This window comes from Mus musculus, chromosome 2 (assembly GCF_000001635.26).
Source record: "Mus musculus strain C57BL/6J chromosome 2, GRCm38.p6 C57BL/6J".
Taxonomy (NCBI): Eukaryota; Metazoa; Chordata; class Mammalia; order Rodentia; family Muridae; genus Mus; species Mus musculus.
In genome coordinates, this window is record NC_000068.7 from 24,000,582 (window position 1) to 24,068,394 (window position 67,813).

Genomic DNA, 67,813 nt, shown 5'->3' on the forward strand with positions numbered 1-67,813 from the left:
TAGATCTTTCAGTGGTCTTATTTGGGAATCTAATGCAGCTGTCCAAGATAATTAGTTTATGCTTATTATAAACAAGGCTTGATTATTTGTTAATATAAGAGGATTCTAAGCCATGGAGATTAACTTTGGGTTAAGAAGGGGAACAGACTCCTCAAAGTGACTATTCCACAACATAAATGATAATGCTGTCATGATAACACCACCTATTGTTGAGTTTCAGACCCAGGGACAAGGTGCATATTTTACATAACTGGCCTCCAGGTTTTCCCATCATCCTACAGTCCCTACCTGACATGCTCCATTCCCAACCCTGAACTTTCCAGTCCCGGGGCTGGGATGCCCTTCTACCAGAGGCTCTTTGCTATACAACTCAGATATTTTGGTTTCTCCTCTCTTTGTCTACTCACCCTCCTCCTTCTCCTCTTTTTCTCTTCCTTTCTCCTTTCTTCTTTTTCTTCCTCTTCCTCCTCTTCTTCTTCACTGCTTTTCCTTCTCTGTGCATGCACTCTTTCTCTCTCTTTCCCTTCCCTTTCTCCTTCCCTATAACAACTTCCTTGGCCTCCTGCCTCGGGGTCAGTGAACTCACCTGTCTGAAAGCAGTTTCCTAATAAGCATGCACTTATGTGTATTTGAATGTGGCTTGAATTGGCTTATTTCACTGGGGAACAAGTAATGCATCCCCTATGAGTTAAGGCTTCTGTACTACAGAAACCACAGCTCCCTATATCCGTCTCAGTTTTGATGGGAACTATCATTTTATTATTATAGAAATTCTTTATGAATTACTAAATTATTTATTTATTAACTTAAAATATACTATTATTATAAGAATAACTTTCCAAATTCTCTGAAATCTTATTGTCCAAAGGTAACTCTTTGGAGTGAGGTTATCATATAACTTTTATATTGTAATATGAATATATTATCATATACTGTAGGGTTTGTTGTGTCCCAGGTCCACTCCACCACAGGGCTCAGGTTGCTTGGGGAGGTGGGACACGGGAAGTTTTGACTGCATTTACCCCATGCTGGTGCCAGGTGGGTGTCTGGCTATGGGACGCCTCAGGCCATTACTCCAGGGGTGGGAATGCACAGTCCCTAGTTTGTCAGTAGGTGGCTTGGCTTGGTGGAGGCAATGGCTGGGAGCCCTGAGAGGCTTTCTGTGGGAGATTGGATGCCTGACTCTTTAGGAGAAGGCCTGCTCCATTGCTTGCCATGGCAGATCCCAATGAAAAGAGACAGTCCATGGTTTAAAGGCATTTATCGTCTTGGTGGAAAGTGAATGGGTTAAAAACTGTACCCCACTTCTCAGGGCAAGCCTGAGGTTAAATACCTTTTGCAGGGAAGAGTGTCTGGGAAGGGGAGTTTATTGGCTAAGCCTCCAGGCCTTTAGGTACCTCATTAAAATAGAGATCTATTTTGAGGCTATGTGATCTGTGGACATGTCCTCTACCTGTGGGTGTTGCCCTTATGTGACTGAAGGACACAAATCTATGGAGGGTTGCAGCCTCATGTCAGGAGCCTAGTGTCTGGGAGTGTGGCAAATGCCTGCCATTCCTCAGGGTCACCGGGGTTTCCAGCTTGTTCTCAGCCAGGAACCAGGCTGCATTTCACAGTCCTACAATATATATTTTATATATTGATATGTTTTATAAAACCAAAGATATGTTTTGTGGAGTGTGGTATGGTACAATGGGAGGACATACCTCAGCAGGCCCATGCTAAACATCCCTCCACCCTGAAGTACCTGCCATATGATGGGTCTAGTATAAAATAGAGTTTATTTAGGTTCATGGGAAGGGGAGTTCAGAAGAGAGTAGAAGCAGAGAAAGAGAAGAGACAGAGAAGGACAGAGAGAGAAAGAAAGGAGAAGAGGCTGGCCAGGAGCACATGGAGAGAGGGGCAGAGGGGAAGGGGAGAAAGGGGTCAGAAAGAGAAAAGGGGCAGAGAGTCAGAGAGAGTAGGAGAGTCCAAACAGTCCCTTTTATAGCAAGTCTACCTGGCTGTTGCTACTGTTGGGTACAACATAGAAGAAATACCAACATATATGATATATTTATATATATTTATATTTGTATATACCATATATATCACATATCATGCCACATAACATCATATAAATTATATAAATATACATATATATTTATAAATATATAAATACTATGAAAATATTAGTATTTTAAACCTTAGAAGACCTTTTAGATGTTTCAAAACTAAAACTTAAAAAAGTAAATGAAAATGATTTGCACAAAATTCAAGTTTCAGTATATGAAAAGGAGAAGAGATGACTAAATCTTAGATAACCTAGAAGAAAAACAAAGAGCCAATGTTTTAATAATCCTTTTAAATATTTATTTTAGTTTTAATTATATGTGTGGGGTAGTGCATATACATGTTAAGTGTTAATTCCCAGAGAGGCCAGTGTATGACATAGGATTCCCTAGAGCTGAAGTCACAAATGGTTCCGAGGTGTAACATATGCATATTCCACACTGAACATCGGCAGGTCCTTGGGAAGAGCCATCCCACCAGCCCCTGACTTTATGATGCTGTTAATAAAGCATATGATAGAAACTACTATTGAAGAAAATGGGAAGATAAACACTTCAGTACAGGTAGAGAAATACTTACATTTTGTCATTAGAGAATCAACAAATATCACCTTACTCAAAGAATGAATGACACATACTTTATTCCTATTCTAAGAATTCCCAGTACACTAAGAAAATGGAAAGAACTTTATTATCAGTAAGCCAATGAAACTCAAGTCACATGTTTTCAGTTAGGCAGTGTTTAGACAGAGTATTTTCTTTCAAGATCACAGCCAAAAGTGGCCCACATGGTTCTTAAGAAAGCCTAAGTTGTCTTGGAAATTTGTAGATTTCATTATAAGGGATAATATTGCATCCTATTATGAGATTAATTTTAACTTCAATATTTAAATAATAAGTATTTGATATTTAAATAAATCAGCATTTGATCAAAATATGAGCTCTGGATACTCTTATGACTTATACATTTGCCTCAACCACTATGAAACTCAGATTATTATTAAAAAGTACCTTCCCCTCTTTCTTAACACTAAATTCAGGCTCTTGAAGATCTTTCATAATTTCTGCTTTGAGATCCAGTGGTGCTGTTTTGCTAAAGTTACAGGTTTCTGTCAAAAAATCCCAAAGCAGGTCTCCATTTTCATTACCATCAATAAAACAGTCTGTTATGTCCATGGTGGACACAAGGTCGTAGCATTCATACTTAATACCCAGGTCATCCAGTATCTGCGCAAGATCAGAAGATGTGACATACTGGCAGAGGTCATCCCTCGGTAGGCGGGATCCATACTTTTTCCATAGCTTTTCCCAGCCACTAGTTCCTATAGGAAAAACAAAGTTGTTGTTTTCTTTATTTTTTTCTTTCATTTAGCTTCTCTCAGTCATTATAATAGAGCACAGAACAAAATAATATTCATACCCTTTGTGAAGCTTAATTCAAGTAGCATAACAAAACCAGGAAGAAGATTAAATAGATCATATGATATAAAGTGTAAGCAAAAAAAGAAAAAAATAAACAACAACAAAAAACAGTAAGGCTGAAGTGTGGTGAAAGACATTTGAATACTGCTGTTTTTACCTATGATGATCAAGAGTCTGTTTCATATGGTAACATTTGAGCACAAATCTCTCAGCAACCACATAAACATCACAATGAAGGTTACTCCAGACGGAAAGAACAACTATTAGGGATTTGAAGCAAATACAAGGCTGGAACATTTAAGAACTAACCAGCCAGCCAAGGAACTTGGAGTTGAGTGAGCAAGCAAAAGAAATGAAAGACATATTAGTGAAATACTTAGTGTAAAGACTCATCACTTAAAACAAAATTCCAATAGTTTATCCTTTCTGTTCATTTCATTTTTTCATGTTGGTAATCAAAAAGTTCTGCTAGTTAGCACTAAGTGAATATTTATTGAGTTAAAATTGCTCTCTAACAGAAGCAAAGGAACACAGTAGAAAATATAGGATCTCCTATAGTACACTGACCACTAAATGACCTGATTTTCTTGATTTCAACCTGTCTTTCTTGTCCTAATTAGTTTTACTTGTTTAGCCTACATTGTTTTGTCTGACTACCTCCATACACAGCATGTATGCACATGAAAATATATATTTTTTTCCACAAAACCTTTTATTTCAATGTAAACAAATCTGCAAACACACATAGTTTCTGTGCTTTACATGTGGTCACTATAAGATCAATCATATTCTCTTTTGGTTGTATTTCAGAACCTGGTAGTCACAGTATCACAAAATACAAATAAACAACTATCCAGTTTGAGTTCAAACACATATTGATCATTTTCTGTTAACCCACAGCTTATACAAAGCAATAGTAATAAACTGATAGGCAAAGGCATTGATCTTCACTTTCCTGAGTTCACAATAGCCTTTGAAATAGCAGGAGAGTTCCAGTGCAGAGAGTGGGGAGGGGGGTACTCAAGATAATTTGGATAAAATCTACTGCCATTTACTCTATGTTTTTAATGGTTACGCATGAGAGACTATGACTGGGGAAACTAGGAACAATCTAGTTAACTAAACTGGTTAAAAATGGACAACATATTTGGCAGTAATATTTCTTTAATCGGGTTGAATTTATTTTTTAAGCACAAATCAAGCTATTTTAAAACATGACTTTTTATTTTATAATTCATACTTATTTATTTAATTTCTGGCAAGTGTAAGCAAATTTCTGAAATATCTTTTCTTGTTTTGCTCAGTGGTTACATTAAGAAAAAGATAATGTGACATTTCTTCATTGTAGTAAAGACTTCTTTCCAGAACTAGTGACTTTGATAATAGGAAGACCTTATCTGAGTTCTAGTCTAATGAACTGAACACTCTTTGTGCTTAACTCTCATTTCTAGGAACAATATCAATTAAAAATGCTTACTTCTTACACATGACAATCTCCTATTCTTCAATCAGAAAAAAAAAAAACTTGTGAGCTACATATTTGAAAAAGCAAAACCTATTTCTGCTATAGGAAGTGCATTGACTGAATAATTTCTGGCTCAAAATTCTTGTTTTTTTTTTAAGTTTCTTGTTACTTTTACTGACTTTTTGGTTCCCTATAAAAACACACAGAGCTCATTTGGATCCCATGTATGGATAAATGCAAATAACATGGCCCTGGCTCTCGACAAATAGCCTAAAATTAATTAAGGCTTAGAAGTAAAGTTTATATGTGTAGGAAGTACACTAGTATTCATACCTCATGTGTCTTCATACCCTTCCCTGGGTCTGTTTTGTTTTCAGATTTCTTGATGCTAATAACCTACAGGTTTTATTAAGTTTTTTTGCCAGCAGACTACTGTATCTATAAAGGAGCTTGGCCAATTCTAAAATTCACATAGAACACCATATTCTAAAGCATAAAATGCCTTTTTATCTTATGAAACTGCTCACAATGTAAGATTCACTAGTAGAATTGGTTTGGTTTGGTTTGGTTTTTTTGTTTTGTTTTGTTTTTGTTCTGCTCTTTTGTATGAATATGCTTTTTATTAATTGCAGAATTTACTATTCTAACCATTTAGGAAAAAGATTTCAGAATGCACCCCATCCCTCTCATAAATGAATATGAACATCAAAAGATGTGGGTAGGAAACTTGCAAGCATTTTATGTGCCCTGATGAGAAACAGCCACCACCTCTGTTTAAGTCCCAGTGATCATGTGCACACAATGGAAAATCACTCAGCCATTTAAAAAAGAATGAAAATATGTTGTGTCTTAGTCAGGGTTTCTATTCCTGCACAAACATCATGACCAAGAAGCACTTGGGGAGGAAAGGGTTTACTCTTCCACATTGCTGTTCATCACCAGAGGAAGTCAGGACCGGAACTCAAGCAGGGCAAGGAGCAGGAGCTGATGCAGAGGCCATGGAGGGATGTTCCTTCCTTGCTTGCTTCCCCTGGCTTGCTCAGCCTGCTCTCTTATAGAACCAAGATTACCAGCGCAAAGATGGCACCACCCACAAGGGGCCTTTCCCCCTTGATCACTAGTTGAGAAAATGCCTTACAGTTGGATCTCATGGAGGCATTTCCTCAACTGAAGCTCCATTCTCTGTGAAACTCCAGCTGTGTCAAGTTGACACAAAACTAGCCAGTACAATTGACCCCTTGTCAACTTGACACACAACACATCACTAATAAGCCTCAACCCTTAATTTCTTATTCATCCCCAAGATCTAAACAACTTTAAAAGTCCCACAGTCTTTACATATTAAAAGTCAACCCCTTTAAAATGTCCAATATCTTTTAAAATTCAAAGTCATTTTACAATTAAAAGTCTCTTAACTGTGGGCTCCACTAAAATAGTTTCTTCCTTCAAGAGGGAAAATATCAGGGCACAGTCACAATCAAAAGCAAAAATCAATCTCTAACCATCCAATGTCTGGGATCCAACTCACAATCTTCTGGGCTCCTCCAAGGGCTTGGGTCACTTCTCCAGCCGTGCCCTTTGTAGCACAAGCATCGTCCTCTAGGCTCCAGATGCCTGTACTTCACTCTTGGTGGTCATCTCATGGTACTGGCAATCTCCAAAACACTGCATGACCCCTTCAGTCCTGGGCCTTCAATTGCAACTGAGGCTGCACCTTCACCAATGGTCTTCCATGGCCTCTCACAGTGCTGAGCCTCAGCTGCTCTGTGTGACCCCTTCATGCCTTCAAAACCAGTACCACCTGGGTGACCCTTACACATTACCAAGTCCCGCTGCAGCAGGAGTACAACCTTGGCTATTTCTGGAACACAGCCTCTTTGTGCTTTCAGAAAACACTTCCCAGAAGATGTCACCTCAATGATGCTGGTCTCTTCTTAATCACCACTAATTTCTTAGCTCCAGCTAACCAGCATCAATAGTCCCAGTAATCCAAAGGTTTTGCATTAGTAGTTCTGGTATCTTGTTAATCACAGCTGATTCTTCAGCCCCAGCTAACCAGAACCTCAGAATAATCAAACTCCAAAATAGCAATGGCCCTGAAAAGAGTCTTTAATTTTCCCTCTGAAATTTCACAAGCCAGGCCTCCATCTTCTGCACTGTTCTCAACATTATCTTCCAAGCTCCTACACAACATCTGACAGAGCTCTTAACACCAAATGGATCTTCTAGCCCAAAGTTCCAAAGTCCTTCCACAGTCCTCCCCAAAACATGGTCAGGTTGTCACAGGCATACCCCACTATGCTGGTACCAATTTGTCTTAGTCAGGGTTTCTATTCCTGCACAAACATCATGACCAAGAAGCAAGTTGGGGAGGAAAGGGTTTATTTGGCTTACATTTCCATACTGCTGTTGATCACCAAAGGATGCAGGACTGGAACTAAGCAGGTCAGAAAGCAGGAGCTGATGCACAAGCCATGGAGGGCTGTTCTTTACTGGCTTGCTTCCCCTGGTTGTCTAAGCCTGCTCTCTTATAGAACCCAAGACTATCAGCCCAGAGATGGTCCCACCCACAAGGGGCCTTTCCCCCTTGATCACTAATTGAGAAAATGCCTTACAGTTGGATCTCATGGAGGCATTTCCTCATCTGAAGCTCCATTCTCTGTGATAACTCCAGCTGTGTCAAGTTGACACAAAACTAGCCAGTACAGGCTTCTACACCTGATCTTCATGGGATAAGCAATACCGATAGTTACTGATCTGTCAGGCTGGTTCTGAGTGTGCAGCTCAGTAGGCTGTCTCATTTACAGACACTATGACATTACATCGCACACCATTATATAAATCCCAGCTTTTTCAAAAGGATCCCCCTATTTTTATTGGAATGTCTGACTCTAGTGCAGGTTATCCAGGCTCCATTCTCAGGTTCGTTTTATCCACCAAGACTGAGCAGATGAGCTGGGCACAGAGACATGATGATGAATAATTTAAATTGTTCCTTTTAAACAGTGTTTTATCACAGCAACAGATGCAAATGTATATATACAAGGCAAAGCGTTTTTCCTTTCTTTTTTTTTTGTAAGGTTTGTTATAGTTTCTGCTGTGCCTATTTGTGTATGTGTGCTGTGCACACATGTGCATGTGATGGATGTATACATATGTTAATTTACAGTTACAGGTAGTTGTAAGCTGCATGAAATAGGTGCTAGAAATCAAATTCCAGTCCTCTGCAAAAGCAGTATTGCATCATCTCTAATTCCTTTATGAGAGTTACAGAATATTTTCTGAATAGATGGAAGCTCAAAGATTTTGTTTCCATAAGGTTCTCTAGACTAAGCACTGTTGCAAATGACAGTTCTACTAATCTAGAATTTAATTTGAAATGAATTTCATAACAGAGACAAAATATACTAACTTTATCCAAACATATGAATCCATGCATGTCTGTTTACAGTTGATATTTTAAAATCCAGGTTGATTGAAATAGCTTACCTGACACAAGAATAATGAGAATTTTAGCACTGGCAGCTAAGAGACCATGGAAAAATTTCAGGGTGGCTGGAATATCCTTTACATAATACAGCATCTAATAGGAAAGAAAAAGAAATGAGACGGCTCTCTATGTTGATTTGGACTACATAGTTTGTATGCTTGTTGTTTGGACTATATACTCAAAGGAAATTTTGATTTTTCACATTGAGTGAATTTTGATCAGGCAAAAATCTTTAAACATAGAGTTACAACAAAAAGACATTAGGTGATGGACAAATATGCTATCTGCCTAACTGAGCTGGTCCCTGCAGGTATCCAAGTAAAGAAGCGAATCCTCAAAGAAATAAGAATGAACACTAGGTGCAAATTGTCTTTATCGATCTTGATTAGACTTGGGGAAGTCTAATAACAGCCAGTTTACTCCCAAAGTATTTAAGCCCAGGACAATTGAGAAAAAGTTTCATGGTATAATACAATCTACAGTGCACAAGAAAGTATAATTCCACTGAAACTCGATTCAGGTTACCTGTCATTTCCTCTAAGAAGCTAATACAGGTAACCTATCTCTAGGTAGCTTAAGGGCCTAAGGGTATGGCTTGGACTTGGTCATATGGACAGCATAGAGGTCATTTCAACTATTTGTCATCTCTGGTGTTGTGGTTTGAACAAAAATGGCTCCACAGGCGAATATTCATGAATGCTGGAGTGGCACTCTTTCTTGGAGTATGTATGGCCTTGTCGGAGGAAGTTTGCAACTTGGGATGGATTTTGACGTTTCAAAAGCCCATACAAGGCCAAGTGTCTCTCCCTCTTTCCTTGTGGCCTGCAGACACAGGTATAGAACTCTCAAGCTACTTCTCCAGTACTATACCCATCTGCATGCTTTCCATGCTTTCTGCCATGACAATGGACTAAATCTCTCTAAGTTGTACAAGGGAAAATACAAAATGTATGGTGTGAGGAGAAAAGGAGCACCAGGAATTGTAATGAAGGTAGATTCAGGACAAGACCCCACCCAGCAAAGCTTGCAACTTGTAAACGGGAATTAAAGAAAAGCTTAGGCAGTGAAGAAAATCATCAAAAACAGAATCTTGATAAAAAATATATTTTAACAAGGAGGGGCAAGCAGAAGAACTTGGCAGTTTTGATCATGTAGTTCTGGCTTTAGAGACAAGGATTCAAGAAAGGGGTTATGGAAGGCTGCTCTGAGTCAGGAGAAGGAGGATGGAAGTCCCCTACTTCTTAGGGCAGAGATGGATTGAACTGTGAATTTACAAAATTGGGAATATTTGCTTTTAGGAAAGATTTATATACAGATTTTGACTGAGTCACTTGGGGATTTTCACCCGAGGTTTGGAACTAGGATAGGGAAAATTAGTCACTGACTCCAAGTAGAGAGGACAGTGATAATTACCTGCTATAAACAATTATTAATTAATAATGTCTGTAGCTCCAGGTAGAGAGCTCAACAGATAAACATTATAACAGGTATTAATAAAATGAATGTCTGTGGCTCCTTGCAGAGAGACAAACAGATAGATGGTATAACAAGATGGCTGCTGTAGGCAAAGAGCCGAACAGAAAGAGTATAAAGATATATTGCTCTAATATATCTCCCAGGACTGTCAAATTCTGTCTAAGGTGGGCTCCATGGGAATCTTGGGTTATTATCCTGCTTGGCAAAATAGAAAAGTGCCTAAGAATAGGCACATACAGTATTTTAGTTTACTTCATTTGTTTGGGATTGCTTTAACTTTCAAAAGGGGTGTGATTTTTGAGTTTTGTGGTTATATTAAGCCTCTGGGAGAGAGGTTTTTCTTGTTACTGGCTCAAGAATATGCTGATTTGGGAGAAAAGTTTTGTCTTTGCCTTGTTAGAAAAGGTAATTAGTGTCTATATACCTTCCAGAGTAATATGGATCAGATTTGATAAAGGGAATTAGATTATCCAGATAATCTTATAGCCAACCCAGGCTATTTAACATTGAGATAAATTTGAGAGGCTGGTTTTTAGATGGCATACAATCTAAAGCCAGGACATAAATCAGGTGTAGAATTATAAGTCTTCTAAGTTAGGACAGATGACAGAGTGTTCTATTTTTATTGACAAAAAATGATGGACTGGGTGTTAGGTCTATCTTGTGCCTTATAAATTACAAAATGGTAATAGTTGTGCTCAATTTATACTTGAGAGAAAAGTTTTTTTTTAATTTGAACAGAAATGGTAATATGTAGCATGATTTTCCCTATCCAAATAATTTAATATTAATATAACAAGAAGCCTATAATTGGACAGAGGAAAGGGAGGCAGAGCTAAGAGTTGCAAAGACAGGGAGCTAGAGAGAAGAGGAGGAGCTAGAGAGAAGAGGAGGAGCTAGAGAGAAGAGGAGGAGCTAGAGAGAAGAGGAGGAGCTAGAGAGAAGAGGAGGAGGAAGATAGAGGATGAACAGGTTGATGCAGATTCTGCATGGCTTTAAATAGCCATAGGTAGCTGTAATGTCATATATTGATAGAATAATTGGGATAATTTCTCTCTTCTAGGTGGGCAGCTTGTATCATTATCAATTGGCTCTGAAATTATTGTGTAGGCATCTTGTGATTTGAGAGTTTATTGATATATAAATCTGACTATTTAATTATAAGCTTCCTATTCTGTGTCATTGTATGTTGTGATTTTACTGGGTTACTGGGAATTGTGACAGCTAACCGCAAGGTGGGTGGTCATTGCATGGGGCTGGCATGGCAGTGACCCACCAAGGGTACATAGCGAGTTGGGTAGGGATGTCTGGGAAGTGTAAGCCAGAGAGTCTGCCGAGACAAGAACACCCCTCTCTGGTGTCATATGGCCTACTGGTGTCCAGTGTAGCACAGGTACTTACTGCTCTTATTTAAAATTTTCTGAAACAATGGAATCTCCCTCAGTGAATAAGGAAAGCCACTAGGACCAGGCATGGGTTAGGGGGTACCCCTGCATAGAGGCCCAGAGCCATGAAAGTGAAGCCTGGACTTTGTTGGAAACCCCCAAAATATCGGGAATGCCATAGCCATGGGATATCTGTCAAGGAGAGTTTCTACAAGGCTGTGGACCTAGCCCAAGTAACAGAAGTATGTTGTAATCAACAAAGCTGAAGAGTTGGTGATCTGAAGAATATTTTGACATCAGATATAGAACTGCAGAGTTTGGAGTTTGCCATGACGAGGTTTAGTCACTCTGCTCCCTTTCCTCCCTTTTGGAATGGAAATCCCTATTCTGTGTCCTTGTATGTTGGAAATTTCTGATGGGGTTTTATCATTTTGACTTTATAGGGGATAACATGAGTCTCAGAAGAGATTTTGGAATTGGATTTTTCAACAGGGTTGAGACTGTTATAGACTGTAGGGATCACTGAAGTTGGACTAAAAGCATTTTGCATTATGAAATATGTACAGGCCTATAAGAGCACAGAAGTGGAGTGTATTGGTTTGACTAAGAAAGGTCCTCATAGAATTATATATTTGAGTACTTTTCCTGTGTAAGAGTTATCATGGCCATAGTATTTTAAAACAATAGAATACTAGAGCATATAGACAGAGTAAAAGATTAATTTTCAGTGGGAATTTTTATTGAAAAGTAGGAAGTAAGATGACCGATTAGGAATGAATGATCAGCATCATGTGACAGGAGGAGAAATGTGACAGGATTTTCCCTGTCCAAGCACACTAAAGTATTAGTGCAGCAGGAGGCCTGTGATTGGACAGGGAAAGGAGAGGTGAAGCTAAAAGTTGCAGAGACAGAGAGCATCTGAAGGGAGAAAAAAAAGCCTAGATGGAGGCAGACAGACAGGAAGAAAAACCTGAACCAGTGTGGCTTTAAATAGCCACAGGTAGTTATGATATCATAAAGGTTAGAATAATTGGGATAATTTGTCTAATCTAGGTGGGCAGCTTTTACCATTATCAGTTGGTTCTGAAATTATTGTATTGGATCTTGTGAATTGAGAATTTATTGATATATAAATAAGCTTCTAGAGTTTTGTTTCTACTGAGTTGCAGGGCAGAGAGCTATGGAAGCCGCCCATGGGGTGGACTGTCGTTGCATAGGACTGGCGTGGCAGTGAAAGGAGAATTGGCAGACTGATAGTAGCCCAGCAGGATCACGCCTGGGCAGAAACTAGCTGAATTGAGTGCAGGAGTTTAGCAGGTCTACTTGGTTCCTGGAATGTGGAGGCGTTGACTACAAGGGTGTATGGCTGAGTAGAAACTAGCAGCTCCAGGACAAGCAAACCGGAGCTGGGAACACAGTGATTGGTCACTGTGGTGACTAGCTAGAGACAGAGCCTTCAGACTGTGCCAGAGTAGAGAGTTGCTGGCGGTTGTGCAGGGACTTGCAGGATCTTTTTTATTATTTCTTGCAACAGAGAAAAGAGAGGAAGACTAGGAAACAGTTGCTTGAGGGCAGTAAATACATCTAATAGAGAAATAATATTTGATTGAAGAACATGTCAAATCTCTCCTGGCACATAAAAGATTTGTTTTCTAAGGAAATATAGGCTTAGGACTGCTTAAATATGCTGAGCTATAGACTAATTTTTTTTTCTGTTTTGGCTTTTATGATTGTACTCCTTTGAACTCTATGTGATTTGGGCTATAAGAAGAAATAGTACAACACTGATATATTCTTTATTATCAATAAATTTCAGTGATGCCTAGAGTTGAAGCCTAATGACATTTATGCAATAAAATTCCTGATTGGTCTAGTGCTGCTGAGTCATAGAAGTAAAGGTCTTCTAAATGATTGACTCATTTAAGTAACATATTGCCATCCTAATATTATAAAATATGTCCCTTCTGTTATATGCATAGTATCAAAGATATCTACTAATAGTAAAACCAAGAGGTTTTAGAAAATGTCTTTATCATTTATAGATACAGATATAAGTGGAAGGAGAGATAGAAATACATACATACATACATACATACATACATACATACATACTGGTCATCTATACTAGTAGAGCCATTAAAAACTCACTAGGATGTATAATCACTCTATAGTTTTAAACAAGTGTCCTTTTATATGTCAAAGAATATTTGTATTTACCAATACCTTTTTAAGGCAGAAAGTGTTTACTTATAAAACTAGAACCAAAAATTTTCATTTTATGTATTTTTCATACAAATTTGTGGAAAACATCATTTTTGGTAGTATACTGTAAGGCCATTTCCTACCTGAATCATATGAATAAAGTCCCACTTCGGTGGCTCTTCTTCTTCTTCCAGCATACGTTTTTGATATTCAGATGATGTCTCCTTGTGCCAAGAAAATTTTATGTTCTCCATGTTTGATGTCTTGGCTACAAGCTCTAAAATACCCAGAAAAGGTGGCCTATTATCAATTTTAATTTAATTACATACAGAAACCATTTTTTCATTTAAATTTTTAATGCAATGAATGTTACAGGATGGTGATAAGTAATTTTGGTTGTCAACTTGACTACTTCAAGAATTAACTAAAACCCAAAAAGCTAGGCATACCTGTGTGTGTGTGTGTGGGTGGGGGGCATTGATTGGATCATTTGGTATGGGAATACCCACCCTAAGTCCAAATCACTTGAGGTCAGAATGAGCCTAAGAATCTAAGGTCATATCTTCTGGTGGCAGCCCACATAAAGCTTGTATATTAACTTTCACTGATAGTTCATCTAGCCTGCTGCTAAGATATTCCTTTACTTTTATGACCTTCTAAGTATTATAACCTTCTCTGGGATTACAACCCAGACTGAAGACTGGCTGAGTCATCAAGTGTTACAGACTGAACAACTGCTGGATTCTTGGGCCTTTGTATCTAAAGAAAGTCATTGTTGGACTAGAAAGATCATAGCCAGGAGGCAGGATAGGGATAGGGGCTTTTTGGACAGGGATAGCAAGATGACAAGATGTAGCTACTAGTGTCTTCTGGTTTAGAGGCAGATTTACCACCAGAAGATTTAGATTTAATATGGCTTACAATATTAGGATTCTAGTTGTTGCACCTAGTGATTGAGTTACCATTGTTTCTGAGCTAAGTTTGTAAGGTGTTTTCCTTGATGTGGCAGCTTGACTGAGTTCCAGAGAGCTGGTTGCCAGATGTGTACCACAAAAGGCTGTGGGACTTTTGAAGCATGGTGCTAGTGTGGTAATGACCCACCAGTGGAAACTTCGAGAGCTGGGTTGAGAGATTTCGGAGCCACTGAGTCAGAGTCTCCACGAGATGAGAAGAGGCTGCCATTGCTTGCCAATGCATGAATTTATAAAATTGGGATTATTTGCTTTTAGGAAAGATTTATATACAGATTTTGTCCGAATCACATGGGGAATTTCGCCTGAGGTTTGGAACTAGGATAGAGAAAATTAGTCACTGACTCCAAGTAGAAAGGGCAGTCATAATTACCTGCTATAAATAGGGATTAATTAATAAATGTCTGTGGCTCCAGGTAGAGAGCTCAACAGGTAGATGGTATAAGGATGGCTGCTCTAGACAGAGAGCTTAACAAGTAAAAACTAACTGCTTTCTACAGGCATATATTAGTGAAAGTTCGAATTAATTGCTTTTAAGATGGTATAAAGATATATTGCTCTAATAAGTCTTACAGGATATTCAAACTCTGTCTAACATGGGCTCCACAGGAATTTTGGACTTAAATCCTGGTTTCAGAAGCTGCCTGCTTATAAGCAGTATAGACGGAAAGTGTGAATCAATTGTTTTAAAGATGGTAAAATAAAGTCTTCAGGAAACTCATATTCTCTAACATGGGATCCATGGGAATTTTGGGTTTATATTTTGACATGACAAATTAGGAAAAGCCTAAATAGGCTCATACAGAATTTATTTAGTTTACTTCATTTGTTTTAAATTGTTTTTATAATCAAAATGGGTATAATTTTGAGTATTGTGGTTATTTTATTGTTCCTCTGGGACAGAGGGCAAGCTACAGGTTTTCCTGATTGCTAGCTGAAGGATATACTGATTTGAGAGAAAGGATTTGTCTTTGTGTTTTTAGAAAAAAATGATTAGGCTCTGGACTTCTTCCATAGCTATATGGATCAGATTTGATAGAGGGAGACGTCCAGAGAACTAGATTCCAAAGAATCAAACAAAGAAGTTTCCTTGATGATACTAAAATTTTGGTTTGAGATTTGTATATTACAGAATATATAGCTTTGGTAAGATTCATCATCAGACATGTTAAACTGACCTGCTTGAACCCCCTAATCTCATGGATTTTCATCTGAATCCACTCAGGACACAGACATCAGAAACTTTAATAATCACTGGCATTGCCTTTTTGAGGCCAACCAACTCCCTCATTTTCCCCTACCCCCTCCCTCTTCAAGCTATCTCAATGCCCATATTCAGCTTGAATAAGTTATGAAGAGTTGTTGTCCCAGTTCTTTAGACTGGGTCTGGAGGTGATTATTCTAAGGTTGTCTTTCTGGGGAATTTAGAAATGGTCATAACTGGAACAGGGAGGAAATAATTAGAATTGATTGTATAGCCAAAATCTCATTTAGTAGAAATCTTTATAATTGTTACTAAGTTGAAGTCATAATTTCTTATTTTGGAACAAAATTTATTTTGATGCAAAATCAAGGTTTTTATTGGTATAATTTTCCTCTATTGATACAAAAATTTTAGAAGTACGAGGCTTAGACCCAGTCCTTCTATAATTGTTATTATAAACTTATCTGAGATGTTTAAGCCTGTGAGTTAAGGGCCAAATAGAAAATTCATGGCTCTGAGTTTATTGTTAGGGTGTTTTCAGATACTTTAGTTAGAAATAGCTGAGGGTATTTAACAAACAAAAGTCAGATTACTTTACATAGGTAGTTGGTTTTCAAAACATCAGAAATCCACAGAATGTGACATTTGATGCTATTTATTCACTTCTTGTTGAGTCAAATCTGCTCCTAGCAGCTCCCTTTTTGTGGCTTCAACGAAGCAGCTGAGCATCTATACCACCAGGTGAGGTGATACATTGTGGCTAGGTGGCCACTGAGCAGAAATTACCTATCTCTCCTGCAGACCTGAACGGTCCTTGAGAAAATACAAGCTACAGGTTAGAACAGCTTAGATCTGCCAAGACAAAATAAGCTAGTTTTTAATAATTTCTGTTTTTCAAGGTTTGTCAGAATATCCTGGGCCAGATGACTAAAGACTGATGCTCCAACTTCCTTACCTACTGGGGCTATATAGGTAAGCAGCTGTCTATACAATTTGTCTCAGTTCTGGAAACCAACCGTGTTAGGCTTCCTATATTTTCAGATAGTATTGGTCACTCCTGGATTTCTCATGGGGTTGAAAGACTACTTCTAGTCTCATAGCCAACTCAGGCTATTTAACATTGAGAAAATATACTTGAGAAGATAGTTTTCAGACAATATACAAGCTAAACCAAGACGTAACATATGGATTTATAAGTCCTTTAAGTTAGAATAGATAACAGAGTGTTCTATTTAATTGATAAAAAGGATGGACTGGGTGTTAGGTATATTTTATACTTTACAATTTAAAAAGTAGTAATATCTATGCTAAATTTATATCTGAGATAAAAGAGTCTTTTAAGTGGACAGAAGGGGGCAAATGTTGTGGATGGCCGTGGTGCTGTTTGTATTTTGATGTTAATTCCACTTTCCCAGAAGGGGTTGTATGGATGGAGGAATGAGTCATGTATGCAGGTGACTGCTTGTGAACCATCCCCTGATGAATAAAGGAACCAATCACTGGACTACTAAGCAGGACTTCCAGTTTGGATAGAGGAAGACAGGGGGCAGGATAGAGATAGGGGCCTTTTGTATGGGAATAGCGAGAGGACAAGATGTAGCATCAGTGTCTCCTGGTTTAGATGGTGTAGTGGCTATTCCTGGTTGTCAACTTGACAATATTTGGAATGAACTACAATCCGGAATTGGAAGGCTCACCAGTGACCCTTATCTGGAGGCTTGGAGATCCTTATCTGGATCTTGGTTTGAAGATCTTGAGCCATATTGGCTATAGATTCCAGAAGATTGAATCTCCGAGTTTAAGGAACACACCTTTAATCTGGGCTACGCCTTTCATCTGGGATTAAAGGTGTGGTGGAACACACCTTTAATCTGGGCTACACCTTCTGCTGGAGACAATATAAGGACATTGGAAAAAGGGAGTCTAGCTCTTGCTCTTGCTCCTTCGCCTGCTTGCTGCGTGAGACTGAATAACTGCTAGATCCTTGGACTTCCATTCACAGCTGTGACTGAACCATTGTTGGGAATTGGGCTGCCGACTGTAAGTCATCAATAAATTCCTTTACTATCTAGAGACTATCCATAAGTTCTGTGACTCTAGAGAACCCTGACTAATACAGATGGCAAATACACCATGATTCACTACCAGAAGGTTGAGATTTTCTATGGCTTACAAGGTTAGGATTCTAGTTGTTGTGCCCAGTGATTGAGTTACCATTGTTTCTGAAAAAAGAAAAGAAGAAAAGAAAAGAAGAGAGGAGAGGAGAAGAGAAGAGGAGGGGAGGAGAGGGAGGGGAGGGGAGGGGAGAGGAGGAGAGGAGGGTAGAGAAAAGAAAGAACTTAGCCTGTAAGCTACTCTGTTATATACCATTTTAATAGATTATATTAATCCTATCTGTTCAGTTACATTAGAGAACCTTACTACAAGGACATAAAAAATAAAAGGCACATGTTTTTCTTTATTGTGTAGCTAAGGAAATCAAGTTTATCTAGACTTTTTTTTCCCTAGAACTAGACAAAGTTGAAGGAGAAAGGACAAAACTAAGAAATAAATTTGAGACTGTGGTCAAATACAGGATATATTATCTTATTATAAAGAGTAAATCAACTGCAGATTTTTATGAGTAGAAATTTGATATAAAACAGATTAATCCATGAACTCAAGAAATTCACTGTCTGTAGTTTCAGGTCTTTTGTTTCTGCATTCCAAGAATTAATTAAGTTTTTCTCCGAATAAATGTAACAAATACATAGTAGTCAGTGTGTTATTAACCATTTGAAGAACATACACACAGAAACACAAACAAAAAACAAGCTGAGAAGATAAACCTCTAAAAGTAGAATTAAATATGTACCTTTGTACTTGACAATTTGTTCAGCACTTGGCTCAACAACTTCATTGTTAATACAGATTCCTGGGTATTGAGCCTGGACTTTGGAAAGAATTTGAAGGTCAACTTCACCTAGAAGGTAAATAAATAAAACAAGCTACATTGAATGTAGTAATTAAGAACAACTTGATTTACTTTTTGACTTATATTTCCAAAGAAGTGCAAAAATGATTAGCACTCAACTGTAGCATTCCTTTAATATCTATGTTGCTCAAGAATTCTCCATGCCACAGGACCCCTAGCACACCCAAGACCTCCTGGTCACCTGAGAGCACATGGGTGATAGAAGCAACAGAGCTTCTTGGTCAGGGTCCCCTCAGGCCTTCATCCTCAGCCAGGAGGCAGAGCTGAGACCTAGACCCTTGGGCACATTCCTTGCCAAGGGAGAGTTGGCCTATAGGGAGGGTTCTGACCCCAGAACTCAGGGGGTAGATCAGAGTTCCAAACTGCTGGACACTTGCCATGCAAGAGGAGAGCTTGCCTACAGAGAGTGCTCTGACCACTGGAACTTAGGTGAGAGTTGGACTCCCAGGAGTGCTTACAGAGGCTAACAGAATCACAGGAGGATCAAGCTCCAGCCAGAGACACCTAGAATATCTAACACCAGAGATTTCCAGATGGTGAAAGGCAAATGTAAGACTCTTACTAACAGAAACCAAGAACACTGGGCATCATCTGAACCCAGTACGCCCACAATAACAAATCCTGGATACCCCAGCACACCCGAAAAGCAAGACGCGGATTTAAAATCATATTGCATGATGGTGGTAGAATGACATTAATAACTCACTTAAAGAAATACAGGAGAGCAGTGCTAAAGAGGTAGAAGCCCTTAAAGAGGAAGCACAAAATCCCTTAAGAAATTATAGGAGAATACTGCTAAAAAAGTAGAAGCTCTTAAAGAGGAAACACAAAAATCCCTCAAGGAATTACAGGAGAACACTACTAAACAGGAAGAGGAAACACAAAAAAAATCCCTTAAAGAATTACAGGAAAACACAGGTGATGGAATTGAACAAAACCATTCAAGATCTAAAAATGGAAGTAGAAACAATGAGGAAAACCCAAAGGGAGACAACTCTGGAGATGGAAACCCTAGGAAAGAAATCAGGAACCATAGGTGTGAGGATCAGCAACAAAATACAAGAGATGGAAGAGAGAATCTCAGGTGCAGAAGATTCCATAGTGAACTTAGACACAACTATCAAAGAAAATGCAATATGCAAAAAGATCCTAACTCAAAACATCCAGGAAATCCAGGACAAAATGAGAAGACAAAACCTACAGAAAATAGGAGTAGATGAGAATGAAGATTTTCGACTTAAAGGGCCAGCAAATATCTTCAACAAAATTATAGAAGAAAACTTCCCATACCTAAAGAAAGAGATGCCCATGAACATACAAGAAGCCTACAGGACTCCAAATAGACTGGACCAGAAAAGAAATTCCTCCCGACACATAATAATCAGAACAACAAATGCACTAAACAAAGATAGAATACTAAAAGCAGAAAGGGGAAAAGGTCAAGTAACATATAAAGGCAGGCCTATTAGAATTACTCTAGACTTCTCACCAGAGACTATGAAAACCAGGACAAAAGTTATACAGACCCTAAGAGAACACAAATGCCAGCGCAGGCTACTATACCAGGCAAACTCTCAATTACCGTAGATGGAGAAACCAAGGTATTCCCAATGACAAAACCAAATTCACAGAATATCTTTCCACGAATCCAGCCCTTCAAAGGACAATAAAGGGAAAACACCAACACAAGGACAGAAATTACACACTAGAAAAAGCAAGAAAGTAATCTCTTGACAAAACTAAAAGAAGAAACCCACAAAAACAGATTCCCAAATTTAAAAATGACAGGAAGCAACAATTACTTTTCTTTGATTTCTCTTAACATCAGTGGATTCAATTCCCCAATGAACAGACATAGACTAACAGACTGGCTACACAAACAGGACCCAACATTTTGCTTACAGGAAACCCACCTCAGGGATAAAGACAGACCCTTCCTCAGAGAAAAAGGCTGGAAAATAATTTTCCAAGCAGATGGTCTTAAGAAACAAGCTAGAGTAGCCATACTAATATCGAATAAAATCGACTTCCTTCCCAAAGTTATCAAAAGAGACAAGGAGGGGCACTTCATACACATCAAAGGTAAAAATCTACCAAGATGATCTATCTCTCAATTCTAAATATCTATGCTCCAAATGCAAGGGTAGCCACATTCATTAAAGAAACTTTAGTAAAGCTCAAAGCACACATTGCACCTCACACAATAATAGTGGTAGTCTTAAACACCCCACTCTCACCAATGAACAGATCCTGGAATCGGAAACTAAACAGAGACACATGGACACTAACAGAAGTTATGAAAGAAATGGATTTAACAGATATCTACGGAGCATTTTATCCTAAAACAAGAGGATATACCTTCTTCTCAGCACCTCATGATACCTTCTCCAAAACTGACCATATAATTGGTCACAAAACAGGCCTCAACAGACATAAAAATATTGAAATTATCCCATGCATCCTATCAGATCACCATGGACTAAGGCTGATCTTCAATAACAACATAAATAATAGCAAGCCAACAATCACGGGGAAACTGAACAACACTCTACTCAATGATACCTTGGTCAAGAAAGAAATATAGAAAGAAATTAAAGACTTTTTAGAGCTTAATGAAAATGAAGCCACAACATGCCCAAACTTATGGGACAAAATGAAGGCAGTCCTAAGAGGAAAACTCATAGCCCTGAGTGCCTCCAAAAAGCAACTAGAGAGAGCATACACTAACAGTCTGACAGCACACCTAGAAGCTTTAGAACGAAAGGAAGCATAGTCACCCAAGAGGAGTAGACGGCAGGAAATAATCAAACTTAGGGCAGAAATCAACCAGGTGGAAACAAAAAGAACTACACAAAGAATCAACCAAACCTAGAGATGGTTCTTTGAGAAAATCAACAAGATAGACAAACCCTTATCTAGACTGACTAGAGGGCACAAGGACAATGTCCTAATTAACAAAATCAGAAATGAAAAAGGAGACATAACAACAGATCCTGAGGAAATCCAAAACATCATCAGATCCTACTACAAAAGGATATACTCAACAAAACTGGAAAACCTGGATGAAATGGACAACTTCCTAGACAGATACCAGGTACCAAAGTTAAATCAGGATCAGATTAACGATCTTAACAGTCCCATTTCCCCAAAAGAAATAGAAGAAGTCAGTCATAGTCTCCCAACCAAAAAAGCCCAGAACCAGATGGGTTTAGTGCAGAGATCTATCAGACCTTCAAAGAAGACCTAATTCCAACTCTCCTCAAACTATTCCACAAAATAGAAACAAAAGGTACTCTACCCAATTCATTCTATGAAGCCACAATTACTCTGATACCTAAACCACACAAATATCCAACAAAGAAAGAGAACTTCAGACCAATTTCCCTTATGAATATCGATGCAAAAGTACTCAATAAAATCCTTGCAAACCGAATTCAAGAACACATCAAAAAGATCATCCATCTTGAGCAAGTAGGCTTCATCCCAGGGATGCAGGGATGGTTTAATATATAGAAATCCATCAACACAATCCACTATATAAACAAAGTCAAAGACAAAAACCACATGATCATCTCGTTAGAGGCTGAGAAAGCATTTGACAAAATCCAACCCCTGCTCATGATAAGTCATGGAAAGATCAGGAATTCAAGGCCCATACCTAAACATAATAAAAGCAATATACAGCAAACCAGGAGCCAACATCAAAGTAAATGGAGAGAATCTGGAAGCAATCCCAGTATAATCAAGGACTAGACAAGGCTGCCCACTTTCTCCCTACCTATTCAACATTGTACTTGAAGTCCTAACCAGAGCAATTTGACAACAAAAGGAGATCAAGGGGATACAAATTGAAAAGGAAGAAGTCAAAATATCATTGTTTGCAGATAATATGATAGTATATATAAGTGACCTTAAAAATTCTACCAGAGAACTCCTAAACTGGATAAACAACTTCAGTGCAGTAGCTGGATATAAAATTAACTCAAACAAATCAGTGGCCTACACAAAGGATAAACAGAATGAGAAAGAAATTAGGGAAACAATACCGTTCACAATAGTCACAAACAGTATAAAATACCTTGATGTGACTCTAACTAAGGAAGTAAAAGATCTGTATGACAAGAACTTCAAGTCTCTGAAGAAAGAAATTGAAGATCTCAGAAGATGGAAAGATCTCCCATGCTCATGGATTGGTAGGATTAATATACTAAAAATGGCTATCCTGCCAAAAGCAATCTACAGATTCAATGCAATCCCCATCAAAATTCCAACTCATTTCTTCACTGAGTTAGAAAGGGCAATCTGCAAATTCATCTGGAATAACAAAAAACCTAGGATAGCAAAAACTATTCTCAACAACAAAAGAACCTCTGGGGGAATCACCATGCCTGACCTCAAGCTGTACTACAGAGAAATTGTAATGAAAACTGCATGGGACTGGTACAATGACAGACACGTAGATCAATGGAATAGAATTGAAGACCCAGAACTGAACCCACACACCTATGGTCACCTGATCTTTGACAAGGGAGCTAAAACCATCCAGTGGAAAAAAGACAGCCTTTTCAACAAATGGTGCTGGCACAACTGGCGGTTATCAATTCGAATTGATCCATTCTTATCTCCTTGTACAAAACTCAAGTCTAAGTGGATCAAAGACCTCCACATAAAACCAGAGACACTGAAACTTATACAGGAGAAAGTGGGGGAAACCCTCGAAGGTATGGGCACAGGGAAAAACATCCTAAACAGAACAGCAATGGTCTGTGTGGTAACATCAAGAATCCACAAATGGGACCTCATAAAATTGCAAAGCTTCTGTAGGGCAAAAGATACTGTCAATAAGACAAAAAGGCCACCAACAGATTGGGAAAGAATTTTTACCAATCCTAAATCTGATAGAGGACTAATATCCAATATATACAAAGAGCTCAAGAAGCTGAACTCCAGAAATTCGAATAACCCCATTAAAAATTGGGTACAGAGATAAACAAAGATTTCTCGAACGAGGAATACTGAAGGGCTGAGAAGCACTTGAAAAAATGTTCAACATCCTTAATCATCAGGGAAATGCAAACCAAAACAACCCTGAGATTCAACCTCACACCAGTCAGAATGTCTAGGATTAAAAATTCAGGTTACAGCAGATGCTGGTGTGGATGTAGAGAAAGAGGAACACTCCTCTATTGTTGGTGGGATTGCAAGCTTGTACAACCACTCTGGAAATCAGTCTGGTAGTTCCTCAGAAAACTGGACATAGTAGTACCACTAAATCCAGTAATGCCTCTCCTGGGCATATAACCAGATGTTCCAACTGGTAATAAGGACACATGCTCCACTATGTTCATAGCAGTCCTATTTATAATTGCCAGAAGCTGGAATGAACCCAGATGTCCTTCAACATAGGAATGGATACAGAAAATGTAGTACACTTACATAATGGAGTACTACTCAGCTATTAAAAACAACGAATTTATGAACTTCTTGGGCAAATGGATGTATCTGGAGGATATCATCCTGAGTGAGGTAACCCAATCACGAAAGAAGTCACTTGATATAAACTCACTGATAAGTGGATATTAGCCCAGAAACCTAGAATACCCAACATACAACTTCCAAAACACAAGAAAATCAAGAAGGAAGACCAACTCGTGGATACTTCATTTCTCCCTAGAATAGGGAATAAAATATCCATGGAAGGAGTTGCAGAGACAAAGCTTCGAGCTAAGATGAAAGGATGGACCATCTAGAAACTGCCCCACCCGGGGGTCCATCCCATAATCAGCCACCAAGCACAGACACTATTGCATGTGCCTGCAAGTTTTTGCTGAAAGTACCCTGATATAGCTGTCTCCTGTGAGGCTTTGCCAGTGCCTGGCAAATACAGAAGTGGATGCTCACAGTTATTTATAGGATAAAACACAGGGCCCCCAATGTAGGAGCTAGAAAAAGTACCCAAGAGCTGAAGGGGTCTGCAACCCTATAGGTGGAACAATATGAACTAATCAGTACCCCCCAGAACTCTGTCTCTACCTGCATATGTAGCAGAAGATGGCCTAGTTGACCATCACTGGTAAGAGAGAATCCTTGGTCTAGCAAACTTTATATGCCCCAATATAGGGGACAACCTGGGCCAAGAAGTGCGAGTAGGTGGGTAGGGGAGCGGGGGGGGGGGGTATAGGGGACTTTTGGGATAGCATTTGAAATGTAAATGAAGAAAATATCCAATTTAAAAAAGCAAAAAAAAAAAAAAAAGAGAGAGAGAGATTTAATTGAAGTTCAAGAAATTACAAACAAATTACTGAATCTTGTTGGGAACAAAATAAAAGGGGGGCCCTGGGGGTACCCAGGGGAAGTGGGGGAAGGTAAAGGTGCCTAAAGTTCATCCAGTGCTCCTGTGCTCTGGGCAGGAGGACACAGGCAGAGCTGTGGGATGCTTTTCCACAGGGCCCTGGGTAAGCATACTTGACCCTCGCGGAGGGAGTGGAAAAGGGGCAGTCCCCAACCGGGTCCCCGCCCCCCCCCCTCCTCCCAGCTACCTTGCTAGTGCCCCAGGGTTGTGGGAGAGAGGAAATAGGAGAAGAATTTCCCAGCACTAACCAGAGTGCACAGCAGAATTTGAAGGAGCAGCGACACCCTATGGTTTAAGAGCTTTATTATAGAAATGCAGGGAAAAGAGAGAAGGAAAAGAGAGGGAGGGAGAGAGAGACAGAGAGAGAGACACAGAGAGAGACAGAGACAGAGAGAGAGAGGAAGGAAAGAAGAGGACAAAAAGAAAGGAAAGAGGAGAGAGAAGTGAGAGGTAAGAGGACAAAGGAGTAAGAGGGTAAGAAATCATGATGGGGCTGAACACCCCTTTTTATGGTCTTCACTGTTGCTAGGTAACTGGGGAGGAGTTTAGCCTGAAGGTCAGAAGCTTGGGCCATTGTCTACATGACTACTGACCATGCTTCTCTTGTGGGGACTGTGGGAGGTGGTACCTTAGGCAGGGGCCAGAGTTCCAGGAGCATGAGGGAATGCCTACCATGTCATGTAGGTGAATTATGATCATCGGGGTTCAGACCTCAGCTCAACTGGATACCAGCCTGAAATTCCCCACAGATTCTAATACAGTAATTTCATTCTGTATACAGAATAAGATACAATATAGAATTTGAAACGGAATACAATAAAAAGAGAAATCTGAAGGGAAAAAAAGCAGGCTGAAGTGATGACAAAATTTAAATATTCAAAGATCCAATTAGAAAACTTAAGGCTGATCTTTAGCAGTCAATTGGATTAAGTAGAAGACAAAATATCAGAACTTGATAAAGTAGAGGAATTGAACGAGTTAATGAAAGAAAATTATATATATATATATATATATATATATATATATATATTTAAATATAGGAAAGGAATATTCAGGACAACATTCAAAGACAAAATTTATTCATTAAGACAGAGTAGTTTGAAAAGAGTGGCAGATCAGGAGAATAAACCAGATTTGCAACAACATCAAAGAAATTTTCCCAACATTAAGGAAATATATAACCACAGAGATGCAGGAAACACACAAAACACTAGGGGACAGTACATACAGAAAAGAGACTCTTAATGTCCTGTTATAGCAAAATGAACGAACGAACGAACGAACGGAAGGAGGGGAGGGGAGGGGAGGGGAGGGGAGGGGAGGGGAGGGAAGGGAAGGGTAGGGAAGGGAAGGGAAGGGAAGGGAAGGGAAGGGAAGGGAAGGGAAGGGAAGGAAGGAATTGAAATTACTAGAGAAGAGTCAAAAGTCACATTAAGGAAAGCCCATCAGAATAACAGCTGACTTTTCAATAGAAAAACTATCCAGCAAGACTATCATATTTGAAAGAAAAAGAAAAACTTTCCATGTTGTGTTACATATAGGCTAAAAGAATCCATGTTTACCAAACCAGCCTGACAGAAAATACTGTACGTTATGATACTTCAAACAGAAGAAAGGAATAAGCAGAGCCATGCAACCTTAGAAAGAAAATAAAGGAGGCTATAATTACAGAAACACAAAATGTGACCCAGAACCATACAAAGCAAAAATGTACAATGAAATGAAAACATTCAATGCACCTTTCAATAATAACTTTAAATATTAGTAGCTTCAACTCTCCAATCAAAAGGTACAATTTAATTAGATGCATTAAGAAACAAAATTCTGGGCCTGGAAAGATGGCTCAGTAGGTAAGAGCACTGACTGCTCTTTCAAAGGTCCTGTGTTTAAATCCCAGCAACCACATGGTAGCTCACAACCACCCGTAATGAGATCCGATGGCCTCTTCTGGTATGTCTGAAGACAGCTACAGTGTACTTATGTATAATAATAAATAAATCTTTGGGCCAAAGCGACCAGGGACTGATTGAGTAGGGCTGACCAGAGCAAGCAGAGGTCCTAAAACTTCAATCCCCAACAACCACGTGAAAGCTCACAACCAGCTATACAGCTACAGTGTACTCACATACATAAAATAAATAAATAAATAAATAAATAAATAAATCCTAAAAAAAGAAACAAAATCCAACTATTTATTGTCTACAAGAAACTCATACAACTCAAGGGTAGGTATCATTTTGGAGTGAAAGAATAGGAAAAGAATGTCTTCCAAGCAAATGGAACCAGGAAATGAGTAGGTGTCAGTATTCTAATAGCTGACAAAAATAGACTTCAAAATAATTAATCAGAAGAGATTTTAAAAAAATTGAACTAGGAAACGATTAAATAAGAAGACATTACAGTCCTAATCATGTACATACCAAATTCTAGCTCATCCCATTTCATAAAAATCTGACTTGAAGACACAGATAACTTGTCAAATTTGACAGATCATCTGAAGAAAAAATTAGCAGTGAAACATAACTGATATCATACAGTGAAATGTAAATGACATCATACAGTTAAACATAGCTGATATCATACAGTGAAATGTAAATATCATACATCAAACTTATATAACAGATATCAATTGACCAACTAGTCCACCCAAATATCAAGAATACTTGTATACAGTAGCCTATAAAATTATTAAAATGAACCACATTCTATAACACAAAACAACTCTCAACTAATACAGTGAAACTCAAGTAATTCTGTGTATCCTGATCTCAATACAGTAAGGTCTGAAATCAACAGCAAAAGAATCTTAAATTCCCAGACAGTAAATTGAGTGCCAAATGGGTCACAGTAAAAAACCGAGAAGGAAAATAAAAATTTCGGTAATAAGTAAAATAAAAGCACAACACAACAAAACATTTGGAGCATATCAAATGTAGTCTTAAGAAGAAAATGTATAGCTAGAAGCTATACTATGGAATCATAAAGAGCACAAATAAATGACTTGATGATGCAAATTAAGAGTTTGGAAAGACAAGAACCAAATCTAAACCCAGAAAATGAAGAGAAAAAAATAAAACCAAGGCAGGAATTAATGAAATAGAAAAAAACAAAAAAGAAAAACAAAGAATCAAAGAGTCGAAGTGCTGTTTCTTTGAGAAGATAAAGTCTGGCAGAACCTTAACAAAAATAACCAAATCAAAAAAGAAAAACAAATGAACAGAATCCAAGTAGAAGAAAGGAACATCAGGTCATCATAAGGGCCTGCTTTCCAAAGCTACGTGCAAAAGAAAATAAGAGTCTTGAATTATCCAACAATTCAGAAATTCACAGAACATTCAGGAGTAAATAAAAGACACCTGGGAGCCATGGACCTGCTTTAGGGAGAAGGGCAAAGCAGGCTCTGTTGGCTGTTTTCATTCACATGCAAAGGCTGTTAGTTCTATAAGTCCTTACCTTGGAAAGGATCATTTAGGCAACTTACTATTAACATTCTGGGACTTAAAACATATAAACACCTAAAGTTGTTTGCATTTACTAAAGCCTTATCAAGAAATGGCAGTAAATCTCTTTATTAAAATGTCTACAATTTTTCCCGTGAAAAGAATGGAGAAATCATAAAAAGCTATATTTGAATATATCAAACTTTTCTAGTCTTTCCTTTCTCCTCTGTGACTAGCAGAACAAATTAATGATTTTAGAGTTTAGACATCTTATGATGATTTTAAACTGATTTTCTCTCTTAAGCATTTTATGCAATTTGAGCAGTTAGTAAAAATACAAGTATGTGTCAGCATGAAACAATGTAAACTGTTTCAGGGCATGATACACCCAGAAGTTTAGTTAAACAGTATTGTAAATGTATCTTCAAGAGTGTTTCTAGATAGAGTAAATCAATAAATTAGGTAAAGCACATTGAAAGCTAAAATAGAAAACTCTGAGCCGGGCATGGTGGGCATTGCCTTTAATCCCAGCACTTGGGAGGCAGAGGCAGGCGGATTTCTGAGTTCGAGGCCAGCCTGGTCTACAGAGTGAGTTCCAGGACAGCCAGGGCTACACAGAGAAACCCTGTCTCGGGGGAAAAAAATAAAAAAAAGAAACTGAACTGAGACAATGTTTTTTGTTTTTTTTGTTTTTTGTTTTGTTTTTCATGATCTAAAACCTAGTCTGATATTCTGTGATGATCAATATTTAGAATCTAGACAGTTATACAAATTCAAATGTGTCAGTATTACAGGTTATTCTTTGGACTCCATATAGCCAGCCTTGGTACCTGGAATCATAAACTCCCCTGGATCTCTAGCCTACAGACTACAGATCCTTGGGTTTCTCAGAGGTCATCATCACGAGAATAGACCTCTTATTCCTTTACATATGTATCCTTAGAGTTCTAGAACAGCTCTACAATTATGCCTTTATAACACTATCACACACACACACACACACACACACACACAGTGTGCAAGCACACAAACACAAAAAGAAAAGAAAACAAGAGAAGAAAAAGAAGCTGTCATAAAACAGGCTCAAATTGATTACGATTGATCTTTTATCTTCATATGACTATCCTAAGGCGTGTAAAGCCAAGTATAGAACAAGTCACATTAGGAAGTTGATATTCAATTTAATGACATTTATTTACATCTCCATAATAATGACTTTTAAACATTACAATTACTGAAGGTAATTGATCTCAAAGAAAGAAAAAAAAAATGTGCCCAAACAACATTTGTTGTTGGAACTAATGGTAGGTTTTCCTATCAGTAGGCTATATATTACTTTTTACTAGAAACAATTATAGGAATCTACAAACAAAGCTTACAGTTAGTACCCACATGCTTGCCTTCTCATTGTTTCCCAGTCTTGGAACCCCAAAACCTTCGTCCTTTGTTTTCTCATTTTTCTTTTACAAATCAATTGTTCTTTGTTAAAGTCTCTTTATCCACCGGAGTATTAAGTCACTGCTTTGAGTTACTTCTCGTGGAAGCTTTTCTTACATGATAAATACTGCTCAGATCAATAAATATAACATGTGTTTCTCTCATTAATCTGTCTTTCTGTACAAGGGTCCATCCAGCTAAGAACTCAGGGGAGCTAAAGGAAGACAACATTTACATTCCACTACAATGCAGTATTTACATAAAATACACAATAGGTTTTTTTTTGGTAAATGTACAGATTGGCACTAGGACATTTCTAATGTATCAAGTGCAATGAATTATTACAATACCTATGGAGTTCTGCAGGGCAAACTATGAAAGCCTATGAAAGGCTAAGTTTTAACTAATAAAAAAACCAAAAGAGAATACAGAGAGCTAATGGAAACATTATGGAAGAGAGAACTCTTGGCACAGTCCGTGTGTTTTAATCCATTACACTACAACTTTGACATTATTTTTGAATAACTGGTAGGTTCTGCATGATGTTTATAGTTTCAATTCCCTTTAATAAACAGAATTACTAAGGCAATTAAAGGCTTAAGAAAACTTAGACCCAAGTTTACATTATTTCCATTCCTAACTCTGTCACATTCTTCCAGGTGATAAATATCTTTTTTTTTTTCTTTTTAAAATTTATTTTTCTTTCCTATATTACATCCTAACTACAGTTTTCTCTCCCTCCTCTCCTCCCAGTTCCCACCCCTCTTCTATTCCTCCTCCATTTTCCTTCAGAAAAAGACAGGCATCCCAGAGATATCAACCAAACATGACATATGAAGTTACATGGAGACTAGGCACCTCTCCTCAGACCAAGGCTGAATGAGTAGAGCCAATGGGAAGAAAAAGTCTGAAAAGGAGGCAAAAGAGTCAGAGACAGCTCCTGTTCCCACTGCTAGGAGTCCCACAAGAAAACCAAGCTACAAAACCATCACGTATATGCAGAGGACCAATGTAAGCTTCCTGATTTTCACTTCAGCCCCTATGAGCCCCTATTAGCCCACGTTAGTTGATTCTGTGGATTTTCTTGTGATGTCCTTGTTCCCTCTGGCTCCTACAAGTCTTCCTCCCTCTTTTCTGCAGTGATGATAAATATATTACAAAGCCTTTAAGATCTCACACATCTGAACATTAGCTTCTTCAATGTTAAATGAAGCCCCCAAGAGATGCTAAGAAAATAAAACACTTGGAAAGTGTCAAGTAATATTCCCACAAAATAACAAACCTGTAATAGTTCAATTCCTCTATTCTTCCTCTTCTAAAAATAAAGTCCATGGATATTACTATTTTAGCATAAAAAGAAGGAGGAAACATTTTAAAATGTCTTTGTTACTAGTCAGGTATAGTGCATACTTGTAACCTAAGAACTAAGGCTCACAGAGACAGCAGGATCATGAGTTCAAATCCAGACTGGACTACCTCACCTAAAACAGAAACAAAAACAAACCAACAAACAAAAAAAAAAAATCAAGACAACAAATGTGTTGGTAAATTTTGTAAAGCTCCCTGGCCACCAGAACTTCATGCCTATTTATTGATCTTTCTGTCCTTAAGTTTCATATCTATAAATGAAGCCTACTAGAGTCTATGCTAAAGATTACTATAAATATTAAAATAGATAGAGATAATTTTTCATAGTTAATAATGTGTAATAGGTATTGAATAAATTATAAATGTATTTTTTTATCATCTGGTAGTAATTGTTGTCCCAGAGGCTAACTGGCTCCATCTGCTAACCTAGGCTTAGTCCTGGAAACGTCTAGGCTCTGTACAATCTAATCTAGGCCTAGAATGTTTTCAGCCTCTGAGACTTGCTGCTAACTAATCTCACCCTTTCTTGTTCTTTCTAAACTCTGGCTGGCTGGTTCAACTCAAACACCTTTCCAAGCTGACTGATTCAACCTGGCTTCTCTCAGTTTCTTACTGAATTGCTCTGCTTGGCTTCATACTATCTTTGGCAATCTATTTTAATCTTCTGGATCCTTATTCTCTGGTTCCTTTTGTCTTTACCTGTATCCACCTTCTCTCCTCAACCTGTCTATGTACACCTGTTCCAGTAAAACAGCCTTCTTTTTTCTCTGTCCTGCCCCTCAGATATCTTCTCTTTCTCCTGAGAGTTAAGCATATCCTATTCTGTCAAATTTTTCTGACTAATTACTTTGTCTGATACTCAACTGGACATCACTTTCAAACATGGGTGCTTCCTTCTATAAACTAACTTTACCTTCATTGTTTAGGATTAAAGGTGTGTACTAAGGACATGTCTGTATTATAGACAGAAGGAATAAAAGTGTGTGCTAAGGACTGAGCCACAGCACAACTCTAAACAGGTTTTTTTTTTTTTCTTCAATAACACAACCTCAGGTTTTACAGTGTGATCACATATCCTGCAACAATAAATTGAAGCTATTATACATTAATTTAAAAACTTAACATTTATGTTAGTTATGTGGTGTGTATGTGTCTATGAATATCTATAGTAGAAAAATTAGTAAAGTCATTGTATCTGGAACTAACACAAGAGTGTTGGGATTGTTTTTAGGTGCACCTAATCCCTGAAGAAATCTTACATATCTGATCAGTGATTGTTATCTGAGATTTATGAAGCTATATTTCTGAAGGATCTTTATGGCCTTCTCGTGACTTCAGTCACAAAACTTGGAATTATTGTCTTACTGAACACTGAAAATGCTGTACAATAAGGATTGAGAAGTGAGTGGGTCATGTGTTCCCCAGGCAGCACACAGATCAGATCAGAAGTTCTGGTAGAGGAACTTGACTTACTCTAAAGTTAACTCTCCTGTAACAATCAGTAACTACACTTCCACACAGCTACTTGGGGTTCAGTCCACCCTGCTGCTGCAAAGCTGTATACTGCATCCTAACATCTCTCTTTTTATTTGATCAACCACATAATTCATATTACCAACATGAACCCTGTGTATGCATGTGCCAGCACAGGCCAGAAGAGCACATTGGATCCTTTGGAGCTGGAGTTAAAGGGTCTTGTAAGGCACCTGACATGACTACAGGAACCAAATGCCAGTCCTCAGCAAGAACTGGGATTACTTTTAACCACTAAGCTATCTTCCCACCCTAATGTTTGTAAACGAATTTGTATTGTCTTATTTAATAGCAAAGGTCATTTAGAATCCCATTCTCCAATTAATAGACTTTATTCCAACAGGTATAAGAATCTGTAAACTACAAATGTGTATTTTAGGAAAATTGCAATGCCACATCAAGAGATAGATAGATAGATGATTGATAATGAAAGATCCTGGCAGAATGTAAAAGTACACAGAAGCCCTGAAATTGGCAAGATAGACGTCAGTGTTAGCAGAACTAGCTTCACTGATTTAGAAAAATAGAGGTGCATAATGCTCTGGCCACTCCTGGAACCTGTGTGTCTGCCAATGTTCTGACCAGGTGTGTGCCCATTGCTGCGCCTTCATTAGACTCTTTCCTTGTACCCCTCCCATACCCATTTCTTGAGAATAGACATTGTTTAGATCTGGAAATCCCCTAATCTCCCCCTTCTCCTTTCCCCCCTGAGGGCCTATAAAAACTGGGAACTCTTTCCCCTCAAGGTCGACTCCTCTACCCCTGCGTGGGATATGAGTCGTCCCCAGAGCTCTGGCTTTCCCCGAATAAAACCTCATGTGGTTTGCAACAAGCTCGGTCTGTCGTGAGTTCTTGGGTGTCCGCTATTGGCCTGAGGCCTGAGCAAGGGGCTCCTTTTGGAGTCTTTCATTTGGGGGCTCGTCCGGGATTGGCGTGACCACCCATGTCTCCAAAGACCCACTTGGAGGTGAAATTTTTTGTCCAAAAATATTTCTGTAAGCCGGCTAGGTTCTGTGCTGAAATTTGCAGCCGCGTCGTTTTGTGAGAAACGGAGACCTTTGCCTCGGGATGAGGCACTGAGTGTGAACAGCAGACGTGCTAGAATCACCGGCTGCTGCTCGCTCTGGGGGACACCTTGAGCGAGGGGAAGGACTCTAGGAGTCCGTCTGGGGCGGGGAGTGTACTCCCTGGACCATCTGTATTTCTGAAGCCCTGAGCGAAGGGAAGGACTCTAGGAGTCTGTCTGAGGAAGGGAGTGTACTCCCTCGACTGTCTGCATTTCTGAGTTGGTTTTGTCTGTTTGATGGAAAACAGGCATTTGTCAGTGTGTATTTGTTTTTTGTGTCTGTTTTCAGGTATTTGTCAGTGTGTGTATGTGTGTTTTCTGTGTTTGTTTTGTGTTTTCCGTGGTACTGGACAGACTGTAATGACCCCCCTAAGTTTGACTTTAGACCACTGGACTGAAGTTAGATCAAGGGCCCATAATCTTTCAGTAGAAATTAAGAAGGGACCTTGGCAGACTTTCTGCGCCTCCAAGTGGCCAACTTTTAATGTAAAATGGTCACTGGAAGGGACTTTTGGTTTACTCTTATCTTTGAAGTTAAAGCCATTGTTTTTCAGAGTGGACCTGGGTTCCACCTGGATCAACAGCCTTACCTCATTCAGAATTCACCACCATAAATCAAACTATGGGTTCCCCCACATCTCTCAGAGCCCTCCCCCGGCTGCTCCCATGTACTCGAGTGGGTCAGCACAGTGCCCTTGCTTTCTGCCCTAAGAAGCAGTCCCTGCACCCAGCTCTGAGATTGCTAAAGGCACAGTCTGAGGACCGAGGACCTACAGCTGGGACCCGGAGCCAACAAGTCCAGAGTCCCCCAGCAGATGAAGCTCCTGACACCACTTCTGCCTTTTCCTTGCGAGCTGTGGGCAACCTGCCCACAGACAGGCAGTTTCTGCAGACCCTTCAATATTGGCCTTTTTCATCGGCTGATCTGTACAATTGGAACGCTGGGTTCCCTCTAGACCGGCCAGGTTAGAACTACAACATGGAACAAGGTAAGGAGAGGTTGACAGTTTACTGGCTGGGCTCTAGTCTAAAGGGATCGATGAGACGCCCCACCAATTTGGCTAAGGTAAGAGAAGTGATGCAGGGCTTTCCAGAGCCCCCATCTGTTTTTCTAGAAAGATTGATAGAAGGTTATAGATACTATACTCCTTTTAACCCGACCTCTGAGGGTTAACAAGCCGCGGTTGCTATGGCTTTTAAAGATTACATGCCATGGCTTTACAAGATTTAGTTAAGGAGGCAGAGAAGGTGTATCACAAGAGAGAAACAGAGGGAGAATACAGGAGAGGAATTTAAGCAGGATTTTGGCCGCAGTAGTAGGGGAACGTGAAGGAAGGAACAGGCCAGAGAATAGACAGACAGGGTACCTGGGCAACAAGGAACCCAGACCTGAAAGAAGATCTGTCCAGAAGATTTTAGAGAAGGACCAATGTGCCTATTGTAAGGAAAAAGGGCATTGGGCATGAGAATGCCCAAAGAAAAAGGGAAGGGCCCCTAAGGTCCTGACTCTGAAAGATGATAAATAGGGGAGACGGGGCTCAGGCCCCCTCCCCGAGCCTAGGGTAACCCTGATGGTGAAAGAGACTCCCATGGACTTTTTAATTGACACAGGGGCAGAACATTCTGTGTTGAAACATCCACCGAGAAAATTAAAAAATAAAAGAACCATAGTGATTGGAGTCACTGGTCAGAAACAATACCCCTGGACCACTGCATGCACTGTAGATCTGGGGAAAGGCCAAGTGAGTCATTCCTTCCTGGTCATTCCTGAGTGTCCCACACCGCTTCTAGGAAGAGATCTTCTGACTAAATTAAAGGCCCAGATCAGATTTACCTAAGAAGGGCCGAGAGTAACTTGGGAATCTCCCACCTCCATAGTCTTAGCCCTGCAGCTTGAGGAAGAATACCGATTGCATGAAGGCATAAAGCAAACAGAGGTGCCAGACCTAAAAGACTGGTTGACTGCTTTCCCTAGAGCATGGGCAGAGACTGGAGGCATGGGAATGGCTGTAGTTGTGGGACTGAAGACGGATGCAACCCCTATAGGAGTGCGCCAATACCCAATGAGCCATGAGCAAGAGATGGAATCAGGCCACATATTCAGAGACTATTACAATTAGGTATTTTGGTACTTTGCCAGTCACCCTGGAATACTCCTTTACTGCCGGTAAAGAAACCTGGCACGAGTGACTACCAACCTGTCCAAGACCTGAGAGAGGTCAATAAGAGGGTCCAAGATATTCACCCAACTGTTCCTAATCCCTATAACCTCCTCAGCTTACTCCCTCCGGAGCGAAAATGGTATACAGTATTTGATTTAAAAGATGCTTTCTTTTGCCTGAAGTTACATCCCTCCAGCCAGCCCATATTCGCCTTTGAGTGGAGAGATCCTGACACTGGACAAAAGGGACAATTGAACTGGACACGGTTACCCTAGGGGTTAAAAAACTCCCCCACCCTTTTTGATGAGGCTCTACATCGAGATTTAGCCTCCTTCCGAGCTGAAAACTCCCAGGTAACTCTGCTTCAATATGTTGATGACTTGTTCCTTGCTGCAACCACGGAGAGAGAATGCTGGCAGGGGACCAAGAGATTGCTAGCAGAACTGGGTGAGTTGGGTTACTGGGCCTCTGCTAAAAAGCCCAGCTATGTCAGATACCCTCCGGGATGGAAAACGGTGGCTGACAGAGGCTAGAAAAAGGACTGTGACTCAAATACCAACACCGGCTACTCCAAGACAGGTGAGAAAATTCTTGGGCACCGCTGGGTTCTGCAGATTTTGGATACCTGGGTTTACAACACTAGCTGCCCCCCTGTACTCACTGACCAAGGAAAGTAAAAAATTTAGATGGACATCAGAACATCAGAAAGCCTTTAAAAATATTAAGAAGGCCCTGTTGACTGTGCCAGCCTTGGCATTGCCAGATCTAACCAAGCCCTTCATCCTCTATGTTGATGAGAGGGCAGAGGTGGCCAGAGGAGTTCTTACTCAGGCTCTAGGGCCGTGGAAGAGGCCGGTGACATATTTGTCTAAGAAGCTGGACCCAGTGGCCAGTGGATGGCCCACATGTTTAAAGGCCGTTGCTGCAGTAGCCCTACTCATTAAGGATGCTGACAAATTAACTCTGGGACAACAAATAACCGTGGTAGCCGCCCACTCTCTTCAAAGCATTATCCGCCAGCCCCCAGATCGATGGATGACAAATGCCTGGATGACTCACTACCAGACTCTGCTGCTGACTGAACGGGTCGTGTTTGCTCCTCCTGCTATTCTCAACCCTGCTTGCAAAGTGATCTATGTGACCAGCCGTGGCCAGGTGTTCCAAACTGGTACACAGACAGAAGCAGTTTCCTAGTGGAAGTTTTTGTAGATACCTTTTCAGGATGGGTGGAGGCCTACCCAACAAAAAAGAAACTGCCAATGTTGTGGTTAAGAAAATCCTAGAAGAAATTTTTCCTCGGTTTGGAATACCTAAGGTAATAGGCTCTGACAATGAACCCACCTTTGTTGCCCAGGTAAGTCAGGGACTGGCCATCCAACTGGGGATTGATTAGAAATTATATTGTGCTTATAGACCCCAGAGTTCAGGCTAGGTAGAAAGGAAAAAAAAAAAAAACTTGACTAAATTAATCTTAGAGACCGGCGGGAATGACTGGACAGCCCTCCTTCCCTTTGCTTTGTTCCATGTTAGGAACACACCAGGAAAATTTAAGCTTACTCCATATGAAATCCTGTATGGGGGGGGACTCCCCCACTCACTGAAGTAAAGAGAGTGTTAGCTCCTTTAAAATTTAACCCTGGTCCTTCATTGTTTACATGCATAAAAGCCCTAGAAGTGGTCAGAAACACCGCCTGAGAGCAGCGCAAAGAGGCCTATGAACCAGGAGACTTGATGATACCACACCAGTTCCAGGTGGGAGATGCAGTTCTCTTCTGACAACATCAAGCTGAGAATCTGAAACCTTGTTAAAAAGGCCCTTGCATCTTGCTACTGACCACCCCCACTGCTGTCAAAGAAGAAGGCATCTCTGCTTAGATTCATGCCTGTCACGTAAAGCGAGCTCCTGAAGAATAAACCCCCTTGGTTGACCACTCTCATTTCTACTCTGATAGACCCTCTAATAATTTTGCTCTTACTGCTGATGTGTGACCCACTAATTCTTAATAATCTAATGACCTTTGTTAGAGAGAGGATTGGTGCCGTCCCAGCTGTTAGTATTAAGACAACAATACCAGTCTCTGCAGAACCTTGAAAAAGAGGTTGCAGTTTAGTTCTAAGATTAGAACTAGTAACTAGAAGAAGTGGGGAATGAAAGATCCTGGCCAAATGTAAAAGGACACAGAAGCCCTGAAATTGGCAAGATAGATGTCGGTGTTAGCAGAACTAGCTTCACTGATTTAGAAAAATAGAGGTGCACAATGCTCTGGCCACTCCTGGAACCTGTGTGTCTGCCAATGTTCTGACCAGGTGTGTGCCCATTGCTGCGCCTTCATTAGACTCTTTCCTTGTACCCCTCCCATACCCATTTCTTGAGAATAGACATTGTTTAGATCTGGAAATCCCCTAATCTCCCCCTTCTCCTTTCCCCCCTGAGGGCCTATAAAAACTGGGAACTCTTTCCCCTCAAGGTCGACTCCTCTACCCCTGCGTGGGATATGAGTCGTCCCCAGAGCTCTGACTTTCCCCGAATAAAGCCTCATGTGGTTTGCAACAAGCTCGGTCTGTCGTGAGTTCTTGGGTGTCCGCTATTGGCCTGAGGCCTGAGCGAGGGGCTCCTCTTGGAGTCTTCAATAAAATAGATAGAGATATACATTTATATCTATATCTGTATGTAGGTAGCATATATGCATATGCATTTATATATGTACACACACATATATATGTATACACATATATACATATATATATATATAATATCAGACTATTGCTTCATTCTTACTAATTTTATAGCTATACAACTGAACTTATTTGCTTTTATAAGTGTTTAATATATTTAATATTAAAATTATTTTATTATTTCATGTGTGTTCACCTGTATGTGTGTATCTATGTAATATATGTGTGTCATGTCCTCAGAGGCCAGAAAAGGACATTGAATCCCCTGAGACTGGAGTTACCAATGGTTATGAGCATCCGTGTGAATGGTGGGCATCCAGCCCAGGACCTCTGGAAGAGCATCAGTGGCTCCTAACCAATAAGCACTCAGTCCGTCCCAAATATAGTTTTTTAATTTACAAATGATGGGTTTTTCTTCACTTTGTCCATTATAATTCATTTTTCTGTTTCAAGCCTTATTAAATTAGCTCAAAGAAACTTGCTTGCAGAGCTTTAAAAACATTGGCTCCAATGTCACGTGCACTTGTGTTCCATTCTCCCAAATGTGCAAAATGCTTGCAGATAGTCCTAAATTTTATAGACTATATCACCAAGGTCTATATCTTTCATGGAAAATAATAATTTCTATTTTGCTATATATTAATGATTCAAATTTGAATTGTCTTAAGTTATATATAATTAGAACCTCACCTAAAGGTGAAGTGAATGTCTAAAAGCCCATGGGAGAGGATAAAAACATGATCTAAATATATTAAATAAAAAAAACCTTAAGTGAAAAAAATTCATGTCTTCAACAGAAACAAACATATTGACAGCCATGTGAATGGAGAGAGGCCCACCTCTTTCCTAAAAGGCCACTCAAAAACCATAGATTTTTATACTATAAACTCTAATAGCCCAAACATTCAAGATATTAGTGCCTAAGTCTTTTTCTAATACATGTGAACAGGTTGGATTTTTCCCCTCTCTTTGTTCTAGCATTGAAGTAACAGATAATTTAGCTCTCTGGATATTTACTTCCACTTCCAATCAGGTTTAGTTTTTTGGAAATCTTTACAGTGTACTGAAAAATCACTTTCTTGGGCTTTCAATTTCTGGGAACAAATATTTTTCAGGTTTTTCAACAAGAAATATTTGAAGGCAGCAATAAATACATTCGATTTACTTTTTATTGTTTCTCATCACTAAATTCTATTTTTCATCATTCTCAATCGATTGATCTAGAGAGTAAAGCATTAATCATTGCTCTCTGCCATCTCCTAGTGAAGTAAGAAATGGAAGTCATAAACCAGCTACAAACAATTTATCAATAAACTTGTTTTAAAAAATTGTTGTGTAAAAGTGAAATTTAGCTAAAAGAGCACACCTTTGCCAGTCAGTTTAAGAGGACACAACCTTGGCTAACAGCCACTAATTAATTCATGTGCTTCTTCTCAGAAAAAGAATAGTTACAGCAGGCAGGCATAATGACCCTGGTTAACAGTCACTCAGGAAAAGCAGCCCTGGTCTGATTAAGGATAACTATGTCAGAATTATTAAATTGTAACTCTACCCATTTATCCAAACTGCTAAATTTTGGAGTTTCAATCTCTGTAAAACAATTGTCCAAAGTTTAACTTAGCAACCATGGACCTGTACAATCTAAGTGGTGTTTCTGTTCAGGGACGGTCAGACACAGTCAGCCTTTGCTGCCCTCCTCAGAACAGATCATACACTAGTATTACTGGAAAGACACTGTACTACCATTACACTGTTTTCTAAGCCTAACCAACACTTCAGCCCGTTAGTGCCCACTCTCATTCTATTTGTTCTGCTGTTATCCTAACAGATATGCCAGCCCATTTGCTTACCTAACAGCTAATAACAAAAAAACTTCTGTGTTCTCTTAACATTTTATTTGAGAAAGGAGATGAAATTAAAAAGCTGCTAAGATCATATTTTTTTCTTATTCATATTTCTTTAAATTTACTAATTTTTATGTTATGTGCACTGGTGTTTTGCCTGAATGTATGCCTGTATGAGGGTATCAGATCCCTAGAACTGGAGTTACAGATAGCTGTGATCTGCCACTGGGTGATGCGAATCAAATCCCAGTCCTCTGGAAGAGCAGACAGTGAATTCTCTTAACCACTGGGCCATATCTCTAGCAACAAAAATCGTATTTTCAAATTTTTGGTCATTACTAAATCATTTATTCTCTTTCACGACGTTAATAATTTTTACAACCATTTTGTATAATTTGTTGCATTCTGGGCTTTATTCTACCTAATAGTGCTCAAGTTATTTGTAAAGTAAGGATGAATTACATTTTTGTCCTATTTATTATCCTCTATAGAATTACTGGTTTTGTATAAACAATAAATGCTGTGTTGTATAACAAAAAAAAAAAAAAATCACCTAACCCAAGTGCTCTCAACTGATAGCAGTAAAATTATTACCAAAAAATTATGAGTGAGCCCCTACCACCTGTACATAAAATAATGGGAATACAAATAAAAAGCTTGGATTTTGTTCTGTCTAATTCTTGTAATACTCCCTAATACCTGCATATAATAACTGAAAACACATAAATGTCATATATGCAAAGCCCATAGCCAGGAGAACATATTACCAATAACTTCTTTCTGGAGCATAAGTGTTAAGTTAGTAGCATTGTGAATTATTAGCATTTCTGCTTACCAAAAAACACTACGGATTTCTTGTTTTCCATGCACCATCTAGCATGAAATGACACTTATAGAAATTAAGTGATAGTTGGTAGTAAATCCCTACCAGGTTTAATTTTAAATTAAGGAAGCATCAATATTGAAAAATGGACCAAAAAGCAAATTCTAACAGATTTACAGTAAAAATAATGTTACTATTCTAAAAATAAAAATAAAAGCAATGGTTAAAGTCAATGTGACATGGCTATGAAACACTGAAAAACAAAAAGGAAACAAACAAGGATCAACAAAAATATACCTGGCTGCTGTTGCTTCTTATTAAAGAACATATAAAGCTCAGTTGGACTCTGTAAAAGTTGGGCTCTAAGGCTTTGTCCAGGATTTGTCTTCTTTGTGATTTTCTTTTTATTTACATAATATTTGTTTCATACATTTCTCTATCACTAGAACATATAATTTGTAGATAACAGTGCTACAGATATGGAAAATTACTTAAAAACTACCTAATGGAGTTTTCCATCAATTTCCTTTCTTTTGAATTGTATAGAGTCCTAATAATTACTTGGACTATAAGTAAAAGTGTCATGAGATTTTTTTTTAAAAAAATCTTAGTATATACATATAGCTGACATAAACACTAATTTCTAAAAAGAAAAGAATGTACAGAGAACTTTCTTCTCCTCTTTCTGAAAATAAGAATTAGCCAAAGAACATAAGCACTAAGTGGTACATAAAGCAGTATTTCTAAACTTCCTTCCCAGAGGAAGATGAAGCTAAGGTCTATTCCATCTCTTAATGAAGATATTGAGCTTCCTTACAGAGCCAAAGTGAGGTTAGTTATAGGATGTGCGCACTCCTCCACTGGCCACACCTGGAAAGCTTCAATCAGTAGGAATGAGTGCTACCCATAGCTACCTCAATGGACACCTCCCTAGTTTTCCACTTGGCATATAGAGTCTATATATGTATATATAGGTTATACACATATTTTAACCCCTCTTGTGGGCTATGTACAAGGTTGCCAGTTGGTAAAGAGCAGTTGATACTTGGGAGTAAGGGGTAATAAACTGTTAACAAGGCTAGTTAGGATGACTTTTTTTGCAAGAGGATGTGGTAAGAGGTGAATGGCCCTAGATGGCAGTTGCTTGGCTCTGAGAACACTCATGATAAGTATCGATTTCACTTGTGGGAATTTTTAGTTTGTTTGCTTTGGGTATGTGTTTCTCAATTATGCTGGGAGAAATGGTTTCAGTGCTATGAATAGAAAGAACATATTTACCAGAGGTATGTAGAAAATCAGCTGAAGCTGAAGCTGCCTATGCATCAAAGAGTAGAACATTTAGACAGTGAACTACAGTCTGGAGAGTGAGTGTGGTGAGATACTGTGACATACACTGTGGGAAGTGAGCACGAAGTACAGCCAGCACAAGACCAATGGCCAGATTTGCAAGAGATTAGAGCTCAGAGACTGAATGGAAGGACAAAGTTCAAGGATGATATAATTCAAGATGGTAAAATATGAGAGGTACTGCTTCGCTAAGGCAAGAATATGTGTGTGATTCCTCGATGGATGGTGCTTGCCTTGAGTTTGTCAAATAAGCATTACCTAGTTGCAATATGAAAATCCAAATGACATGAAATATCACTCATTCATAACAAGGACACCTTGTCCACACAGTTGTTAAATATACTACTTACTTATTTCATTTGGCTAATGAAAGCTAAGTATATGATTTTAATTTTTCTTTAAGTTCTCCTTATGTTTCTGACCAGTTCTGTAGGAAAAATGACCTAAGGAGATTCCTTAGTCTCTCCTAGATAGAGCCTGGTACCAATATGATGTTCAGCCTCCAACAAAAGGACTCTAAGTATTCTTCCTTTTATCTTGATGAATCCTGTTAGCACCTTGCTGCATCTTGAGGTAAAGAACCAATGTACAAGCCAAATACTGTTTATAAGAGAAGAGGCCTGGCAGTGGTGGCACACGCCTTTAATCCCAGCACTTGGGAGACAGAGACAGGAGGATTTCTGAGTTCGAGGCCAGCCTGGTCTACAAAGTGAGTTCCAGGACAGCCAGGGCTACAACAGAGAAACCCTGTCTCGAAAAAAAAAAAAAAAAAAAACAAAAAACAAAAAGCAAACAAACAAAAAAGATAGTTCGTAAGAATGTGGATACATAGCTAAGGGTATTTGCAACCTTTACTACCAGCACTCACTCAGGAGACAGAAGCAGAAAGATTTGTGAGCTCAAGGCCAGACTGGTCTACAAAGCAAGTTCCAGGACAGCCAGGATTATACAAAGGAACCCTATCCAAAAAAAAAAAAAAGAATGTGGATACATTTGCATTAGAAATTCAATTAATTTTATATTAAAAGAAAATGAACTAAGCCATAATGGGGAATATATTTATTATTGTTTCTTGTATGGCTTTTTATAGTTTCTAAGCACATGAAGTCATAGTCCTAATGCTAAGAGGCTATCTGAATCCCTGGAAATGGCTCTCTTTATTAAGTGAGTTAACAGGATATTCTTTGGATAATTCACCACAATCAACAGTAACCTTGATTTGCCTTTGTTGCTCTCTCTAACTCTGTGGTTAAAAATAATAGAATAGATGGATATTTAGAATTAGCCTTATTACATTATAGCATACTGAATTTTATGAAAAAAGAAGAAAAGAGAGAGAACACATATGCCACCATAAACTGGCTATTCCTTTTTACTGACAGGCTCTTGATTTCCTTTGCATTAATATGGGATACAATACACTTCATTCATAGAGCACTGAACACCTTACAGTAAACAAGCTCAGGACACTAAAGGAACAAGCAGCAGTGCGGTTTCCACTTAGTAGACATAATCATAACTAGGTCAGCATGGTTTACATTGATATATTAAGTCAAAGATGATTAATACCTTCAAATGAAACACATACTAATCCTTCAGAAGAAACTTGCTTTTTTAGTATTTCAGGGAGGCAAAACCTTTGCCTTACAGAAGGAACAGCATCTGTCCAGCACTTTATAAATGATTTCTTATTCCAATACTGTAGCTAAGACTCAGTGTTTCCATTTTACTAATGAGAGAAGTCTCAGCTTATGTACCAAAGTTACACAGTTCATTAGGGGCAGTTACAAAAGACACATATATCAACCTGCTTTTCCAGAGTTATTATTTTTCCTCTAGAATTAAAAACTCTTAAGAATAATAAGGCCAAGTGATATTAATAAAACACATATAAAAAAGTACTTTGATTGATTAAAATACTTTTAGAATTCAGAAGAAGGAAGCAGTGAGGCCAATTCATTTCAGAGATGGGGCTACAATAATGTAAATTAACTATGATATGTATATTTTTTGCCCATATTGAGATGTTTCTAATGAAGAGAGCTATGCATCAATTTCCATTCTAGTGAAAGTTTCCTTCCCTCACATGGGCTGATAACAGTAATAATCTTCTAAGTTTCCCTGGTTTTCTACTTATAAAAAAATTTTTTTAAAATTCTCAGTTCTACCTATCCTACAAATTATAGTGAAGGCTAAAGTCCCAAGGCCTATACATATATTGAGAGCAATGAATTTGAGTTGAATGATGTTGCTAGTATTTATAACTTGATATTTTACAAAAGTAAAGTGGCTTTCTAGAGTGTAAACAATATGGCTATCAAATACCATGGTACCTATAGCAGAATATAAATTTTATAGGTATTATTCATACCTGCACCTCCGCCTACACTCAGAATCTTAATTTCTGCTTTTGCTTCTCCAATCCTGAAAAGCAAGCAGACACACAAAATTATACAATTTAATAACATGAAAGGTGCTTTGCCTGCCAATTCTTCCTATCAAGTCTATTGATAAGCAAAAGAGAATGGATGAATGGACAAGAGGCCAACATGAAAGTGAGGTCATGTCTGTGGCTCTTCTTTATTTATTTCTGTTTCTCTTATTAGAGTGCCTGAAAACACAGGCGAAGGGACCCTGGGCAGCTTGAAAGTGGGGACCATGGCTCTGGCAGGCCTTGTCCTTCTCCCCCATTCCCTCTGTCTTATTCAAAAGCATCAGATTACATCCCTAAAGCTAACCACCAAGGTCTATTCCCTTATTTGGCTACTTCCTTCTCCCAAGGCTGACTACCAAGGCCCAGCTAAAAAAGTCTTAAAATCCAGCAATCAGAAGCTCCCTTTGGTTCACCTAATTAGCATGGCCAATCAAAATGTACTCCCACATCCTAGCCGTTCTAACACAGGCCTCCCCTTTTCCTCTTAAAAATTGCACCTGTAAAGTAATTTACTGTTATTTTTCTGCCTGAGTCAGAAAGCAACCACTTTCCTTCCCAACTTAATATAGGAGTTCACTGTGAAAACAGGTGTTTGGGAGTGGTTTGTGCCTAATTCTGGTTTGGGAGGGAACATCCAATATGCAGGAGGTATCCCTCAAAAGGATCCATTCCTTTCTTGAATCTGGAAACATAGGATCTGGAGACCTGCTATAAACATCTAGCATGTAAAAACATCTAGCATGTAAAAAGTGTCATTTCTTTGGAGACTAGAAAATAAGAATGCATAGCTCTGTCAATCTCTGTTGACATTTCACACTGACTATAAAACCTGGACATGGATAGAGACTTGGTGGTTTATGCTGCCTTTACAATGTCTTTTCCTCTTCCTCTTTTTTGTCTTCCTTTCAATAAGCAAATATATATTATATGTTTATTGTATGCCTCTCTTAGGAATTATATTTCAAAAAATAAATCATAAGATAGTGCTTTCAATTTAAAATCAGAGTGCATAGCCGAACTCTCGTAAGTCTTTTACAAATTCTACAGCCAAAATTCCATCTAGACTGGGTATATTCAGAAGATGGGAAAAGGGTCATCATTGCCTTACACAATCCCTCCCCGCCCTTCAGTCTAAACTGTAAGGTTTTTTTTTTTTTTTTTTTTAAATCAAGGATCTGGCTAAGCTAAGGGATGGATATGTACTATCCAAACTGAAAGTATTGAGAGAGTAACCCATAACCTATTAAAAGGACGACATAAACCCCATTTGTCGCCATTTAAGAACCACACCTGATTTTGAAAAGAAGGCTATAAGGCACCAGCTCCAGGAACAGACCACAAAATCCAGAAACAAGGTCATAAAACCTTCTCCCAAAGAAAAGTCTGGGGATAACCACAGAAAATGAGCAATATCTTATCTCAGGATGAGTCTTCTGTGTTGAGCAGCCCTATCTCATCCTATGGTTAAATGCTCATAACATAGGAATGCAGACCACTGACCAACTGTGACACCCTAGTACCCACCAGTGAAATTTTAGATTACCTAATCCTTCTAGAGAGTTCCTCTGGCTCCCTACAAGAAGCCCTACACACCTTTGTCTGAGGTCACCATTTTGAAAAATGGTTGACCCCCACATGCTGGTTGTTTCTGCAGTGTAAACACTCTTTGTCTTTGTATACTAAGTCTGGGTGGGGGTTTTCCCTCAGTGATTTTTAAAAATTAAGAGAAAGGTCCAAAGGAGTAAATTATAGTTTCAGATAAAATTGTCTACTTGGTATCTGTTTTAATATTTTAATAGTTTTAGCTTGAACATGTCATACATGTACATAATAGGTTTGGAACAAATTCACCCACTATTCCTTCCCCTCCAAGTCTTTCTCTCTCTCCCCACAACTACAATTCCCTCCTAACTTCTTGAGCTTTTGTTGTAAAGCCTAAGTCCACTTATACTTAGTGGCACCTATGAGTGTATGGTGAGGGGTGGGGGTGGGGTGTGGAACCAATGATTTAATTTGCATAACCTTTATCCTATTATGTGTCAATTAATGAACCGTGTTAAGATACACAATACAAGGCTAGGGAAATGGCTCAGTCGGTAAAGTGCTTGACAAAAGGAGGAGGAGAAAAAAATAGACATAAAATTCTGTATTAGTCCAACAAGTCTGCTCTGGTTGGACAGAAGAGCTACCACGGGGCACTAACTCTACAGAGAAATTTAGACAGCATAAAATAAAACAGCAGGGTTTTTTGTTGCTTGTAAATTAGCTCCACAGTTAATCACTTCTTACTAGTTTTATATAGTTACTTCTAGCAACAATTTACCCCCAGATCGGTGACTTGACTCTCTTCTGTTACCTCAATAATGCTTACCAGCTTTGAGACAAATTGAACACATTAATCAAAAATTAATCATAAATAAAGGAGTCTGTGAGGATAGAAATCAGTTCCACTGATAATGGTAAATTAATCTTTTTTTTTTCAGAATCATATTGATAATACTACGTTGAAAGGAAAAAATAGTTTTGGAGAGAGTGACAGTTAACAGATAAAGGAGGTGCATAGAATTAGTGCTTCTCAAATCGCATTCTGCAATTACCTTTATCTGATCCTAAGGAAAGAATACCAGAATCTATTTGGGACTGTTTAAATATATATATAATTTGAAAGGAGCTTAGAAAAAAATTCCAAGTTTAATGATTTGAATCATTTTTCCAAATAAGGTTGGGCTTGTGCCTTTAAAGCTGACAAATAGTTAACACAGCCTGTGCTGCCAGCTATGCAAATCAGTCTCGGTGGTGTTTATAGCACAAACAGATCTGCGTAAGCAAGGCCAGCCAGTTTAGGCAAGGCCAGGCAGCAGCGGCAGCAGCAGCAGGCAGCTGTGGTTGTCTATGACTCTAATCCCAGGGCCTCCTCCACCTCTGCCTACCCTCTGGGCTAGGTTGCCGGTTAGTCCATTGAAAGAAATGACATTTTTTGTTACCTTGCTATTATGCCCGGAAGCTTCTTATCCATGAATTCCTGCATGCACTGGTGTTCCGTGGAATTATTTAGAAACCTCCGAAAAGATTCTACGTATCTGCCTTGGTCAGAAAATAAGCTCCTCATGCAAGATGCCATATTGGGTTCTCTGATAAAAACAAGGAGGGAGCTACGTTTAACTTCCTCTGCTCCGAGTTCCTTCTTTTCCCTCTTTCTCTCCCCTCCCCCACCAGTTTCCTTAACCCCGCCGTCTCCCAAACCGCTCCAAATAAGCAAACAATTAATACATGAATAAGAGATAAACGACAGCACTTAAATCTGCTTTGTATTTGACCAGCGCTGAAAACTTCCAAACAGAGCCTCCTGCTCCCACCACTGTTTGTACAGAACTTTCCGTACTTTACACCTTGCAGAGCTATAAAAGCATTCCAATCGCTTCCCAGTTATTGGTTTTGGTTTTTTTAGTTAGTCCCCCCCCCCCCCCCAAGCAGGGGTCACAAGTAGGTTCCAAGTAAGAAAGGATTTTTTGTTTTGCTTTGCTTTTAAAGCAAAAGGTCAGTTAGTTTTTAGACTGATACAAAGTTATGCATATAACTTTCAGAAACCTGCAGCAGCTAAAATCTATTAACCTACCAGCAGCTGGCTACGTGTGTTTGTTGCAGAGAGTTCGCTGCCTTAGTATCTTAGTTTTTGACTCTTAAGCTCAACTGCTGAATTCTTCAAATGTTGATCGATTTGTTTGAACAAATCAGAAAAAAAAAAAAAATTAAGGAGGAGCCCAGGAGCTGTAAGAGACATTTAAAGTAACATGAGATCTTCCTAGTCTCATAAAGGGATTAACACAGGCACGTCTCATTTCTGAGCCTCCTAAAACTGAAAGTTCCCTTCACCCATTCACAGTTATTTACCACTCACCTAAAGTCCCCATTGGATCTCTCCATGGTTGTTAGCTGATAAAGACAGGAGCAGAAGCCAGAAGCGTACTTGTTCTCCTGAACAATTGCACATAACCTTCTGTTTGCTTAAATGGTTAAAGGTGTGCTTATGCATTTACACTAACATTGGTTACTTCCACTACTGAGGTGCTCTGTAGTGTCACGGGCTCTGAGCCTTTCCTTATGAGGTAGAGCTAAGTGTTACTAACAGCAGAAATGTTTCTGTTGAGGGCTTGCATGCCAGAAATAGTGCAACACTTTCAAAATGTAGTCGAGAATTGCTTTTGTCTGTGACTCTGTGAGCTTCCTCCGAGTACTGCTGGGAAGGCTGAGATTCTAAGAGGTTGAGTACTCTGTTCAAAACATGGCAGTGAGATGTGGAAGAGCTGGCAACATTTTAAGGATGTTTTAAGCCCTAGCATCTGTGCTTTCATAAAAACCTTTACATTGAATTCAAATCCATTTCCTTGGACCTCCTAGATAGTACTCCCATTCCAATTTGTCTAAACTAAACAAACTGTATCCAAATAATCTTGAAAGGAAAACACACAAATGCTAAATTAATCACACACACACACATACATATACACACGGGAAGAAATTCTTTAACACCCAAAACATATGGAGAATTTCCAAACATTACCTTTCAAGGATGCTTTGAACATTGTTAAGACTCTTAATCCAAATTATTATTTTGATTCCAATTTCTTTGTCTAAACTTAAACTCCCAGTAACAATGCAGGGACTTGCTTGTTTATGGTATTTTCAATACACAGAAAAGATCATGCTTGTCTATGACTGTTGGTATCAGGACATCTGAAACTCTGGATATCACATAGGTGCGACCCACACACCTGTTGCCAAGGCAACATCCACCATATTCCCAGAATCTACTTGGCTCACCTCCCACCTTTACCTGTTACTATGTCACCACCCATATACAAAGGAAGGCCCCTCTGATCTCTCTCTCTCCCCACCCCACCCCCTTATCTTTCTGCTGCCACCATGCCCTTTTCTCTCTCAATAAACCCACGTGGAACTGTTTGGCCTGCTGTGATCTTTCTGGACTCACGTGATGATCACAACAATGACTGTGCTCATTTGTTTCATTTGTTGCATGAAAATTGTAAATGTTAACTGTTTTCATTTCATTTCATTGTACATGAGAATACACAGTATATGAGAATGAATGTTCATTCTGTTAGCTATTTGTACTTCCTGCTTTGTGTAGCTTCCATTCATTCCCATGCTTCACATTCCAACTGGATCCTGATACTTTTCATTATGTGTATGTGCTCTTTATAAATTAAATATGCTAATCTTTATATTTTAACAAGCATTTTTCTCAATATAACATTTACCTTTAAAAAATAAAACATAGTCTTTGAAAAACTCAAAATCAAGACTCAATGAAGACAATATTACTTATCCATAAAGTATTATGTTCTTATATAATTAACTCCTGGATTTTGTTGTTGTTGTTATTTTTGTTGGAGAGACTCTAGTTTATCCTTTAAAAATGGCACTTGTTAATAAGCATAGAATGCCAAAGGCTGTCTATTCATGGATGCTACCACCCACCGGGACTAGAACATTGTTTCACTAGATGTTCTGCTTACTCCAAGGTTTTCCAGATTTCATTAAACTCTCTACAGAATATTGAATGTGTAGTAAAATATTTTATAGTGTAGGATTCTTATCCGTGTACTTATATGTTGGCATTTCAAATTTTTATATAGCATTTTCACATACTTTCTTGAAATACATACTTTACATCTGTGGCATTTCAATGATTAGCTTTTTACCCAAAATTCTTTTTCAAAAAGGTGAATCTTTTTGCTTTTAATATGACTTGCATTTTACTAAGTTCAGGGTTCAGCAATCACAACTGCCATTTAATATTTCACAGAAAATATTTTTTCCAAATTGGTAAATGGTATGTAATTTTCTTGGAGAAAATGTCTGGTTGGAATGGCTGAATGTAGAGACTCCTCCCTTCCCTTGGGAATATTAGATAGAACATCTACCACTGCAGGAACTTCTCAATGATAATAAAAATATTTTGCCTTTAAAAGTCTTTTTAGTACATGAGGATGTACTGAACTTTAAATTTTTCAGACAAGTTTAAAATTAACTTCAGATTCTTAATTATTGCCTAAGGAAACTGCAGTTCCCATCCCATTACCCACCATTTATTAAACTCTGATCACATTAAAATACCTTATATACATTATCTCATTTAATATCCTAACCAGGGTATGGAGTTATTGATATTATTAGATAGGAACCACATCCTCTAAATTATAAAAGATCACATGACAACTAAAAATATAAATTGTTTGATACATTATTATTCTTAGATTATGCTATACGACTTGCTGTTCTGCACCATTTTAATATGAAGATTACTTTATATTATTTTTCCCAAAGAAAATTAAAGCATTAAGAAATGGAATAGTCCTATATTCCATACCATACCTTACAGGCAGGACAGATTGTTGGTCAAAGTTTTTGTGGCAAGCTTGCTGTCAATGTTACTCTTTTGGTAGCTGAAAGAATATTTCCTACAGTGAAGATACTAGAATTTACCGTACACTTCACCTCTCCACAATCAAACAGGCAAAGGAAAATGAACAAAACCATCCAAGATCTAAAACTGGAAGTAGAAACAATAAAGAAATCACAAAGGGAGACAACTATAGAAGTAGAAAACCTAGGAGAGAAATCAGGAGCCATAGATGCAAGCATAACAAACAGAATACAAGAGATAGAAGAGAGAATCTCAGGTGCAGAAGATACAATGAAAAACATTGACACAACGATCAAAGAAATTGTGAAATGCAGAGTTCCTAACCCAAAACATCCAGAAAATCCAGGACATAATGAGAGGACGAAACCTACAGATAATAAGTATAGATGAGAATGAACATTTTCACCTTAATGGGCCAGTAAATATCTTCAACAAAATTATAGAAGAAAACATCCCTAACATAAAGAAAGAAATGCCCATGAACATACAAGCAGCCTGCAGAACTCAAAATAGTTTCGACTAGAAGTTCTTCCTGTTACATAATAATCAAAACACCAAATGCAAAACCCAAAGAAAATATTGAAGGCGGTAAGGGAAAAAGGCCAAGTAACATATAAAGGCAGACCTATCAGAATTACACCAGTCTTTTCTCCATAGACTATAAAAGCCAGAAGATCCTGGGCAGATGTCTAACAGACCCTAAGAGAACTCAAATGCCAGCCCAGGCTAATATACCCAGCAAAACTCAATTACCAAAGATGGAGAAAACAAGGTATTCCATGACAAAACCAAATTCACACAATATCTTTCCACAAATCCAGCCCTTCAAAGGATAATAAAGGGAAAACTCTAACACAAGTAGGGAAACTACACCCTAGAAAAAGCAAAAAAAAAAAAAAAAAAAAAAAAAAAGCCCAGGACCAGATGGGTTTAGTGCAGATTTCTATCAGACCTTCAAAGAAGACCTAATTCCAGTTCTTCACAAACTATTCCACAAAATAGATTTTGATTTTCTTGTGTTTTGCAAATTGTATATTGGGTATTCTAGGTTTCTGGGCTAATATCCACTTATCAGTGAGTGCATATCAAGTGACTTCTTTTGTGACTGGGTTACCTCACTCAGGATGATATCCTCCAGATACATTCATTTGCCTAAGAATTTCATAAATTCATTGTTTTTAATAGCTCAGTAGTACTCCATTGTGTAAATGTACCACATTTTCTCTATCCATTCCTCTATTGAGGGACATCTGGGATATTTCCAGCTTCTGGCTATTATGAATAGGGCTGCTATGAACATAGTGGAGCATGTGTCCTTATTACCAGTAGGGAACATCTTCTGAGTATATGCCCAGGACAGGTACTGCTGGATCTTCTAGTAGTACTATGTCCAATTTTCCGAGGATCTTCTTTAATTCCTTTCTTCAGAAACTTGAAGTTCTTATCATACAGATCTTTCACTTCCTTAGTTAGAGTCACACCATGGTATTTTATATTATTTGTGACTACTGTGAAGGGAGTTGTTTCCCTAATTTCCTTCTCATCCTGTTTTTCCTTTGTGTAGAGAAAGGCCATTGATTTGTTTGAGTTGATTTTATATCCAGCTACTGCGCTGAAGCTGTTTATCAGGTTTAGGAGTTCTCTGGTGGAATTTTTAGGGTCACTTAAGTATACTATCATATCATCTGCAAATAGTGACATTTTGATTTCTTCCTTTCCAATTTGTATCCCCTTGATGTCCTTTTGTTGTCGAATTGCTCTGGCTAGGACTTCAAGTACTATACTGAATAGGCAGTGAGAAAGTGAGCAGCCTTGTCTAGTCCCTGATTTTAGTGGGACTGCTTCAAGTTTCTCTCTACTTAGTTTGATGTTGGCTATTGGTTTACTGTATATTACTTTTATTATGATTAGGAATGGGCCTTGAATTCCTGAACTTTCCAAGACTTTGATCATGAATTGGAGTTGGATTTTGTCAAATGCTTTATCAGCCTCTAAAGAGATGATCATGTGGTTTTTTTCTTTGAGTTTGTTTATATAGTGAATTATGTTGATCTATTTCTGTATATTAACCAATCCATGTGTCCCTGGGATGAAACCTACTTGGTCATGATGGATGATCATTTTGATTGCTCTTGGATTTGCGAGGATTTTATTGAGTATTTTTGCATAGATATTCATAAGGGAAATTGGTCTGATGTTCTATTTCTTTGTTGGATCTTTGTGTGGTCTAGGTATCAGAGTAATTGTGGCTTCATGGAATGGTATCAGAGTAATTGTGGCTTCATAGAATGAATTGGGTAGAGTACTTTCTGTTTCTATTTTGTGGAATAGTTTGAGGAGAGTTGGAATTAGGTCTTCTTTGAAGGTCTGAGAGAACTCTGCACTAAACCCATCTGGTCCTGGGCTTTTTTTTTTTTTTTTTTTTTTTTTTTGGTTGGGAGACTATGAATGACCACTTCTATTTCTTAGGGAAAAAGGGACTGTTTAGATCGTTAATCTGATCGTGATTTAACTTTGGTACCTGGCATCTATCTAGAAATTTGTCCATTTCATTGAGGTTTTCCATTTTTGTTGAGTATGGCCATTTGTAGTAGGATCTGATGATGTTTTGGATTTCCTCAGGTTCTGTTGTTATGTCTCCTTTTTCATTTTTGAGTTTTTTAATTAGAATATTGTCCCTGTGCCCTCTGGTTAGTCTGGCTAAGGTTTTATCTATCTTTTTGATTTTCTCAAAGAACTAGCTCCTCATTTGTTTGAATCTTTGAACACTACTTTTTTCTGTTTCTGCTTGGTTGATTTCAGTCCTAAATTTGATTATTTCCTGCCTTCTACTCCTCTTGGGTGAATTTGCTTCCTTTTGTTCTAGAGCTTCTAGGTATGCTGCCAGCTGTTAGTGTATGCTATCTCTAGTTTCTTTTTGGAGGCACTCAGGGCTATGAGTTTTCCTCTTAGGACTGCTTCCATTGTATTCCATGAGTTTGGTTATATTGTAGCTTCATTTTCATTAAACTCTAAAAAGTCTTTAATTTATTTCTTTATTTCTTCTTTGACAAAGGTAACATTGAGTATAGTGTTGTTCAGTTTCCACATGAATGTTGGCTTTCTATTATTTATGCAGTTATTGAAGATCAGCCTTAGTCCATGGTGATCTGATAGGATGCATGGGATAATTTCAATATTTTTGTATCTGTTGAGGCCTGTTTTGTAACAGATTATATTGTCAATTTTAGAGGAAGTTCCATGAGGTGCTGAAAAGGTAGTATATCCTTTTGTTTTAGGATAAAATGTTCTATAGATATCTGTTAAATCCATTTCTTTGATAACTTCTGTTAGTGTCCATGTGTCTCTGTTTAGTTTCTGTTTCCAGGATCTGTCCATTGGTGAGAGTGGGGTGTTGAAGTCTCCCACTATTATTGTGTAAGGTGCAATGTGTGCTTTGAGCTTTACTAAAGTTGCTTTAATGAATGTGGATGCCCTTGCCTTTGGAGCATAGATATTCAGGATTGATAGTTCATCTTGGCAGATTTTACCTTTGATGTGTATGAAGTGCCCTTCCTTCTCTTTTTTGATAACTTTGGGTTGGAAGTCAATTTTATTCAATATGAGAATGGTTACTCCAGCTTGTTTCTTCAGACCATTTGCTTGGAAAATTGTTTTCCAGCCTTTTACTCTGAGGTAGTGTCTGTCTTTTTCCCTGAGGTAGGTTTCCTGTACACAGCAAAAGGTTGGGTCCTATTTATTTAGCCAGTCTGTTAGTCTATGTCTTTTTGTTGGGGAATTGAGTCCATTGATATTAAGAAATATTAAAGAAAAGCAATTGTTGATTCCTGTTATTTTTGTTGTTAAAGTTGGGATTCTGTTCTTGCAGCTGTCTTCTTTTAGGTTTGTTGCAGGATTACTTTCTTGCTTTTTCTAGGGTACATTTTCCGTCCTTGTGTTGGTATTTTCCCTTTATTATCCTTTGAAGGACTAGATTTTTGGAAAGATATTGTGTGAATTTGGTTTTCTCATGGAATACTTTGGTTTCTCCATCTAAGTTAATTGAGAGTTTTGCTGGGTATAGAAGTCTGGGCTGGCATATGTGTTCTCTTATGGTCTGTATAACATCTGTCCAGCATCTTCTGGCTTTCATAGTCTCTGGTGAGTAGCTGGTATAATTCTAATAGGCCTGCCTTTATATGTTACTTGACCTTTTTTCCTTACTGCTTTTAATATTCTTTTTTTACTGCATTTGTTGTTCTGATTATTATGTTTTGGGAGGAATTTCTTTTCTGGTCCAGTCTATTTGGAGTTCTGTAGGCTTCTTGTTTGTTCATGGGCATCTCTTTCTTTAGGTTAGGGCAGTTTTCTTCTATAATTTTGTTGAAGATATTTGCTGGCCCTTTGAGTTGAAAATCTTCATTCTCATCTACTCCTATTATCCGTAGGTTTGGTCTTCTCATTGTGTCCTGGGTTTCCTGGATGTTTTGAGTTAGGATCTTTTTGAATTTTCCATTTTCTTTGATTGTTGTGTCCATGTTCTCTATGGAATCTCCTGCACCTGATATTCTCTCTTCCATCTCTTGTATTCTGTTGCTGATGCTGGCAACTATGGTTCCTGATTTCTTTCCTAGGGTTTCTATCTCCAGTCTTGTCTCCCTTTGGTTTTTCTTTATTGTTTGTACTTCCCTTTTTAGATCTTGGATGGTTTATTTCAATTCCATCACCTGTTTGGTTGTGTCTTCCTGTAATTCTTTAAAGGATTTTTGCATTTCTTCTTTAGGGGCTTCTTCTTGTTTAGCAGAAATGAAAAAGGAGACATAACAACAGAACCTGAGGAAATCCAAAACATCATCAGATCATATTACAAAAGGCTATACTAAACAAAACTGGAAAACCTGGATGAAATGGAAAAATTGGAAAGGAAGAAGTCAAAATATCACTATTTACAGATGAGATGATAGTATACTTAAGTGCCCCTAAAAATTATACCAGAGAACACCTAAACCTGATAAACAGCTTCAGTGCAGTAACTGGATATGTTAACTCAAACAAATTAGTGGACTTTCTCTACACAAAGGATAAACAGGATTAGAAAGAATTTAGTGAAGCAACACCCTTCACAATAGTCACAAATAATATAAAATACCTTGGTGTGTAAGTAAGTGAAAGATCTATATGATAAGAACTTCAAGTCTCTGATGAAAGAAATCAAAGAAGATCTCAGAAGATGGAAAGTTCTCCCATGCTTATGGATTGGCAGGATTAATATAGTCAAAATGGCTATCCTGCCAAAAGCAATCTATAAATTCAATGCAATCCCCATCAAAATTCCAACTCAATCTTCAACAAATTAGAAAAGGCAATTTTCAAATTCACCTGGAATAACAAAAAACCTAGGATAGGAAAAACTATTCTCAACAATAAAAAGAAACTCTGGGGGAATCAACATGCCTGACCTCAAGCTGTACTACAGAGCAATTGTGACTAAAAACTGTATGGGACTGGTACAATGACAGACAGGTAGATCAATGAAATAGAATTGAAGACAAAGAAATGAACCCACACACATATGATCACTTGATCTTTGACAAGGGAACTAAAATCACTCAGTAGAAAAAAGACAGTATTTTCAACAAAAGGTGCTGGCACAACTGGTAGTTATCATGTAGAAGAATGCAAGTTGATCGATTCTTATCTCCTTGTACAAAGCTCAAGTCGAAGTGGATCATCCACATAAAACCAGAGACACTGAAATTTACACAGGAGAAAGTGATGAAAGCCTCGAAGATATGGGCACTGTGGAAAAATTCCTGGACAGAACAGCAATGGCTTGTGCTGTAAGGTCAAGAATCAACAAATAGGACCTCATAAAATTGCAAAACTTCTATAAGGCAAAAGACATTGTCAATAAGACAAAAAAAAAAGTCCCCAACAGATTGGGAAAGGACTTTTACAATCCTAAATCTGATAGAAGACTAATATTCAACATAAACAAAGAGCTCAAGAAGCTGGACTCCAGAAATTCAAATAACCCCATTAAAAAATGAGTTACAGCGATAAACAAAGAATTCTCAACTGAGAAATACCGAAGGGCTAAAAAGCACCTGAAAAAAATGTTCAACATCCTTAATCATCAAGGAAATGCAAATAATAACAACCCTGAGATTCTACCTCAAACAAGTCAGAATGGCTAAGATCAAAAATTCAGATGACAGCAGATGCTGGTAAGGATGTGGAGAAAGAAGAACACTCCTCCATTGCTGGTGGGATTGCAAGCTTGTGTAACTACTCTCAAAATCAGTCTGACATTTCTTCAGAAATTTGGGAATAGTACTACCAGATGATTGTGCAATACCTCTCCTGGGCATATACCCAGAAGATGTTCCAACTGGTAATAAGGACACATGCACCACTGTTCATAGCAGCCTTATTCATAGCCAGTAGCTGGAAAGAACCTAGATGTTCCTCAACAGAGAAATGGATACAGAAAATGTGATACATTTACACAATGGAGTACTCCTGAGCTATTAAAAACAATGAATTTATGAAATTCTTAGGCAAATGGATGTATCTGGAGGATATCATCCTGAGTGAGGTAACCCAGTCACAAAAGAAGTCACTTGATATGCACTCACTGATAAATGGATGTTAGCCCAGAAACCTAGAATACCCAAGATACAATTTGCAAAACACAAGAAAATCAAGAAGAAAGAAGACTGAAGTGTGGATACATTGCTCCTCCTTAGAATAGGGAACAGAATACTCATGGAAGAAGTTACAGAGACAAAGTTTGGGGCTGAGACTAAAGGATGGACCATTAGAGACTTCCTCACCCAGGGATCCGTCCCATAATCAGCCATGAAACCAGACACTATTGCATATGCCAGCAAGATTTTGCTGAAAGGACCTTGATATAGCTGTCTCTAGTGAGGCTATGCCAGGGCCTAGCAAACACAGAAGTGGATGCTCACAGTCAGCTATTGGATGGAACACAGGGCCCCCAATGGATGAGCTAGAGAAAGTACCCAAGGAGCTGAAGGGGTCTGCAACCCCATAGGTGGAACAACACTATGAACTAGTCAGTACCCTCAGAGTCCATGTCTTTAGCTGCATATGTAGCAGAAGATGGACTATTTGGTCATCATTGGGAAGAGAGGCCCATTTGTCTTGCAAACTTTATATGCCCCAGTACAGGGGAACACCAGGGCCAAGAAGTGGGAGTGGGTGGGTAGGGGAGCAGGGTAGGGAGAGGGTATAGGGGACTTTTGGACTAGCATTTGAAATGTAAATGAAGAAAATATTTAAAAAAAAAGAATTGACAAATGGGACCTCATGAAATTGCAAAGCTTCTGTAAGGCAAAAGATACTGTCAATAGGACAAAAAGGCCACCAATAGATGCGAAAGGATTTTTAGCAATCCTAAATCTAATATCCAATATATAGAAGAGCACAAGAAGCTAGACTCCAGAAATTCAAATAACCCCATTAAAATATTGGGTATAGAGCTAAAGAAAGAATTTTCAACTGAGGAATACAAAATGGCTGAGAAGCACCTAAAGAAATGTTCAACATCCTTAATCATCAGGGAAATGCAAATCAAAACAACCCTGAGATTCTACCTCATGCCAGTCAGAATGGCTAAGATCAAAAATTCAGGTGAGAGCAGATGCTGGTGAGGATGTGGAGAAAGAAGAACACTCCTCCTTTGCTGGTGGGATTGCAAGCTTGTGCAACTACTCTCAAAATCAGACTGACATTTCTTCAGAAAATTGGAAATAGTACTACCAGATGATTGTGCAATACCTCTCCTGGGCATATACCCAGAAGATGTTCCAACTGGTAATAAGGACACATGCTCCACTATGTTCATAGCAGCCCTATTCATAATAGCCAGTAGCTGGAAAGAACCTAGATGTCCCTCAACAGAGAAATGGATAGAGAAAATGTGGTACATTTACACAATGGAGTACTCCTGAGCTATTAAAAACAATGGATTTATGAAATTCTTAGGCAAATGGATGTATCTGGAGGATATCATTCTGAGTGAGGTAACCCAATCAAAAAAGAAGTCACTTGATATGCACTCACTGATAAATGGATATTAGCCCAGAAAATTAGAATATGCAAGGTCCAATTTGCAAAACACAGGAAAATCAAGAGGAAGGAAGACCAAAGTGTAGATACTTCGCTCCTCCTTAGAATAGGGAACAGAATACTCATGGAAGGAGTTACAAAGTTTGGAGCTGAGGGGAAAGGATTGACCATTAGAGACTGCGTCACAGGGGATCCATCCCATAATCAGCCATGAAACCAATCACTATTGCAAATGCCAGCAAGATTTTGCTAAAAGGACCTTGATATAGCTGTCTCTAGTGAGGCTATGCCAGTGCCTGGCAAATACAGAAATGGATGCTCACAGTCAGCTATTGGATGGAACACAGGGCACCCAATGGAGGAGCTAGAGAAAGTACCTATGGAGCTGAAGGGGTCTGCAACCCTATAGGTGGAACAACAATATAAAATAATCGGTACCCCCTGAGCCTGTGTCTCTAGCTGCTTATGTAGCAGAAGATGGCCTAGTAGGCCTTCATTGGAAAGAGAGGCCCCTTTGTCTTACAAACTTTATATGCCCCACTAGAGGGGAATGCCAGGGCCAAGAAGTGGGAGTGGGTGGGTAGGGGAGCAGGCGGGGTAAGGTATAGGGGACTTTTGGAATAGCATTGGAAATGTAAATGAAGGAAATATCTAAAAAAAAAATTGAAAAAAAAAAAAGAAAATATCTTTCACACTTCATTGATCTTTGACCTTGTTGTAATGTTCTTTTTTTTCCCCTGATCTTATGCTTACCTATTCTGCCAAGTATTCGTTACAGCCTGTTGTTATGATCTTCTCTTTTGACTTATTGTGGTTTTCATTTCCAATATTTAGTATGGTTTTACGTCAGTATTTCTTTCTTTACTGAATTCCTCTTTCATGTCTAGTACTGACTTCTTTCAGTTGCTTTGTTACATTCTCTTATAATTCCTTTACTAGTTTTCTTTAACTACACTCAGAATTTTTATTTCTTTTTTTGAGTTCTTTCCTGGGATTTCATCTAATCCATTGTCATGGCATTATTATAGCATCAGCAATTTTTGGAATCAGTTGTTTCCTTAGATCTTTAAATATATATATATATATATTTTAATACTTTTGAGGATTTCCTCACTTTATAGTATGCTGTTAGTTTAATTTCTATCAGCTCTTTTTCAGTAGATTGTTTCAATATTCAAATGGAGATAGGTTGTGTTACAATTAAAGTGTGTGGTTTAAATGATATGTAATATAAAAGCTTGGGGCATCTGGAAAAGATCCATTTTTTTTAAATGGAATATTAACTACTAAAGCAACTTCTCACTAAGAAAGTTTTGTATTACCAATTGGCAATAGTGATCCCTTTAATTTAAAAATCTATTTGAGCATATTTATGTAACCAACATATGTTGTATTTTAAGGTTTTATTTACTAAGACTAAGCACAGCTAGACATAAGGTGGATGGGGATATGGAGTTAACTGTTAGAGTAATTGAAAAATACTAGAAAGAGAAAAGTACCTAGGAAGAAAAAAATTGGGACACTGTGAGCAGCCACAGTTTAGATATTATTAAACTATAGAAGACATGAAATTGAGGTGAGGATGAATAAAGAAAAAAGATAGAAATGAGAACAAAAATATATGAGTTCAATTGCAAATTTAGTTTAAACTTTTAGAACAAGGATTAGAGTAAATATTGCTTGAGTATAATTTAGAAAAGTTAATTTTGGTAGTGAGTTTCAGACACAACTGTGTTGAAGATTTGTTCCCCACACCCAGGGCCTTGGGATCACTGGTGAGTGGAAAGCAACACTGGTTCCAAAGAATCCTGGAGGGTCTTGTACCATCAGAAAAAGAGACAAAGGAACCCCAACTGACCAGAGGCTGGGATTCGTTCTAGTCGGGGCTAGTCCCGAGCCATCTTCAGCACAAAACCAGCAGAGGGTCCAAGGTCCCCAGAGGACTCTCTATGCTCAGTGCTCCTAGCACACCCAGGAGTTTGGGATCCCTTGAGAGCACATGTACAGCAGAAGCATAGAGCTTCTTGGACAGGGTCCCTTCTGGCCTTCATCCTCAGCAAGGAGGCAGAGCTGAGACCCAGACCTCAGGGTACCTTCCTTGCCAGAGGAGAGTGGACCTCCAGGGAGGTCTCTGACCCCAGGACTCAGGGAGTGGATCTGAGCTCCAGACTTCTGGACACCTCCCCTGCAAGAGGAGAGCTTACCTACAGAGAGTGCTATCACCACTGGGACTCAGGTGACAGTTGGACTCCCAGGAGTGCTGACAGAGGCTAATAGAATCACAGGAGGAACAAGCTCCAGCCAGAGACAACTAGATCATCTAACACCAGAGATTTCCAGATGGTTAAAGGCAAGTGTAAGAATATTAGTAACAGAAACCAAGACCACTGGGCATCATCAGAACTGAGTACGCCCACCACAGCGAGTCCTGGATACCCCAACACACCCAAAAAAGCAAGACTCAAATTTAAAATCATATCTCATGATGGTGGTAGAGGATTTTAAGAACGTCATTAATAACTCAGTTAAAGAAATATAGGAGAACACTGCTAAACAGGTGGAAGCCATTAAAGAATTACTGGAAAACACTGCTAAATAAGTAGAAGTCCTTAAAAAGGAAACACAAAAATCCCTTTAAAAATTAAAGGAAAACACAACCAAACAGGTAATGGAATTAAACAAAACCATCCAAGATCTAAACTCAAAACATCTGGGAAGTCCAGGACACAATTAAAAGACCAAACCTATGGATAATAGGAGTAGATGAGAATGAAGATTTTTCAATTTAAAGGGCCAGTAAATATCTTCAACAAAATTATAGAAGAAAACTGCCCTAACCTAAAGAAAGAGATGCCCATGACTATACAAGAAGCCTACAGAACTCCAAATAGACTGGACCAGAAAAGAAATTCCTCCTGAAACATAATAATCAGAAAAACAAATGCACTAAATAAAGATAGAATGTTAAAAGCAGTAAGGAAAAAAGGTCAAGTAACATATAAAGACAGGCCTATTAGAATTATACCAGCTTCTCACCAGAGACTATGAAAGCCAGAAGAGCCTGGACAGATGTTATCCAGACACTAAGAGAACACAGATGTCAGCCCAGGCTACTAAACCCAACAAAACTCTCAATTACCATAGATGGAGAAACCAAGGTATTACATGACAAAACCAAATTCACACAATATCTTTCCACAAATCCATCCCTTCAATGGATAATAAAGGGAAAACTCTAACAAAAACACAGAAATTACACCCTAGAAAAAGCAAGAAAATAATCCTTCAATGAACCTAAAAGAAGACAGCCATAAGAACAGAATTCCAACTCTAACAACAAAAATAACAGGAAGCAATAATTACTTTTCCTTAATACCTCTTACTATCAATGGACTCAATTCCCCAATAACAAGACATAGACTAACAGACTGGCTACACACACAGGACCCAACATTTTGCTGCATATAGGAAACCCACTTCAGGGAAAAAGACAGATACTACCTCAGAGTAAAAGGCTGGAAAACAATTTTCCAAGCAAATGGTCTGAAGAAACAAGCTGGAGTAGCCATTCTAATATCGAAAAAAATTGACTTCCAACCCAAAGTTATCAAAAAAGACAAGGACGGCACTTCATACTCATCAAAGGTAAAATCTGCCAAGATGAACTCTCAATTCTGAATATCTATGCTCCAAAGGCAAGGGCATCCACATTCATTAAAGAAACTTTAGTAAAGCTCAAAGCACACATTGCACCTTACACAATAATAGTGAGAGACTTCAACACCCCACTCTCACCAATGGACAGATCCTGGAAACAGAAACTAAACAGAGACACATGGACACTAACAGAAGTTATCAAAGAAATGGATTTAACAGATATCTACAGAACATTTTATCCTAAAACAAAAGGATATACCTTCTTATCAGCACCTCATGGAACTTCCTCTAAAATTGACAATATAATCTGTTACAAAACAGGCCTCAACAGATACAAAAATATTGAAATTATCCCATGTATCCTATCAGATCACCATGGACTAAGGCTGATCTTCAATAACAGCATAAATAATAGAAAGCCAACATTCATGTGGAAGCTGAATAACACTCTACTCAATGATACCTTGGTCAAGGAAGAAATAAAGAAAGAGATTAAAGACTTTTGAGAGTTTAATGAAAATGAAGCCAAACTTATGGGACACAATGAAAGCAGTCCTAAGAGGAAAATTCATAGCTCTGAGGGCTGTCTAAAAGAAATTAGACAGAGCATACAGTAGCAGCTTGACAGCACACCTAAAAGCTCTACAACAAAAGAAAGCAAATTCACCCAAGAGGAGTAGACAGCAGGAAATAGTCAAACTCAGGGCTGAGATCAAACAAATAGAAACAAAAAGAACTATACAAAGAACCAACCAAACCAGGGGCTGGTACTTTGAGAAAATCAACCCACTGAATTTATTTCATCTAATTGAGCAGTAGGATCTCCAACCCTAAGGTCTGGCACAAGGAAAATGGCAAGAACAAAACTCTTCAAATGCCCTGGTGCCCCTCTTACCAGTTTGCATCTTATGGTACTGGTGAAGGGCATATCTTCTGGATCTTCCCATTGTGGAGGATTAGGTTTTACACACCATATCCACTTGAACATTGCACATTCCCTAAGCCTTAAAATCCCTTCATCACACTAAGCCAAGGAATACCAGGCATCTCCAACTCCTTTTCTGTAGGCCATCTTTTGATAAACACTTCAGCCAACCATTCAAACAAACTTTTGACACCTTTTTTTTTTTTAAATTGTGTGAGCTTCCATATTAAACCTAGAATCTCCACTCAGAGGGCCCAAGCCAATAAACTCAGCCTGTTCTAGTTTTATGTTCCTTCTACCATTATCCCACACCCTTAAAATCCATTCCTACACATATGCCCCAGACTTCTGCTTGAATGAATTAGCAAATTCATTAAGCTCCTTAGTAGTGTAGCCAATTTCCTCATGAACTACATTTTCTACCTTCCCTCTAGGGTCCTGTTTTGCCTTGAGTCTGATTATAGGTCTAGAAGAAACTATTGGTGGGCTTTGAGAACCATCAGTATTGTCCTGTCTGGCATTTTCTTCAGCGAAAGTCACAGCTGGTTTATCAGACTCTGGGGGATTAATTTCCTCATGTGGGGAAGGCATTATTTCAAGGGGTGGGGCTGAGGGAACCCTTGAGAATCTGAAGATTCAAAATTCTCAACTTCAACAGGGTCTTCCCACACATCCCCATCCCAAGTCACAAGATCCAATTAATGTCCTTACTTTAACTGCTGACACCCTCTGAGGCTGAGACTCGAATTTTCACTGTAATTCAGCCAACCTTATAATGAGGTCTTCAGTTTGATTTTCTGCAACTTGAGCTCTATGGGTGCTGGAGAGAAGATTCTCTTCAAGGACACTGTCTTAGTTAGGGTTTTACTGTTGTGAACAGACACCATGACCAAGGCAAGTCTTATTTAAAAAAAAAAAAAACAACAACAACATTTAATTGAGATACAGGTTCAGAGGTTCAGTCCATTATCATGAAGGTGGGAGCATGGCAGCATCAAGGCAGGCATGGCACAGGCAGAGCTGAGAGTTCTATCTCTTCATCCAAAGGCTGCTAGTGGAAGACTGACTTCCAGGCAACTAGGGTGAGAGTATTAAGCCCACACCCACAGTGATGCACCTATTCCAACCAGGTAACACCTATTCCAACTATTCCAACAAGGCCACACCTCCAAATGGTGCCACTCCCTGGTCCAAGAATATACAAACCATCACAGACACACTTAGCAACTTTTAGATTGTTTACTTGTGTCTGGAGCCCTTCAATTTTATCAACAACTCCTTCTTTTCCTTCATTGTTTTTTCCCCAAGATGCTAAGAGCAACCAGCCAGTAAAATCATTTTCCGATTTTTCCCCATCTTGTAGAAAGCTTTGTACACCATCACCTAGTTCATCAAGATAATCAAGGGCATTAGCTTCTTCAAGCTTGAAATATAGTTTCAACCATGGGTCTTCAATATTCTCTGAGCTCCCAGGAGGGAGAGAATCTGGAGAGGTTTCAGTAGTTGAAGGTGCTGGTGAATTATCAAACCAACTCCAGATTTTTAAGATTCATCCTTATACTTCCTTCCAGTACCAACTTCTGTATTAGTCAGGTTTCTCTAGAGTCACAGAACTTATGGGTAGTCTCTATATGGTAAAGGAATTTGTTGATGACTTACAGTCTGCAGTCCAACTCCCAACAATGGTCAGCAGCAGCTGTGAATGGAAATTCAAGGATCTAGCAGTTGCTCAGGCCCACAAGGAAAGCAGGTGAAGGAGAGAGTAAATCTTCCTTCTTCCAATGTCCTTATGTAGGTCTCCAGCAGAACGTATATCCCAGATTAAAGGTGTGGGCCACTATGCCTTTAATCCCAGATGACCTTGAACTCAGAGATCTCCCTGTCTTAATCTTCTGGAATTCATAGCCACTATGTCTCAAGATCTCCATGCCAAGATCCAGGTCAGAAATTTGTATCTCCCAGCCTCCAGATTAAGATCACTGGTAGACTCCAATTCTGGATTGTAGTTCATTCCAGATATAGTCAAGTTGACAACCACGAATAGCCACTATATATACTTTGAGATTCTTTCTATAAATTCTGTTACTATAAAGAATGCTGCTTAGTACAACCACTCGGTACCCAAGAAGTGTAACCAAGAAACACTTCACCCTACCATAAAGACATTTGCTCAATTATGTTCATTGCTGCTCTATTCATAGTAGCCCAAAATTGGAAACAACCTAAATGTCCCTCAACAGAAGAATGGATAAAGAAAATTTATGGAATAGAGTAATTTTCAGTCATTAAAGTTACATCATGAAATTTGCAAATGAATGGAACTAAAGTAATTCATCTTGAATGGGGTATCACAGACTCAGAAAGACAAATATTATAGGTATACATACGGTATTATGTAAAAATATTGTATGTAACAACTAATATCCACTTATGTGTTAAGTCACTGTTCAATAAGCCACATTCTATAGAATCATGAAGGTTAGGTATAGAATAAGGGACTAGAGAGAACAGACATACCTCATTAGGAATGTGAAATAGAATATGGAGTCATAGATGAATGAGGGACTGGAATAGGAAAGTCAAGTGGGAAGCAAATGAGGGAAGGAATATGAAGAGAAATAGCTGAAATTAAGGGCCATTTCAGGGGTGAAGACAACACCTATACAATTCATTGAACACGAAGAATTCCAATTGGTGTCTACATAGCCTTCACCCCTACATTCTAGTATCTTTGGTATGTATAGTAAGGCATTCTCATTATCAAAAGAGAAATGTAAACACCAAGTTAGCCACAAACCCTTCAATCTACAATAGAGCCATTCATGCAACATATATTGTGGCAATGGTAGCACAAAGCTTGTAGGAACAACCCCAGTATCTTATTTGACTTCAGATCCACTTCATGAGATGTAACCTATACCTGGCACTGCTTGTGTAAACAAGAACCTAAGACTAGCCAGCCCAGGGACCTAGGAGAAAAATCAAATAATAATGATCTTAGATAAAACAAAAGCAAAAATTACTCCTAATAAAACTCTATAATACTCATAGATTAGTGCCTTGCTCAGCTATCATCAGAGAAGCTTTCTCCTTCAATAGACAGGAACAAATACAGAGACTTCAAGTCAGACAAGAGAGTAAGACACCATGAAACACTCAGCCCTAAATGGGATGTCTCCATCAAATCCCTCCCCTCGGAGTTCAGAAGATCCAGAAAGAGTTAAGATTGAGAACATTAAAACAAAAACCAAGCCCTCTAAATGAACATGAGTAAAGCTCATATGAACTCATTGAAACTGAAGCAGCATGCACAGGGCCTGCACAGATCTGCACTAAGTCCTGTGTGTGTGTGTGTGTGTGTGTGTATTATGACTTCCAATTTAATGTTTTTAAGTGATCAAATAAGTGAGTCTCTTGAATCTTGTGCATTGTCTTGGACTCTTTTTTCTTATGTTTTTCTTGTCCAAGTCCAAGTGACAGTTTTTGCTTTATCTTATATTTTATTTTGTTATATTTTATTATTATCCCTTAGAAGGGATAATAATTCTAGTTAGAGAAATGGAGTGGATCTGAATGGGATGGGAG

At 38.5% G+C, this 67,813-nt stretch overlaps 1 protein-coding gene across 3 annotated transcripts; it reads right to left on the reverse strand.

The window, feature by feature from the left end:
* Positions 1–2,329: 2,329 nt before the first annotated feature.
* Positions 2,330–49,177, reverse strand: Hnmt (histamine N-methyltransferase). Of its 3 annotated transcripts, none has more exons than XM_006497670.3 (7): positions 49,021–49,177; positions 48,107–48,253; positions 45,060–45,112; positions 18,521–18,628; positions 13,635–13,768; positions 8,428–8,521; positions 2,330–3,373 (listed from the first exon to the last, which is right to left on the reverse strand). In XM_006497670.3, exons 1-7 carry the CDS (start codon positions 49,044–49,046, stop codon positions 3,012–3,014), a joined length of 924 nt encoding a protein of 307 aa, XP_006497733.1. In that variant the 5' UTR covers positions 49,047–49,177; the 3' UTR covers positions 2,330–3,011. The 3 variants fall into 3 exon arrangements, with proteins under 3 accessions (XP_006497733.1, NP_536710.1, XP_006497734.1); NM_080462.2 differs by lacking the exon at positions 49,021–49,177 and adding an exon at positions 48,739–48,798; XM_006497671.4 differs by lacking the exon at positions 49,021–49,177 and adding an exon at positions 48,393–48,485 and having other exon boundaries at positions 2,721–3,373.
* Between the last annotated feature and the right edge of the window lie 18,636 nt (positions 49,178–67,813).

Coding starts and splice junctions, on each gene's coding strand:
- Hnmt (XM_006497670.3), bottom strand. CDS start 49,046: ATGGAGAGATCCAATGGGGACTTTAG. Junction 48,254..49,020: donor AGATCCAATGGGGACTTTAG/GTGAGTGGTAAA, acceptor TGTTTTTATCAG/AGAACCCAATATGGCATCTT. Junction 18,629..45,059: donor GAGTGTAGGCGGAGGTGCAG/GTATGAATAATA, acceptor TTTACCTTCTAG/GTGAAGTTGACCTTCAAATT.